At 58.5% G+C, this 62,994-nt stretch overlaps 2 protein-coding genes across 12 annotated transcripts; both read left to right on the forward strand.

The window, feature by feature from the left end:
* Positions 1 to 29,180: 29,180 nt before the first annotated feature.
* ZFP41 (ZFP41 zinc finger protein) lies at positions 29,181 to 49,794 on the forward strand. 8 transcript variants are annotated; one of them, XR_010113046.1, is made up of 4 exons: positions 30,191 to 31,143; positions 31,554 to 31,838; positions 33,133 to 34,781; positions 49,244 to 49,794. XR_010113046.1 is itself a non-coding variant. In XM_063606960.1 (2 exons), exon 2 carries the CDS (start codon positions 33,287 to 33,289, stop codon positions 33,881 to 33,883), a length of 597 nt encoding a protein of 198 aa, XP_063463030.1. In that variant the 5' UTR covers positions 30,191 to 30,537; positions 33,133 to 33,286; the 3' UTR covers positions 33,884 to 35,549. The 8 variants fall into 8 exon arrangements, 1 of the variants encoding a protein (XP_063463030.1); XR_010113049.1 differs by having other exon boundaries at positions 30,191 to 30,537; XR_010113051.1 differs by lacking the exons at positions 30,191 to 31,143; positions 31,554 to 31,838 and adding an exon at positions 29,181 to 29,311.
* Positions 34,655 to 60,124, forward strand: GLI4 (GLI family zinc finger 4). 4 transcript variants are annotated; one of them, XM_034966776.3, is made up of 4 exons: positions 34,655 to 34,781; positions 52,636 to 52,796; positions 57,899 to 57,997; positions 59,092 to 60,124. In XM_034966776.3, the coding sequence occupies exons 2-4, from the start codon at positions 52,673 to 52,675 to the stop codon at positions 59,997 to 59,999; spliced, it is 1,131 nt and encodes a 376-aa protein (XP_034822667.1). In that variant the 5' UTR covers positions 34,655 to 34,781; positions 52,636 to 52,672; the 3' UTR covers positions 60,000 to 60,124. The 4 variants fall into 4 exon arrangements, with proteins under 4 accessions (XP_034822667.1, XP_034822665.1, XP_063463029.1 ...); XM_034966774.1 differs by lacking the exon at positions 34,655 to 34,781 and adding an exon at positions 50,629 to 50,764; XM_024929860.4 differs by lacking the exon at positions 34,655 to 34,781 and adding an exon at positions 50,775 to 51,377.
* The last annotated feature ends 2,870 nt before the right edge of the window (positions 60,125 to 62,994 follow it).

The following is a 62,994-nucleotide window of genomic DNA, read 5'->3' on the forward strand; positions in this document are numbered from 1 at the left end:
AGCAGAAAGCCCAGTCAGACTCCCCTGGGGCTCCCACCTGACCTGCCCAAAGGCACGGGAGCTGTGAGTGTCTCTGCAGCTATAGAAGCCGGAGAGGGGCCAATACAGGAACAGAGAAGCCCATCAGCCAGTACCCACCCCCACACCACCCCCACACCCCCCCAACACCATCCCCCACACCACCCCAACACCACCCCCAACACCACCCCCAACACCACCCCCAATACCACCCCCACACCACCCCAACACCACCCAACACCACCCCCACACCACCCCCACACCACCCCAACACCACCCCCAACACCACCCCCACACCACCCCCACACCACCCCAACACCAACCCCAACACCACCCCAACACCACCCCAACACCACCCCCACACCACCCCCAACACCACCCCAACACCACCCCAACACCATCCCCCACACCACCCCAACACCATCCCCCAACACCACCCCCACACCACCCAACACCACCCCCACACCACCCCCACACCACCCCAACACCAACCTCAACACCACCCCAACACCACCACAACACCACCCCCAACACCACCCCCACATCACCCCCACACCCCCCCAACACCGCCCCCAACACCACCCCCACACCACCCCCACACGACCCCAACACCACCCCCAACACCACCCCCACACCACCCCCACACCCCCCCAACACTGCCCCCAACACCACCCCCACACCACCCCCAACACCACCCCCACTCCACCCCCAACACCACCCCCACACCACCCCCAACACCACCCCCAACACCACCCCCACACCGCCCCCCACACCACCCCCACACCGCCCCCAACACCACCCCGACACCACCCCCACACCGCCCCCAACACCACCCCCAACACCACCCCCACACCACCCCCAACACCACCCCCAACACCACCCCCAACACCATCCCCCACACCACCCCCAACACCACCCCCACACCACCCCCAACACCACCCGAACACCACCCTCACACCACCCCCAACACCGCCCCAACACCGCCCCCACACCGCCCCCACACCGCCCCCAACACCACCCCCAACACCACCCCCACACCACCCCCAACACCACCCCCAACACCACCCCAACACCACCCCAACACCATCCCCAACACCACTCCCAGCAGCTCACAGAGGGCTTTCTCCTGGCAGCCACTCAGGCTCTGAGCAGGAAGAGAGGGTATCGTGCTTAGCTGTCTACGGTGGGCCCTGTCACAGCCCCCCGAGGTAGGAAAGCCTGCAGCTGCGACATGAGGCTGGAGCTCAAGGTCACACAGCTGGGCGGTGCAGATCCAGGATCCAGTCCCTGGGCTTCCTGCCGACCGCACCCAGCTTCCCAGAGGTGTCCCAGGCTCCAGGACGCCTGAGCTGAGGAGGAGCTGGATGCCAGCCAAGAGCCAGCCAGATTCCCAGGCCAAGTCGAGTCTGAGCCAGGCGAGTCAGCGGTGCCAACGGGCAGATGGTCACAGCCAAGACATCCTGGGCCCCGTCTCAGAGCCCAACGCATGCTGTCAGTCTCGAGAGTGAACATGGAGGGAGCTCCCTTTCTCATCCCGCCCAGCAGCAGGGAGACTGGGGGCTGGGGGGCTGGGCAGGGAGGGGGCGGGGGGGCTGGGCAGGGAGGGGGCGGGGGCTGGGCAGGGAGGGGGCAGGGCCCTGGCCCAAGAACCCATGTCCCTCTGTACCAGTTTCCCAGGGCTGCCATAACAAATCACCACGAACCTAGTGACTTAACACAAGCTCATGCTGTGGCTCTGGAGGTCAGAAGTTCACGTCAGGGCTCTGGCTGGGCTGCGTTTTCTTGGGAGAGAATCCACCCCCGCCCTCTCAGCTTCAAGAGGCCGCCTGCTCTCCTTGGCTCACGGCCCTTCCTCCACCTTCGAAGCCACTCCAACCACTCTTCCCTCACCAGCTTCCCAAGTCAGCTCTCCCTCGGCCTCCTTCTTACAGGGATCCTGTGACCACAGTTAGGACTCGCCTGGAGATTCCGGAGCCATCTCCCATCTCAGATCCTCCGCTTCCTCACGGCTGCAAAGTCCCTTTTGCCATAGAAGGCACATTCACAGGCTTGAGGATTTGAACCTGGGTATGTCAAAGACCTTTCCTGAGCCCACATCAGCCCCTCCCTGGACACCTGCCCCGAGACTGGCTGTGCTCTGGAAGCCACGGTCCTGGGGAGGATAAAGCCCGGCTCCCTGGCTCAAGGGGGCCACAGTCCCAGGAAGGAGGCCTTGCCGGGCCCCTGGTGGCCACAGTCCAGAAGTCAGTCCCACAGTGGTCTCTTACTGCCCCAGAAGAATTCAGGCCCCTTCGCCTGTGCTCATCACGAGAAGCCGGGCAGAGGCTTGTTCTCACTCTGTCTCTCCTGCACCCCTTGGGTCTGCCCACACCCAGGTCTCCCCGCCATCAAAACTGACCAAGACCAGGGTGCAGTGCCTGACTCACTCATGGGACAGACCCTAACTACACCTCCCTCCTGACTCAACTCATCGGACAAACCCTAACCACGCCTCCCTCCTGACTCACTCATGGGACAGACCCTAACCACACCTCCCTCCTGACTCAACTCATCGGACAGACCCTAACTACACCTTCCTCCTGACTCAACTCATCGGACAAACCCTAACCACGCCTCCCTCCTGACTCACTCATGGGACAGACCCTAACCACGCCTCCCTCCTGACTCAACTCATCGGACAAACCTTAACCACGCCTCCCTCCACCATGAGCTCTGGCCACTCCCACATAAGGACACACGAGGACACAAGGAGCGTCTGACACCCCCGGGACTGGGCCCCCAACCTCTGCCCGCCAGCCATTCGGGGACAGGTGGACTCAGATACGTGGGTGGGGGAGACCTGGGTGTGGCAGAGCTGAGGGAGTGCAGGAGAGACCGTGAGAGCAGGACTCTGCCTAGCACTCTGGAGATCCTCCCCAGAACCCACCAGATCCATCCCTTTCCTCCTCCTTAGGGACTGGGGCCTGCAGGCACTGCTCCGGCACCCACTCTCTGGAGGATGGAGCCAACGTTGCCTTGGAAACGGGCATCCAGGAGTGGAGTTCATTCCTAACACGTTCAGCTTTTTGTCTCTTAATTCATTGGACTTAATAGTGACGTCTGCGCAGAGGAGGAGCAGGGGAGGAGGCGGCTGGAGAAGCTTGCCTCCGAGGCCAACTCTCCCTCAGCGCTGCCTCTGCCCCTGGTGATTCTCTGAGCCCAGGATCCAGTGGCTCAGTGGTGTCCCCAGCAGGCTCTGAAATGCACTGCAAGTCACACCACACCCTGGGCAAAAGCCAGCTCCCCCTTCCCCTTCTCTCCCCTCTGGGCTCTGAAGGCCACAGGCCAGCCTCCCCTGGAGCCCTGGCTTGCGCAGCCACTGCTCTGCCTTGACCCTGCAGCGCCTCAGGCTCCTGCCTCCTGCCTCAGGCTAGGGAGCCCAGGAACCCAGGGAAAGGGAACCCTGCCACGCCCCTCCCCGAAACCTCTCGCAGCTTCTAACTCCCCGGGCCTTGGCTCCGGACCACTGCTCCAGGAAACACAAACTCCACCTCCACGTGAAGAGTCCCAGCGTCTGAGAAACAAGATGAAGGGAAGGGGGCGAAACCTCGGCTGGATGTCATCCTACCAAAGGCGTGGCAGCGTCCTTCCTCCCTGGCCCTCAGCCGTTCCCGGAGCTCCGGGGCCAGCAGGGGCATCCAGCACTCCGAGTGGGAGGGGAAGCCTCTCGGCGCCTGAGCCGGTCAGCCCGAGGTCTGGATCAGGCCCCAGTGCTTTCAGTAGCAAGGTACAGGAACCGAAAATCCTGTCATTGCAACTTTAAAATAGAAGCTTCATTTTGCTCCTGTAAAGAGAACTGTGGAGGCAGGTGACTGCGGGGAACCCCTGAACGAGCCAGGGATGAGTGAGCAGGGCCTGGCCATGCTGTCGGGGAGACCCTGCTTAAGCCGCAGGGAGTCAGGGAGCACTGCCCTTCATGTTCATCCGTGGTGGCCCTAGAATTGCACCATCAACCAGAGTCTGCTTCTGGCAAAAGGGCCCGGGGGTCTCCGCAATCAGACCACTCACCGCAGGCCACAGCTCGGATGGGTACGGGGCACCGGGGGAGGCGGCCAGTGCCTTAGACTCCCCCGATGCCCCTGGGGAGGGCCGAGGGCGCGGCCAGGCCTCCAGGCGTGGGCGGAGGGATCCTGTCCAGGCGGTCCCGGGCCTGGAGACCTGCTCCTGCCCCTCCAGGCCTCGTCCTGTTTTGTAAAGGGGAAGCTGGCCCAGGAGCTTCCGGTAGCTTCCAAGGGAACGTGGTCAGCCTGCAGAAGACTGGGTAGGAGGAGGGGATGCAGAGATGCGTCCAGAACACGGCCTCCAGCCCGGTCACCGCGCCGCCTGCCGTCTGGGGAGCGCGGGTCGCAACCAGACCAGACCCGGAGCCACCTGGGGCAGGGGTGAGGCCTGGTGCTAGCGCCCCACCCCCTCCACCGGCCCTGCCCTGGAGCCACCAAGGGCCACCAACAGCCGGTCCTCCCCAGCCTAGGGCGACCCGAGGAGCTGCCGACCTCCGCACCCAGCCTCTGTCCCCTGCCCCCGGCCTCTCCCCAACCCTGGGCTCTGTCCCCTACTCCAGGCCCCTCTCCTGGGCCTCTGTTTCCACCGTCCCCAGCCACTGACCCCCACCCTGGACCTCTTCCCCCCAACCCCGTGCCTCTGTGCCCCCCTTCAGCCTCTGTCCCCTGCCCCTGGCCTGTGTCCCCAGGGGGACTCTGTCCTGTTCTCTGTGCAGCGTCCGTGTGGGTTCCCCAGGGACCATTGCCTGAGCACTTTGGCAGCTCCGAGTGGCAGCCACGCCTTCCAGGTCCCGGGTGAGAAGGCCCTGCAGCTCTCCGCCGTGCTCTGTGCACACGTCACCATCTACTCAGCAAGCCCCTGGTGTTCCTGGCGGCATGAAGGTGTCATGGCCCTTCCAACCAGAGCGACTCCATCCTGAATAGGGGCTGAGTGAAATGAGGCTGAGACCAGCTGGGTTCCAGGACCTTGGGCATTCAGTCACCAGATATTACAGTTAAGGGAACAAGTGAATAATGTTTACCAAAAAGACCCAGGAAATAATGTCCTGATGTCCGATATCTTAGGAACAAAAGCATTCTTAGCTTAAGAATGAGTTTCGCTTTGAAGATAGTAACATAGATTCTTGCTAGACAGTAGTTACACAAAGATAAACAATCCTTTGTCAGGAGCCCCGGCAGGCAGCGGAGCAACCTCCCCCGTGATTTTTTGGCTTTCTTGTCTCACATAGAAACTTGCACTACACTTGAGGTGGGCCCCTTCCTCCTCTTGCTTTCAGAAACTCCCTGCTCTGTCTACAGAGCGGCCATTGTTTTATTCCTCTACTTTCTCAATAAACTTGCTCTCTGTGGATTCAACCTGAATTATTTCTTGCACAAGATCCAAGAACCCTCTCTTAGGGTCTAGACTGGGACCCCTTTCTGGTAACTAAGGTAACTGGCAAACCAACCTACAACCTGGGAACCCTGGGACCCAGGAGCCCCAGTGGTCAGGCCCTTCCTTTCCTTGAGGCTCTGGGGGCGCACCCCAGGGCTGGTGCTGGCATCCTCGCTCCTTCAGGATCCTTGGAGTCAGTTTTCCCTGGAACTTGCCCCATATTTGTGACAATAACTAGACTGTGGCCAGAAATCCCCTACCCCTGAGCTGGAGCTGCCCCTTGTAAGCCAAAAGTGCCTGAGATGGGTCTCAATCAATTCAGAGGTTTATTTTGCTAAGGTTAAGGATTGTGACCCTTGACAAAGCCTTAGGACATCCTGAGAGCATATGCTTAAGGTGATTGGGGTACAGCTTGATTTTATACCTTTTAGGGAGACAGAAGTTATAGGCAAGGCCAGAAATCAGCACACGTAATGTATATCCTGGTTTGGCCCAGAAAGATGGGACATTTGGAAGCAGGGGCTTCCAGGCCACGGGTGGAAAGCTTCCCTGATTGACCATTGGCTGGAGGGGTCAAGCTCTGCCTGAAGAGTTGAAATCAGCTAGAGTCAAGCTAAGAGGGGTGCAGGAGGGTGTGGAAGCCAAGGTTCTTGCAACCAAGCCGCTTAGCAGCTTCACCTCAAACCGCATTTTAAAACTTCTTTTTCTTTCCCCTCTTCTGCTTTCTCCCCAGTTTCAAGCCATAGCTCTGGAGATAAACTTTACAGCCTCGGAAGGTGCTGTGACCTCCGCTCTCTTTTCCTGTTCTGTGCTCCAGGCCTCATGCACACTTATTTACGTGGAAGGTTGTTAGGCGCACACCATGCTCACCAATCTGGTCATCTGTTTCCTTAAAACCTTCAAGGGTCAGATCCTGACACAGACCAGACACCTCTAGAATTCTCTCTCCAGCAAAAGGTTACTTCAAGGCAGGAACCCACTCATGTCTAGAGACTGACAACAAGATTGACAACAATTAGTTTATAACCTGGTAGAAGCCACGCTGGCCCCTGCACCAGAAGGAACAACAATTCAAGACAAGCCACGGGAGTGGGTCATGCACCTGGCACCTCCTCACCCCCCAGCCTTTTCTGCAAACCCTCTCTTTAAAATCCCCTGCGTGGCAGGGTGCGGTGGCTCACGCCTATAATCCCAGCACTTTGGGAGGCCGAGGCAGGTGGATCATCTGAGGTCAGGAGTTCAAGATCAGCCTGACCAACATGGTGAAACCTCATCTCTACTAAAAATGCAAAAATTAGCTGGGCATGGTGGCGAACGCCTGTAATCCCAACTACCTGGGAGGCTGAGGCAGGAGAATCGCTTGAACCTGGGAGGCGGAGGTTGCAGTGAGCCGAGATGAATCACTGCACTCCAGCCTGGGCCACAAAAGCAAAAGCCTGTCTCAAAAAAAAGAAAAAGAAAATCCCCCTGCGTTCCCTCCACAAATGGAAGAGTGGAATTGCTTTCTGCCACGACGGATAATAAAGTCTCATTCTCCATCACACCTCGTTACTATTTTGGCTTCCTTCTACAAGCCGCGGGTGGCCAGACCCTTCTGCCCATTACATTATCATGTAGATGAAGCCTCCAGGTAATTCTTGTAGAAAACTTAGAAAGTAATGACAATGACCTACACACCACCAACCAACTGATTTATGCCAGGTTTTTTTTTCCTTGTCCATGTTTTGGAGCCTTTTATCTAGTTTTTCGAATGACTGTTTCATTCTGGACAAACTCCGCGCACAGCTTTGTCTCCTGCGTTTTTGCTGGGATCAGGTCATGGCCATCTGGAGCAGCGTGCATTTCAGCAGCTTGGATGGTCTGTGACGGAAACCAGCTAGGGGCCTTTCAAACCTCAGTGGCACTGGCACTTATCACTAGTAACAGTCTTTATTTCTGCTCTGTAGAAGGAGCTTGGCTTTGATATCCTTGAGGTCGGTGGAGTGACGTGAGGAAGCACTGCCGTTGTGGTAAGCCCCCTGAGAAGGGAGATGGTTCCTCGCCACCGGCCTCAGCCTCCCCGGCTGTACAGGGTACAGTGATGTCCTGCAGAGATTTTAACAGATCTTAGGACCCCCTCTTGCTGCCTCAGTGTCATTTCCCACCAGCCCTGGACTGTCCCCTCCAGAATCTCTGAGTCCAGGTGACAGCAAGGTGCACACTGCTTCTTGTCACCCTCCTGGCCACACTGGCTCACTTACACTCAAGAACAGCCTCACAGAGGGAAAGAAACTCATGCAGCAACCCTGCCGGTTACAAGTTAGTGTTTTTTTTTCTTTTTTTTCTTTTTCTTTTTTTTTTTTTTTTGAGACGGAGTCTCTCTCTGTTACGCAGGCTGAGTGCAGTGGCGTCACCTCGGGTCACTGCAACGTCCGCCTTCTGGGTTCAAGCAAGTCTCCTGCCTCAGCCTCCCGAGTAGCTGGGACTACAGGCGTGCACCAACACGCCGGGCTAATTTTTGTTTTTTTGTTTTTTGGTAGAGTTGGGGTTTTACCCTGTTGGCCAGGCTGGTCTCGAACTCCTGACCTCAGGTGATCCTCCTGTCTCACCTCCCAAAGTGCTGGGATTACAGGCATGAGCGACCAGGCTCAGCCTTTTTTTTTTTTTTTTTTAAACAAATTGTTGTTTTCAACGTGTGCTTTTGCATAGGCAGAGAAAACTGTCTGGAAGCGGGAGCAAACTCCTGGGAATTGCTTTCAGAGACAGCAGTGGGGAGGGCGCTGCTTCTCACTTGAGGTACTGCTCTTTCATTTGGATCTTCTCGGCAGGCATGCTAATTCTGTAATGAAGAGTCAATGTCAATAAAAGAAAAGATGTATGTGGCTGAATCCCCACAGCAACTAGGCCCCTGCTGTCCTGTCTGGGGCTTGCAGGAGGCCTCCAGGGAGGTGACGCTCCACTGAGCACTGAAGTCAGGGAAAGAAGGGCGGGAAGGCAGCCCAGAAGCAACTGGGAAGGGGTGGGGCTTCCAGGAGAGACTGGGAGCCCCCCGCAGCCCAGCAGGCCTTGGGGTGCTGGGCAGGGTGCTCCGTGCTGGACCAAGGTGAGTGGGCGCCCAGGTCCGGGATCTGGGATGTCAGCCGCAGCAGCAAGGAGGTGGTGGTAGGAGAGAGCATGGCCCTGAGGGAGGCCCCCCTTGCCCCCAGCTTCCCCTACCTGCGGTGCCCGTGAGTCATTCCCGGGTTCATTCCACAAACCTTCCCAGAACTCTGTGCCGGGCACTATGTGGGAAGTGGGGCTGGGGCTGGGGGAGACGCATCTTAGTGAGAACATCCCAGACCCCACAAAGCCCAGGCTGGTAAACACGGGCACAAGCGGAGACAGCCGTGTGGTACAGGGAGGCCTGCCTGGAGGAGGGGGTGCCCAGCTGCCTGGCCCCCTGCATCCTGCGCCTCCCCACATGCAGTTGGTCCCCCTGAAGTCCCTCCTGGGTGCTTTGGGAATATGTATGAAGGGCCCCGAGGGCCTTTCCATACTCCAGTCCCACCTCTGCCCTGGACTTCTCTCCCCAGCCCAAGCCCCATGCTTTAGACCTTCCTGACCCAAAAGCCCCTCCTGTTCTGAATGAGGAAACTGAGGCCCAGGCAGAGGAAAGGACTCAGCTTTTTGTTTTGACAAAGGTTGCACAAGTGATGCAACTTTCCTCACAACACGACGTGGGGGCCCCCAACTTGCAGGCCAGTGCCCCGCCCCACAGCGCGCTCCTGCCCCATCGTTGTGTGGACTTAGCACCCCTCACCTTGGCTCCCCCGTCCCAGGCCCAGGCTGGGTCTTTGTGACGGTCTCATGCAATCCCACACAACTTGTGAGGTTGCTGTTGCGCCCCATTCTGCAAAATGCGGAGGCTGTGAGGAGACCTGTTGGAGCCAGGATTCAAGGAGCTTTCTCGGCTCCGGAGCACAGGGCTGCCTCTCCCAGGGTTTTCCAAATTCTGGGCTCTGCCTGCTTCCTCTGTCCTCCAGTGAGCATCCTGACTGCCCTGCCCTCTCCATCCTTCTCTGAACCCCAGGCTCCTTCTGTCCTGCACACATCAGCTCACAGTTTTATGTTGCTGCCGCCTGGGGTCCTGCCCAGTGTCCCAGTTGGTGGGAAGCTCCTGAAGGGCAGGCCGGTGCAGGCACAGCTCTCTGAAGAAGGTTCTGAAGTTGTTGTTAAGACTGCAGTGGCCGGGCATGGTGGCTCACGCCTGTAATCCCAGCACTTTTAGAGGCCAAGGCAGGAGGACCTCATGAGCCTGGGAGTTCCAGACCAGCCTGGGCAACATAGTGAGACACCATTTCTACAAAATAAAAAAAAAAATTAGCCGAGCATAGTGGCGCAGGCCTGTAGTTCCAGCTACTCAGGAGGCTGAAGTGGGAGGATTGCTTGAGCCCAGGAGGTTGAAGCTGCACTGAGTGAGGATTGCACCACTGCACTCCAGCCTGGGCAACAGACTGAGACCCTCTCAAAAAAATAAAATTAAATTAAATTAAAATTAAAAATAAATAAATAAAAGAAAGAGACAGAGAGACTGCAGTGAAAGAGAATCTGCAAAGAGGAAGGGGCTGTGTGTGACTTTGCACCCACAGGATTTTAGTTTATGGAGGTGACTGTGCTGGCACAGAGAGGCCAGTGCCATGAGAGAAGTGCCGTCATGCCTGGGAGGATGTGAGGATGAGCGATGTGACAGGAATGAGTGTGGGGTCAGCCCCAGGCCACCTAACAGCCAGGCCAGAGGTTGCCTGCTGGCACCTGGGCTCTGACCTTTGTGTCTGTGAGCCCCACAAGACTCCAGGACCCTCTGCACCCCAGGCAAGACACGCCTACCCACTCGGTCTCCTTCAGAACCACGGACAGTGCCGGCGAGCACCACGCGCCACTGACCTGAGCTTCTAGTTAATTCCATATGGTGCCTCTGCCTCCTCCAGACTCAGCTGTCACCACGACCTGGCCAGCAGCAGGACCACCGGCACCCAGGTCTGACCTCAGGCTCCATCCCCTGCTGGACCCGTGGGACCTGGCCCAGTGGCACCAGAATACCTGGGCCCCACCCCTGCCCTGGGCCCCACCCCTGCCCTGGGCCCCACCCCTGCCCTGCGCTGCTGTTTCCTCAGCACTTGCTGTTTCCTCCCAGGCCACCTTCCCAGCAAACTCCCATTTATTTATTTATTTATTTATGAAACAGGGTCTCACTCTGTCACCCCAGCTAGAGTGCAGTGGTGTAATCATAGCTCACTGCAGCCTCACCCTCCTGGGCTCAAGCGATCCTCCCACCTCAGCCTCCCAAGTAGCTGGGATTACAGGCGTGAGCCACCACACCCGGCCTCCTTTGTCGTTTAAATCCAAATATCGCCTTGTTCTGCAGGCCTGACCACCTGGGTCCTCATGGGCTGGGCTCCTCTCTGTACTCCCGTTCCATCATAACCTGCCTCCCTTTCCACAAGGAGCACTCAGGGCACCAGGGGCTGCGGTGGGTTCCCTGCCCCTCTGGAGCGTAGCAGCCTGTGCCCAGTGTTGGTGCCTGTGGGAGAGGGAGGTGGGGGTGAGAGCGAGTTCAGATCCTGCTGCTTCCCTTTCTGTCCTGGTGGCCAAGGCTGCCTGCACAGGTAGATGAGGAGGGCACTTCCTTTCCCAGTGGGCCCTGGGTGGGATCATGGAGGGAGCCCTCGAAGGCATTTGGAGCCCGGGGCTGGTGCTCAGTCGACATGCACCCCTTCTGTGGTCGGACCCTGCTCCTGGCTTCCTCCCAAGCCCCCGTGCCTCCTGTTCGCTGTTGCTCTGAGTGCCGCCCAGGCACAGGCCCCAGTGAGCTGGGCTCTCGCTGGGCTCTACTGCTGACCTGACTTGGCCGCCTGGCGGTCAGTCCTTGGTGACCTTCCAGGCCACGCCTCTCAGCCCCGACACCTGCAGGGGCTTGGGCCTGTCCAGAGAGCACCCCTCCCTGGAAACCTCCGGGGCCTGGAGCCTGGGGCAACGCCTCTGTGTGGGCCCCGAGGTGAGAAAGGGACCTGTGTGGCCTGGAGTGAGATCCCACTGGGACCGGAGTGTGGACCTGCTGCCTGCCAGCTGTGCCGTCTCAGGCTGGCCATTTAGCCGCTCTCTGTTCGGGTCTCTCGTCCACGACACTGGGAAAAACCAAGCCCATCTCACGGGACTGGTGTGGAGACTTTCTGACCTTCGGCCGCCACACCCTGGCATGTGCTGGGCGACCCCTGCCCTGCCTCATTGCAGCCTGTTTCCCAAGCCGGGTTCTGGTTCCGTGCTTGTCCCCACCCCCCACAGTGTTTCGGACCCTCCTCCAGCATGGGGTCTGCCCGAGGCCCGGCTCCTCACACACCCCTGCCACACCTATGCACCCTTAATAGGGAGGGACCAGCAAACCCACGGGGACCGAGCCCCACCCCCAGCTGGCTCACCACCCACCCAGAACCCAGCCCTGGGGCCACCATCTGGCCCCTGTGACCCTGAACCGCCCCTGCCCCAGGAGCAAGTGCAGTGAGAACACCCTGTTTCCTCCTGGCTCAGGGCGGCCGTGACCTGCAGCTGGAGTGAGGGGCACCTGGGCCTGGGATAGAGGAGGGGGACCTGCCCAGCATGCTGACCCTGCTCGAGTCTGTCGGACGGGTCTGGGAGGGCCTGCCTCCCTCTTCCACACAGACCCTGAGGGCTCCTCCTCTCCAGCATGGCAGCCTCCAGACCAAGTGTGTCCCGTGCCCACGCCCCGTCCCCCCGGGTCGCCTGCCCAGACCGAGTGCATCCCGTGCCCACGCCCCGTCCCCCCGGGTCGCCTGCCCAGACCGAGTGCGTCCCGTGCCCACGCCCCGTCCCCCTGGGTCGCCTGCTCAGACCGAGTATGTCCCAAGCCCGCGCCCATTCCCCGGGGTCACCTGCTCCTTCTCCACTCACCCAGAGGAAGGTGACAGAATGTGGGGATCTGCTTTAATCTGATGTCTTCCTGGGGATTTCCTGTCCCCCAGGACAGGAAGCGGGCATCCACTGCTGGGCCTCCGGCTCCTTGTTCTAGTCTGTGGGAACTCGCTGGAGAAGGAGGCAGTGTCCCCAAAGCAGGAAATTCCTAAGGAAGGAACCTCTGCCTTCGGTCCCAGGCAGACCCTAGGGACGCTTTCCTGAGACCACTGAGGTCTGCAGAAGCTAATGGTCACCGGGATGGGTCAGCTCTGCAGGAAGCAGGGCGAGGCCACGGCTCCTGCACCCAGGTCCCTGACAGGAGATGCCCATATTGGGACCTTTCCAGAGGAGAGAGGCGTCCCCAGCTCCTGTCATGGAAGCAGGTCATGCACCTTCAGGCTGGCCTCAGACCAGGGCACAGCCAAGGCTTCCTGCCCTCTAGGGTCCGCAGGTGGGAGGGGAAGGGGGTTCAGCTAGTTGCACGCTGGATACCGCGGGGTGCAGGGGCTTCCAGACGTCAGGAGGTGGGAGCGCTGCCTGACACTCAGGCTTCCAGCAGCAGAGACCTCACGGGGGTGAGCCCTTTCACTGCCGCTTTGGTGGTGCAGGAAGCCTGGACCCAGCTCCCGGCTGGGGCACCCCACGAACAAGAGGAGGGTAGGAACCCAGCAGAGGACAACCTCCTCGACATAAAAACTTCTCCACAAAAGACCCAGGGAAGAGGAAGGAAAGACAAACCACAGACTGGGAGAAAATGTTTGCAAATTGCATAGCGGACAATGGACTGGAATCTACGATCTATTCACAATGTATCTCAAAATTCAACAGCACAAAAACAACCCACTTACACAATTCTGGAAACGGAGAGAACCGATGAGTGGCCACAGGGGCTCCCAGATGCCCCTCCCCACAGCGGAGGGTGTAATATTGCACCACAGTTATGCAAAATGATAGCCTTGGGTCGGGCACGGTAGCGCACGCCTGTAATCCCAGCACTTTGGGAGGCCAAGGCCAGTGGATCACCTGAGGTCAGGAGTTCAAGACCAGCCTGGCCAACATAGTGAAACCCTATCTCTACTAAAAATACAAAAAAACAAAAAAATTAGCCAGGCGTGGTGGCAGGCACCTGTAATCCCAGCTACTTGGGAGGCTGAGGCAGGAGAATAGCTTGAACCCAGGAGGCGGAGGCTGCAGTTAGCTGAGATCACGCCACTGCACTCCAGCCTAGGCAACAGAGTGAGACTCCATCTCAAAAAAAAAAAAAAGAAAGAAAGAAAATGTTGCCCTTGGAAGAAACCGAGCGAAGCATATAATGAATGTCTCTCTGTTATTTCTTACAACCATATGTGAATCGACAATGACGTCATTACAATTTTTAATTAAAAACTAAAGGCGGCTGGGCATGGTGGCTCATGCCTGTAATCCCAGCACTTTGGGAGGCCAAGACGGGCAGATCACGAGGTCAGGAGATAGAGACCATCCTGGCTAACCCGGTGAAACCCCGTCTAGTCTAAAAATACAAAAAAATTAGCCGGGCATGGTGGCAGGCTCCTGTAGTCCCAGCTACTTGGGAGGCTGAGGCAGGAGAATGGAGTGAACCTGGGAGGCGGAGCTTGCAGTGAGCCTAGATCGCGCCACTGCACTCCAGCCTGGGTGACAGAGCGAGACTCTGGGAGACAGAGCTTTTAATAAAAGCAGGTGTCCGAAGCGTCAGGGAGCCCCGCTGGAGGGAGAGCCTGTGGGCGTCCTGGGGAGAATTGGGTGCCAGGTGCTCACCGGACCCCTGGAGCCCAGTGCGGGGAAGCTGTGGCAGGGAGCATGGAAGGCTCTGCGCAGATCAGCCCTCCCTGGGCACTGAAGATCTTCCCTGGAGGGAGGGCCTGTCATGGAGTGGGAACATGCTGGGGGGCGCACAGGCCCCAGCCCTTCTGCCCCCTAGAGAGGGAGGCCCTTGGCCAGGCACGGTGGCTCATGACTGTTATCTCAGCACTTTGGAAGGCCAAGGTGGACAGATCACCTGAGGTCAGGAGATCAAGACCAGCCTGGCCAACATGGTGAAACCCGGTCTCTACTAAAAATACACAGATTAGCCAGGCGTGGTGGTGGGCACCTGTAATCCCAGCTACCTGGGAGGCTGAGGCAGGAGAATCGCTTGAACCAAGAAGTGGACGTTGCAGTGAGCCAAGATCACGCCACTGCACTCCAGCCTGGGTGACAGAGGGAGGCCCTGTCTCAAAAAAAAAAAAAAAAAAGAGAGAAGGAGGCCCTTGCTCACACGTCAGGATTGAGGCCCAGGAGACCCAGGGGTGGGCAGAATGTGAGGGACTGAGAGCTCAAGGCTGAGTCGGCTTGGAAGAAAAGTCAAGGTGATTGAGCTCCATGTGAACAAAGCTGGTTGTGTGCTGTTTTGCTATTGTTGTTGTTTTGTTTTTTTTCTTTTTCTTTTTCTTTTTTTTTTTCCAGAGACAGGGACTCACCTTCCCACCCAGGTGGGAGTGCAGTGGCGTGATCTCAGCTGACTGCTGCCTCGACCTCTCAGGCTCAAGCCATCCTCCCACCTCAGCCTCCCAAGTAGCCGGGACCACAGGCACGCACAACCACACCCAGCTAATTTTTTGGTGTTTTTTGTAGAGACAGTCTCGCTGTGTTGCCCAGAATGGTCTCACACTCCTGAGTGCAAGTGATCCTCCCGCCTTGGCCTCCTAAAGTGCTGGCATCACAGGCATGAGCCACAGTGCCCAGCCATGTTGTCGTAGTTTGGGTTTGGTTTGGTTTTATTGTGTGTTTTGGCACAGCCTTTGCTCAAACCCTGCAGAAAACAGAAGATAGGTATGTACTGACTGGTTTCAACTGGTGTGGGAAAACCTGGGTACCCTCCCCTCTGTTTCCCTGAAGGCGCCCAGGCCACCAGCTTCATGAGCACCCAGCGGATAGGGTGTGCCTGGTACCACCACGGGAAGGCCAGCTCTGGACACAGGGAGGACGCACGAAAGGCCGAGACAGTGCCCAGCCAGTGCGGACCCTGTACGCCGGCTGCTGGGTTCTCCTCCCCGTGGCCATCCACCTTCACGCTCTGCCCTCACACCCTGGGGCCATGAGGCCAGACAGACTGGGCTTCGATCTGCCATGTTCCTGGCATGCACTTTAGGCGGGCGCGCTGCTCCAGTTCTCCCTCTGTGCCATGACAGCAGCTACAACTGAGGGCCCTGGGTGCACATGAGTGTGCAGTGAAGGTCAGGCATCCGTGAGGTCCACCATCACACACTCCCAAGGGACCCCCAGCCAGCGCTGCACGACCACCAGGGTCACAGCAGCTCTGTCTTAACCATGTGCTGAGTTGTCTTGTAAATCAGTCCCAAAGCCACACACAAACCCTAGTATCACACAGACCTCCCTCGGGTTCTGGGGGCCCTGGTCCAGCCACCCCCTGCCCATTGCCCACACTCCTCCACAGCGATGCACCCCAGTGCTGAGACCTCTGGCGGACTCGTATAACCCTCCCCCCGGCACTGTGGTTCGGGCCTATCTCTTCCTGGGCCCAGGTCTCTTCTACCCAGGATCCCGTCTCTCCTGGACTGTGATGTGGGCGGCCTCGGCACTATGAGGCCAGGTGTCTGCCTTCCCTACAGACACTGGACTCTCATATCTTCCCCGCCGGCTCCCTGGACCCAGGGCAGTGCAGCTCGGTTGGCTCAAGATCACAGCTCACCCCCGCTGAGGATTCCAAGGAGCATAATAGCTATGACAAAAATAATCTTAGAACAGACCTCTTCACATCCCTGAGAGGAGATGACTGTGACCTTCATCACTCCCATCTTACAGATGAGGAAACTGAGGCACAGGAAGGCTAAGTGCCTTGCCCAGGACCAGACAGCAATTCTGAGGCAGTTCTGGGATCTAAGCACAGGTGGCCTGGCTCCTGGGTCCACACACTCAACCCTACCCACAGCCCCCTCAACATGGTGGGGCCATCTGTGCTTCGTCATGCACAGTGGCCTTCCAACCTCTGCCAGCTGCACAGAACAGGTGTGGACAAGGCCTTGGCCATGCACCATACTCAGGATGGTCTCTGCCTTGGAGAATCATGAGGCAGCACTGGTCTCCAGGGCCAGGTGGGCTGATGTCCAATGCTGGCTCAACAGCTTACTTGCTGTGCAAATCAGCCTGGTCCCCTGCCCTCTCTGAGCTGTGGTTTTTCATCTGTAAAATGATGATGTCCACGGCTCCTACCATATTGAGCTGGCAGGATCACACACACAGCACCTGCCTACAAGGATTACAGGATCACACACACAGCACCTGCCTACAAGGATTACAGGATCACACACACAGCACCTGCCTACAAGGATTACAGGATTACACACACACAGCACCTGCCTACAAGGATTACAGGATCACACACACAGCACCTGCCTACAAGGATTACAGGATCACACACGCAGCACCTGCCTACAAGGATTACAGGATCACACACACAGCACCTGCCTACAAGGATTACAGGATTACACACACAGCACCTGCCTACAAGGATTACAGGATCACACACGCAGCACCTGCCTACAAGGATTACAGGATCACACACACAGCACCTGCCTACAAGGATTACAGGATCACACACACAGCACCTGCCTACAGGGATTACAGGATCACACACACAGCACCTGCCTACAAGGCACGTGGTGCAGGACTAACATAGTCCTGGCGGTTATCCAAATGGCCAATTCACCAAAGCCACTGTGACTGCTTGCAAAACGGCCACAGAACTTGCACCTGTTATCTGTTGCTACATAACCCATTCCCCCGACATGTACTGGCTGGAACAGCAAATGCTTCTCTCAAGCTTCTGTGGGTCAGGCTCACAGGAGCAGCTCAGCAGGTCCCTCGGGCTCAGGGTACCTCATGGGGCTGCAGCCGTGCTGTCGGCCGGAGCTGTGTCGTCTGGGGCTGGCTCCCAAGATGGCCCCACAGGCGGCTGCTTCTCACTACATGAGCGTCTCCATCGGCTTCTGGGTTTCCTCACAACATGGCGGCCGGCTTCTCCCAGAGCAAGTGACCAGAGGGTGAGAGCAGTCGGACGCCATGGAGCCCCCTTGGGACCTGTGTCTGAAGTCACTCTGTCTGGGCCTCACTTTATTCCGTCTGTGGAAGTGAGTCACTCAGCCCAGGCCACACTCAAGGAGGCGAATGAGGTTCTGTCTCTGGATAGGAGGAGTGGACAAGAGTTTTGCCCCAGGTTCTAAAATAGAACCATTTCGTTTTCACTGACCACCTCCATTCGCTGTTGGTTACAGCTCTGTAAGAAAAGGCGTGTCTGTGTCCCAGGTCCTGGCTGCTGCCAGGTGACAGAGAGATGGGAAACAGAAGGTTGTAAAGAAACGTGCCCCCAAAATACATTCCTGACTATGCGTCCTCACGGACAGACGCTCCATGGCCATGTCTGTATGCGTGGGAACACAGCCATGGGCCATGGTACTTGCTGTCTGTCCCTCTGCCAGGACAGTCCCTCTGCTGTAGACAGCATGGCACGCCCACCATCCCTCCTTCAGGCTTCCGAGGAGGCTTCCCTGAGGCCATGCCGCGGTGCTTGAGGGTTGCAGGAAGCAAAACCGCGAATGAGGGGGGCTGCTGCTGGTGTGAAGCGAAGCATGGACACATGTTCTTTGTTCCAGCACCCCGAATGGAGAAGCCTAACCCTTCCCCACTTCCCCACCACTGCCATGGTCAGGTGTCTGCCAGGCATGCAGCCCACTCTTCCTCTGGGCTGCTTCTCTGCTCCTGTGGGGAGACCACGCTGTGCCAGTTACTGTTGCTTCCAAAGGGCTGTGTCTGCTTGAGCAAACTCTCTTCCCGTGTTCTTCGTTGGTTCCTCAGCTGCCGTGTCTTACCATTGGTATGTCCATGTAAGTTCTAGAATTAACTTTCCTTTTTCTTTAACTTTTTTTTTTTTTAAAGACAAGGTCCACTCTGTCTTCCAGGCTGGAGTGCACTAGCACAATCATGGGTCACTGCAGCCTTGGCCTCCCAGGCCCAAGCGATCCTCCTGCCTCGGCCTCCCAAGGAGCTGGGACTACAGCACGTGCCACCATGCCCAGCTAACGTTTTTTTTTTTTTTGTAGAGATGGGGTCTCATTATGCTCCCAGGCTAGTCTCAAAATTCTGGGTTCAAGTGATCCTCCTGCCTTGGCCTCCCAAAGTGCTGTGATTACAGATGTGAGCCACCATGCCCAGCCTAGCTTTTCAAGTTTACAAAAGTCTTGCTAGGATTTTGACCGGAATTGCATTGCATCTGTAAGGTGAAATTGAGAGCTGATATTTTAAAAATATTAAGTCAGGCAATTCACGAGCCTGGGCTTTATCACCATTTATTTGGGTCTTGTTTAATGTCTCACAAAAACACTGTGTAATTTTCCCCATGAAGATCCTCCACATGTTTTGTTGGATTGATTCCAAGTTACTTTATGCCTTTGATGTTGTGAATGGTGTCTTTCCATTTTCATTTTCATTTTGACCATCAGAACTGGCTTCTGACGACCCTAAAGTAGAATCCTCACTCCTAGTCAGGACCCACGGGCCCCAGAGCCCTCACATCCTCCTCTCTGGCTTCCCAGAAGACCAGCTCGACAGGGGCCTCCTTGGGCACCCAGCAGCCGTTGCTCTAGGTGGACCAGCAGTGGGGTCAAAGGACTCTGCCCACCCCGGACCCAGGTCCTCGTCTTCCCCTTCTAGGAGTTCAACTGAATGGGCAGTGAGAAGTGGGGACTCTTCAAGCCAGGCCATGCACCTGCTTCCCAGGGCTGGCCTGAGGCTGGCAGATGCCCTCATACCCTACCTGGGGCCCGCTCCTCTTGCCTGCCCTGCCTTACTTAACATCATAAACTTCATCCTGGAAAGAACCCTGATGTGATGGGTGGGCAGTGCCCTAGGAGGGGCTCAGACCCCAGTCCACGTAAGGAGATTCATCCTGCAGAGAAGCCCCGTGAAATCCCAAGGGGAGAACATTCACCCTGTGAGTGCAATGAACTCACAGAAACGTTCAGGTCTAGGTAACCTGTTACCAACACCAGAGAATCCACACAGATAACTTGCACAGGAAGAAGCCCTGGCCAGGTGTGCGGCTCACGCCTGTAATCCCATGCTTTGGGAGGCCGAGACAGGCAGATGGCTTGAGCCCAGGGGTTCGAGATCAGCCTGGGCAACATAGCAAGGCCCCGTCTCTACAAAAAAAAAAAAATGAAAAAATTAGCCAGGCATGGTGGTGCACGCCCGTGGTCCCAGCGACTCAGGAGGCTGGGGCAGGAGGATCGCTTGACCCAGGGAGGTTGAAGCTGCAGTGAGCAGAGATGGAGCCACTGCACTCCACCCTACACGACAGAGCAAGACCCTGTCTCAAAAAAAGAAAGAAAAAAGAAACCTTGCAATGATCATGAGAAAGGACTTTAAAATGCAGCGTGGAAGAGCTGGACAAACTGCAGCCTTTTGGTATGTCCATGTAAGTTCTAGAATTAGCTCAGAGAGTGGGTTTATGCTGGAAGGGAGCTTCCTCTACTGCCCAGCCTGGGCCACCCTGGATAAGTTACCTCCGAGTGAGTCCGTTAGTGAGTGAACATGGGAAAGATTACGTAATTGGAGAATAAATGGATTTACCACCAATGTCTTGTCATAGATTATAAGCCCGAGGGGCGGGTGTTAATTTTTCCAATTAAATTGGTGTGACATATAATTAAGGAATGTGCCCACAGGTAAGGAGCTGCGGTTTCTTGGAAGAATGATTCTGCTTAGTGGCCTGACATTTTTGTGTCTCTTGCTTGCTCTGCATGCAAAAGCCTCACCGGTTCACTTGTTCACGCGGTCTCCTCGCCTGTGCTCCAAAACAGAGATTCTGGACCCCGGCCACACACAAGAATCATCTGGGGGTGATTTTTCAAAACGCTGATGCTAGATGCCAGCCCCTCTGCCCCTACCCCAGCTACAGTGGGATCTCTTAGAGGTGGGGGACTGGTCAGCATTTCTCCAAGCTCTTAGGAGTTTCAAATGAACAGCCCAAGCTGTGCCCCGCTGCACCAGGGAGCTTGTGCCATCTGCTGCCACTTAGGCCCTGCCTGATCATCAGAGTCACTGGGAAGCTTCTAAAATTACAGGTTATGAGGCTTAACCCCAATGGCATTCTGTTTGACCAGCTCTTGAATGATGTCTGGAAATCCCTTTTTTTTTTTTCTTAAAAAGATTCCAAACTGATTCTGATTATGAGCAGGTTTAGGAACCAGTGCCATAAAGGGCGTGAAAACCAAGGTAGCAGCTGTCCCGCCAGGCAGGGAAGACCTGGGCACTCCCTAGGCCCTGCCATGCCCCACACCATCCTGGGCATCCTCCATCTTCACACCATTTGGTCTTCATTGAAGATCCCATGAGATCCAGTTCCTACCCCGTCATGCAGGAGGGACTCCTGAGGGCATCTGAACATCGTGCAGGAAGGAACGCTGAGGGCATCTGAACATCGTGCAGGAGGGAACACTGAGGGCATCTGAACATCATGCAGGTGGGAACGCTGAGGGCATCTGAACATCGTGCAGGTGGGAACACTGAGGGCATCTGAACATCGTGCAGGTGGGAACACTGAGGGCATCTGAACATCGTGCGGGTGCGAACGCTGAGGGCATCTGAAGTTGAGGAGCTTGCCCACATCAGCAGTGGGGTGCAGGGGTTGGAATCCAGACCCAGAGCCGCCTGCCTTGGCCCCACCCCACCTGCTGTCCGAGACTCTGGGCGCCTGCCTGTGGATCCAGGCTCCAGCACACCGCTCAGCAGGCCCCACAGTCCTGGGAGGTCCAAGCCCTGGAACAAAGCAAAGCGCGGGCCTGCGTCTACACACCTGTCTCTGTGGGCTCTCCTCCTCTGATGCAACCCTGACGGATCCATTAGTATGACTGGAATGTCCTTGGGATCAAAACTCACTTTTTTTTCTTCTTTAGACAGTCTTGCTCTATCGTCCAGGCTGGAGTACAGTGGCACAATCTCAGCTCACTGCAACCTCAGCCTCCTGGGTTCAAGCGATTCTCCTGCCTCAGCCTCCCAAGTAGCTGGGATTAGAGGCGCACGCCACCATGTCCGGCTAATTTTTTTTGTATTTTTAGTAGAGACGGGGTTTCGCCGTGTTGGTCAGGCTGGTCTCGAACTCCTGACCTCATCATCCACCTGCCTTGGCCTCCCAAAGTGCTGGGATTACAGGCGTGAGCCACCGCGCCCGACCGGAATCAAAACTTTCTAACTTCTAAAAGTTAGATTCTGGCTTCTAAAAGTGTGGCGCTGTTTTAGGATGGTTTTAGGATGGCTCGGTCCATCCAGTGGGAAGATTCTTTAAGCCCCTCGAAGGTTTGGGCTGGAGAGAGAGTGAAATGAGGGCAGAGGTGCTGATTGGCCCCACACCAGTCACTCCCAATGGCAGCTCCCGAAACGGCCATGGGTGCAGCCAGTGGGCACATTGCCCCCATTTTAAAATAACTTATAAATTACAAGCCAAGTTTAGCAAGTGGGTACTGCACTAAGGGCTTTGTGAGGACTTTTCACGCAGCCTTCACAATGACCCCACAGGGCAGGTGCTATGATCTTGCCCCATTTGACAGGAAATCTACTGACCAACCCAAGGCACACAGCCAGCAGTGGTGCTGATGTCCAGGCCCAGTGCTTTGACACTGTCGAGTTTCTTAAACCCTCTGAGCCTTCATTGTTTTATCTGCAAAGTGGAGACACCACCAGCAGTGAGTCAAGCACGAAACTAGGTGATTGATGCCTGTGCCCAGGACGCCGGGAGGATCTCAGCCACAGCTGTCGCCTGTGCCAGCCGCTGCGGAGAAGGATGCCACAGGCACAGGGCACCAGGGCGATGGGCTCTCCAGGGGCAGTGTCAGCGGCTCAGTCACCCACTGAGGCTGGTATCCCAGGCTCAATGCCCACAGGGGTTCCAGTGCAAGTCCTGGGCCCCAGGAGGACCTGCACCCCAGGGCTCATCAGTCAGCCAGTCAGTCAGTCCACAGGCACTAGCTGAGCGCCCGCTGTCTGTGAAGCACCCTGGTGGAGCTGACGCTCTTATCCTTGGGCAGTAAAGAAGCGAACACTGCGGTTCAGGAGTTCAGCACAGCAGCCCTGGGGTCACTGCTAAGGTTCTCGTAGCCACATTAAAAAGGGAAAAAGAAGCAAACGCAGGCCAGGCGCGGTGGCTCACGCCTGTAATCCCAGCACTTTGGGAGGCCGAGGTGGGTGGATCACCTGAGATTGGGAGTTCAAGACCAGCCTGACCAACATGGAGAAACCCCGTCTCTACGAAAAATACAAAATTATCTGGATGTGGTGGTGCGTGCCTGTAATCACAGCTACTTGGGAGGCTGAAGCAGGAGAATCTTTTGAACCCGGGAGGCGGAGGTTGCGGTGAGCCGAGATTGCACCATTGGACTCCAGCCTGGCGGACAAGAGCGAAAATCTGTCTCAAAAAAAAAAAAGAAAAGAAAACACAAAATCTCAGTGAGCTCTCTCTCCAGTGCCCTGCACAGACCTTCACAAAGTAAGGGCCACCCAGGAAGACTGCACAGAAGAGAGAAAAGGAACTGGCTGTGGGCCTGAGGTTGCTCTCAAAACATTTTCCAGAAAAAGAAAGTCCATCTTAGTGCCAAAATACAGAAAAGTGTCTGCATTTTGGAAAGAAATTTAAAATGACTATGGAACAGGTGCAGCGGCTCACGACTGTAATCCCAACACTCTGGGAAGCTGAGGTGGGAGGACTGCTGGAGCCCGGGAGTTTTAGACCAGCTGAGGCAACAGAGTGAGACTTGGTAGCCAAAAAAGTAAAAGACTATGGGACACAGGAGGACAGTCTTGGGAAGGTAACGCAGGAGAGAAGAGGGTTAAAAGTTAGGGAGGAGTAGTCGGGTGCAGTGGCTCACCCCTGTAATCCCAGCACTTTGGAAGGCCAAGGTGGGTGGATCACCTGAGGTCACGAGTTCAAGACCAGCCTGGCCAACATGGTGAAAACCTGTCTCTACTAAAAATACAAAAAATTAGCTGGGCGTGGTAGTGGGTGCCTGTAATCCAAGCTACTCGGCAGGCTGAGGCAGGTGAATCACTTGAACCCGGGAGGCGGAGGTTGCAGTGAGCCCAGATTGTGCCATTGCACTCCAGCCTGGGCAACAAGAGTGAAACTCCATCTCAAAAAAAAAAAAAAGTTAGGGAGGTGCAGCCTTTGAAAGTCAGGTACTAAAGAGAAAAAGAAGCAAGAAGGGGAAATTAAGATGCTGAAAGACAAAAGACCTTTTTAAAAAGTCAAACATCGACCACGCACAGTGGCTCACACCTGTAACCCAAGCACTTTGGGAGGCAGGGGCAGGCGGATCACGAGGTCAGGAGATCAAGACCATCCTGGCCAACATGGTGAAACCCCATCTCTACAAAAAATACAGAAATTAGCCGGGCATAGTAGTGCACGCCTGTAGTCCCAGCTACTTGGGAGGCTGAGGCAGGAGAATTCCTTGAACCCTGGAGGCGGAGACTACAGTGAGCCGAGATCACGCTGCTGCAGTCCAGACTGGGCGACAGAGCAAGACTCCATCTCAAAAAAAAGTAAAAAAAAATCAAACCTCACAGCACCCTTCTCCACTGACTCCCCTCACCCCCTGCAGAAAATAAATAAATAATAGAGAAATAAATAAAATAACAGGCACTAAGTAAAGAAACCATACCTTGTTACCCTGACATGAAAGGTCCCTCTTGGACTAAGAATCTCATAAAATAACTGAAACTTCTGTCCACAGACATGCTAAGGGGTATCTTCATCTATTTAAAACCACTATAAAAAGAAAGGGGAAAATGAAAAGATGATTTAGCTTATGAAAATTCCCAAAATAACGCCAGGTGTGGTGGCTCACACCTGTAATCCCAGCAGTTTGGGAGGCCGAGGTGGGCGGATCATCTGCGGTCAGGAGTTCAAGACCAGCCTGACCAACATGGAGAAACCCTGTATCTACTAAAAATACAAAATTGGCTGGGTGTGGTGGCGCATGCCTGTAATCCCAGCTACTTGGGAAGCTGAAGCAGGAGAATCACTTGAACCCAGGAGGCAGAGGCCGCAGTGAGCCAAGATCACACCATTGCATTCCAGCCTGGGCAACAAAAACGGAACTCCATCTCAAAAAAAAAAAAAAAGAAAAAGAAAATTCCCAACCCACCAACCCTGTGGGGCTGGACCCTACATAATATACTGTAAAAATCAGGGCTTCCAGGCAGAAACATCAAATAACTTTCAGGAGCATGAGAATTAGATGGGCCTGAAACTCCTCAAAATCAATAAAAATGAACAAAGCAACAATGAAGCAGCATTTTCAAAAATCTCAAGAAAAGGGAGAAAACAACGAATTGTGCAGCCATTCAAGCTTTCCTTCAAGGAATTACAGCTCCAAGAGAGCAGTTTTAAACTTGCCAGAGCTCAGGGGTCCTGCAACTATAGGCCCATCAGGAGGAACCTCCTAGATGGGCTTCCTCCAACCACAAGCTGCTGGGAGAACCTCAGCCATAAGACCCACAGGGGTGATACATTGAATGGCAGACCCAACATAGAAAGAGAAGTGCAGTCGAGAGGGGAAGAACCATATGTGCTGTGTGTGTTCTGACAAAGTTGAAATGGCATGACTTCAAAAAAAACACCAGGAGGAGGAGGAGGAGTGGGAGGAGGAGAAGGGGGGGAGGAGGAGGAGGCGAAGGGGGAGGAGGAAGAGAAGGAGGAGGGGGAAGAGGAGGAGGGGAAGGGGGAGGGGAAGGAGGGGGAGGGGAGGAGGAGAAGGGGAAGAGGAGGAGGAGGGGAAGGAGGAGGGGGAGGAGGAGGGGGAGGAGGGGGAGGAGGGGGAGGGGGAGGGGAAAGGGGAAGGGGGTTGAGGAAAAGGGGGAGGAGGAGGGGAAGGGGAGGAGGAGGGGAAGGAGGAGGAGGGGGAGGGGGAGGAGGAGGGGAGGGGGAGGAGGAGGGGAGGGGGAGGAGGAGGGGGAGGGGGACAAGGAGAAGGGGGGAGGAGGAGCAGAAGGGGAGGAGGAGGGGGAGGAGGAGGAGGGGGAGGGGGACGAGGAGAAGGAGGAGGAAGGGAAGGGGGACGAGGAGAAGGAGGAGGAAGGGAAGGGGGAGGAGGAGGAGGGGGAGGAAGGGAAGGGGGAGGAGGGGGAGGGGGAGGAGGGGAGGGGGAGGGGGAGGAGGGGAGGGGGAGGAGGGGAGGGGGAGGGGGAGGAGGGGAGGGGGAGGGGGAGGAGGGGAGGGGGAGGGGGAGGATGGGGAGGGGAGGGGGAGGAGGGGGAGGTGTAAGGTCCAGCCCCACAGGGTCAGTGGGTTTCTCTCCCTGTGCGGAGACGAGAGAGCATAGAAATAAAGACACAAGACAAAGAGATAAAAGAAAAAACAGCTGGGCCTGGGGGACCACTACCACCAAGACGCGGAGACCGGTAGTGGCCCCAAATGCCAGGCTGCACTGATATTTATTGGATACAAGACAAAGGGGCAGGATAAGGAGAGTGAGCCATCTCCAATGATAGGTAAGGCCACGTGGGTCACGTGTCCACTGGACAGGGGGCCCTTCCCTGACTGGCAGCCGAGGCAGAGAGAGAGAGGAGAGCGAGAGAGAGAGAGACAGCTTATGCCATTATTTCTGCTTATTAGAGACTTTTAATACTTTCACTAATTGACTACTGCTATCTAGAAGGCAGAGCCAGGTGTACAGGATGGAACATGAAAGCAGACTAGGAGCGTGACCACTGAAACACAGCATCACAGGGAGACGGTTAGGCCTCCGGATAACTGCGGGCGAGCCTGACTAATGTCAGGCCCTCCACAAGAGGTGGGGGAGTAGAATCTTCTCTAAACTCCCCTGGGGAAAGGGAGACTTCCTTTCCTGGTCTGCTAAGTAGCGGGTGTTTTTCCTTGACACTTACGCTACCGCTAGACCACAGTCCGCCTGGCAACGGGCGTCTTCCCAGATGCTGGCGTTACCGCTAGACCAAGGAGCCCTCTGGTGGCCCTGTCCAGGCATAACAGAAGGCTCGCACTCTTGTCTTCTGGTCACTCCTCACTATGTCCCCTCAGCTCCTATCTCTGTATGGCCTGGTTTTTCCTAGGCTATGATTATAGAGTGAGGATTATTATAATATTGGAATAAAGAGTAATTGCTACCAACTGATGATTAATGATATTCATATATAATCATATCTAAGATCTATATCTGGTATAACTATTCTTGTCTTGTATATTGTTACACTGGAACAGCTCGTGTCCTCGGTCTCTTGCCTTGGCACCTGGGTGGCTTGCCACCACAGGGAGGAGGGGGAGGAGGGGGAGGGGGAGGGAGGGGGAGGGAAGGGGAGGGGAGGGGTAGGGGGAGGAGGGGGAGGGGGAGGATGGGGAGGGGGAGGATGGGGAGGGGGAGGAAGAAAAGGGAAAAGCTCCCAGGTGGTTGTGCAGGCAGTAGGGAAAAGTGAAAGGGCACCATTCAATCCAACAGGCCAGACAGTAAACCACTCAGGAGGAAAGCAGTTCTCTGTCCCTCTCTAAGCTAAGAGACTGAAGTGTTTGTCTCCTGTCCTCAGTCCTCTTCTCTGGTGGCTGTCCCCTGCAAAGCAGACTGGGACCCCACTCACTAGCAATAGGACTCCCACATCGGAACATAGGACTGTGACCCAGAGGTGCCCAGGCAGCCATGAGAGGCAGCCCGCCACCCAGAACAAGAGGCCTGGGCTTCTGGGCAGCTCCAGCCTTTGCAGCACGCAGGCAGGGCACAAAACAGGGATGTGCGAGAGAAATGAGGAGCAGAGACATGGCAGAGCCTGGGGCCCCCAGCCCCTCTTCAGAGAGGCTGCCTCTGTGGGAAGCTCTGCAGGAAAGGGGTCCTCAGCCCTTGGAGCTTCTTTCCATATTTACAGGGTAGCTGGAGGAGGGGGTCTGGTGACAATGGGAGATTCCGGGCCAGGGAAACAGCCTCTGCCCACATATCACATACCAATGGTGTTGGCACCAAATGGAGTCTCTGGTGGGCCGGCCCAGCCACCACCACGCCTGAAGGGACTGGAGGGGCCACCTGGCTCATTTAGAAGGCAAGGGGCTGTCTCTTTTGAGATAGGGGAAGGACACCTTTCTCCTTCTTCTGCTTTTGTTTTTTGTTTGTTTGTTTGTTTGTTTTTTGAGATGGAGTCTCGCTTTGCCACCCAGGCTGAAGTGCAGTGGCATGATTTCAGCATCACTGCAACCTCTGCCTCCCAGGTTTAAGCAATTCTTTTGCCTCAGCCTCCCAGGTAGCTGGAACTACAGGCACGTACCACCACACCTGGCTAATTTTTGTATTTTTAGTAGAGACAGGTTTTCACCATGTTGGCCAGGCTGGTCTCGAAGTCCTGACCTCAAGCAATCCACCCACCTTGGCCTCCCAAAGTGCTGGGGTTACAGGCATGAGCCACTGCGCCCAGCCTGCCATTCTTATTCTCATTCTCTCTGTCCCAGCCCCATCAGTCATCAGTTGCTCAATAAATATGGATTAGGCACCTGCTATGGGCTGTGTTGGCCCCCGATAATACAAAGATGAAAAAGACAAGCCCTGACCGAGGGTCATGTGCAGCATGTAACCTGTATAGACAGCTACCCACGCAGCCTTGGCCTAAGGCTGGCAGGGGCGAGGCCGGGGCTGGCACAGAGGAGCTCGAACAGGTGGAGTCTTAAAAAGCAGGAAAGGGTCTGTCAGGCGGAGGCAGAGCAGGGGTGTTCAAGGCCCAGGGTTGAGGCATGCAGCCGATGCTGTGTGGCAGGGCAAGCACTTGCTGCTGAGTCTCCTGGAAGGGGAAAGGGTGGTGAGAGGGGCGGCCTGCAAGTCTGTGCAGGCCCCTTTGCAGCTGCTAAGGGGGCCCAGACCTCATCCTGCAGGACAGGTGTGAAGCTGGGAGGGCCACTGTGGGTTTGCCCGGTAAGTCAGTCCCTCCAGCTGCTGTAGGAGGGGTGGACAGGGGAGCCCAAATTAAGGCAGGGAGACCCCAGGGCAGGGCACAGAAGTAACGCTGGTGAGAGGAGATGGGGTTGCAGCCGGGACAGAGGAAGCAGGCTGGACAAGAGCGGGTGGTTTAAAACATTGGGAGGTAAAAGCAACAGGATGGGAGAGGGGGGTGGGACGAGGAGGGAGCAGAACTGCCTGGTTTTCAACACCTTGCTAAGTCCAGGAGGCAGTTGGAGAGAGGGCTGGGTGGGGGCAGGCAGTTCCTAGGGTGCCACAGCACCAGCAGCACCTAAGATCTCCACTCATGCTCACTCAGTCCACATGACACGAGGGCCCAGCACACATCAGGCACCCAGAAGAAGAACAGGTGGCTGCCCTCCAAGAGCTGATTTGCATGGGAGTGTGGGAGCAGGGGATAATTAATAATAAATATAATAAGGAAATCATATAGAAAGTGGAAATGGGAAGTGTTGGGGGGGCAGAATGCTGCAGATATCCTAAGGAGATCTGCCAGAGCCAGCCCAATGCCCATCCTTCCCTTGGCTACAGGTGGCACTTGTGACTTGAATCTGAGTAGAACTGGGCCGAGGGGGTGGCATGTCACCCACAATTAGGTTCTGTTCCACAGGACTCCATCTGGGGGTGGGGCTCTCCCACGGACCCTGGGGAAGCGGCCACCCTGTGAACTGCCCACCCTCGCAGATGGCCACACAGCAGGGACTGGCAGGCAGCCCCCGGGAGCTGAGAGCAGCTCCTGCCGGCCCTCAGTCCTACAGGCACCAGGACATGACTTCTGCCAGCAATCACATGAGGTGGGAAGTGATCCTTCCCCAGTCCAGCCCCCAGATGAGAACACAGCGGCTGACCTGAGCTGAGGACCCAGCTAAGCCTGGCCTTCTGGCCCACAGAAGCCTTGAGATAATAGGCGGATGTCGTTTTAGGACACCCAATTTGCGGTACGTAGGGAACTAACACGCGGGGCTCTGGCGGGCCTGGCGGCTCAGTGCGATCTGGGCAGGCAGGAGGTGGAGTGAGCACAGCCAGCAGCTGGGAGCACATCCCGGAGGGGCTGCCTGCGGCGGGAGGAGCGGCAGGGGCCGCGTGGTGGGGGACGGCTCGCCAGGGCGCGCACGCGGTGGCGGCGGCGGTGGAGGCGTTGCCCGCCTAGCTAGGGGTCCGCGGCCTGGAGAGGCGTCGGTTCTCCTTCCGCGCTGAAGGCGGAGACAGCGACTTCCCGTGGAGGCAAGCCGTGGGCGCCGCGGAGGCGGGGGCTGGGGGTCGGCGGAGGCGGGAGCTGGGGGTCGGCGGGGGCTGGGGGTTGGCGGGGAGCGTCCTCAGGGACAAGTCTCCCAGCACGCGGCCGCGACCTCCCCGTTGGGGGTCTGGAGCCAGGAGCCCACGCGCGTCGAATCCGGAGAGTCTGGTGGGCGCAGCCTACGTGACAGGGTCGGCTCGGGACCGAGCTGCTGGGGACTGGGCCTTGCGGGGCGGGGCCGGTGGGGGCGGGGCATGAGGGTGCCGGTTCGGGGCGGGGCTTTTGGGGGCGGGACATGGGGCGGAGCCTGGGGGCGGAGCATGTGGGGAGGTGGCTGGGGAGGAACTTTCGGGGGCGGGCCTTTCGGGGGCGGGACACGAGGGCGGAGCCTGAGGGGGCGGGGCATGAGGGGACGCCGGCTCGGGAAGGAGCTTTCGGAGGCGGGGCCCGCTCGGGGAGGGACCTGATTTGGGGGGAGCCTTCGGGAGGGCGCCTGCCATAGACGACTGTAAAGGGGCGGGGTCAGCTCGGGGAGGACCCTGCGGGCGTGGCGGCAGTTATGGGTGAAGCCTGAGGGGGCGGGGCCTGATCGGGGCGGGGTCTTCGGGGGCGGAGTCGGCTGGGGGTGGAGCCGCTCGGGCCGAGCCCTCCACCGCCCACCATCACCGAGTCCGGCCCAGGCTCCTAGCGCGGCCGCCGGAAGGGGCGGGTCAGCGGGCGGGCATTTCCTGCCGGTGCCTAGGGCCGACGGGGACGCTGCCACTGGTGGGGAGCTGTTGGGGGGTCCCGCATCTAGGGCTCTCCTTTCCTGCCTCCGGCCCCCGCGAGGGGCGCGCGCCTCTCCCCGCCCTCCAGCAGTCCTGGTAGGGCCCGGGCGCGTCCGCGCTCTGCAGCGGGAGGTCCTCGTCGCCCCTCGTCTCCAGCCAGGTACTCACTGGGCTCCTGCCTGCCGCCTCCGGCCCAGGACGCGCAGCGTCGGTATGGGCCCCGCCGCCTCCCCGCACCCCGGCGCTCCAGGGATGTGGCAAGACCCGGCTTTGAGCACCTCCCGGGCGCCGGCCCCGAGGCCGACCTAGCTCCGCACGTGGGCCGCGGGGCTCTGCCGTTGAAAGGGGAGCCTCTAACTAGGAGCACGCACGGGACCCTGGCGGGCCCCTCCGCCTGGCTCAGATGCCTGGCATCTCAGGCCTTGGCACAGCTAGCAGGCCCCTGGCAGCCCGTGGACCCAGCAGGCTGTTTTAGTGCAGATTGCCCCTGAATCTCAAGCCCACTAATGTTCCAGTCTCTCCATGAGACCCAGATCCCTGAAAGTACTGAGGGAGGCGCCAGGGTGAGTGAGGTTTTCTAGGCAGCCCTTACCGCCCACGGATACCCAGAGCTTCATATTACAAGTGAAGGGTCCTCCGCCCAGAGAGGCGACGGAGCTACGCTGGAGTTGCACGACAGAACCAGAACCCCAGTCTTTAGGGGTGTGGCAAGCGTGGGTTGCGCTGTTTGTAACTAGCTAATCACTCCTGTCTACAGGCCTGTGAGGTGAGGCCAAGAAAATCGCTATGGTCCAATCCGTTTTTGTTTTTTGCGTGTGGGGTTTTTTGTTTTGGTTTGGTTTGGTTTTTTTGTTTGTTTTGAGACGGAGTCTTGTTCTGTCGCCAGGCAGGAGTGCACTGGCGCGACCTTTGCTCACTGCCACTTCTGTCTCCTGGGTTCAGGCAATTCCCCTCCCTCAGCCTCCTGAGTAGCTAGGACTACAGGCACGTGCCACCACGCCCAGCTAATTTTTTGTATTTTGGTAGGGACAGGGTTTCACCATGTTGGCCAGGATGGTCTCGATCTCCTGACCTCGTGATCCGCCCGCCTCGGCCTCCCAAAGTGCTGGGATTACAGGCATGAGCCACCGCGCCCAGCCAGTCCATTCTGCTTTTAACAAATATTTTATTTCTCAGGGTGGGCAGCGTGTAGAGAAGTGAGTCATTCCACTCTCTGCCGGTTAGCACCTGCCAGCCTAAGTTGAGTCGACAGAGCCGTTATGGAGAATGTTCCCTGACCACAGTATGTGACTAGGATTTGGAGATAAAAAAGATATGATCCTCACCTTCAGGAGACCCTGTCGCATAAGGAGACTGCCATGTCAGTGACCAGCCACACGTGCAGTGACAAGTGTCTGGAAGAAGGAACAGTGCTGTACAGCACGGAGGACCCCCACACAGGCCCTGGACAGCAGGCGTCAGGTGCTGTACAGCACAGAGGACCCCCACACAGGCCTCGGGCAGCAGCCGTTAGGCTCAGTGGGTTCACAAACCACCCCCCCGCCCCGCCGTGGAGTGGAGTCTGCAGAGAGCCAGATAGGTTCCCACCGTGCCCTGGAGAGCTGCCGTTTCTCCAGCTCCGCCCTGCCCATGAGGCAAACAGCTGGTCGACTGGTCTTCTGTGCTGGTTCTTGGTTCTCACCTTTGTTTCCTACCAGAGCTGGACCCCGGCCTCAAACTCCAGCCAGCTTGGGCTGTGATCCTCTATCCTGGGCACCAGGGCTCCCCCTGGCCACCCCAGCAGAGATGCTGCTTTATGCCTGCATCCTCCCTCAGCACACGTGGCTTCAGTTCTGGCGCCCACCTGATCTGCCTCCTCCCACACGCCACCTCTAGATAGAGCCCTAGAAAGTGATGTTGGCCTGAAACTGAGTCACATTCATCTAAACATTTTCCTGTAGAAAAGACCAGATCCTCCTTGTTAAGATAGGAAATCTGTAGTGCGTTTATGTGTTACCTGCACTCATGAGGGAGAGGAGGGAAGGCCACCAACCTCCTCTCAAAAAAGAGAATTCGAAGTATTTATGTGTTGAGTTGTGTCACTTACGACATGCATATCAGCTCCACTTTCTACCTAGGGTCAACCCTGGCCTCAAACTCCAGCCTGGTTGACCAAGAACTAATACAAAGGGTACGGAATATTATTTCTTAGAATATGACTGGGCATGGTGGCTCCCACCTGTAGTCCCAGCTACTCAGGAAGCTGAGGTGGGAAGGATGTGACATGAGGGGGTCTGCTGGCTGCTGTGGTCCATGGCAGGGGGGCAGCCCTGGTTTCATGAACTCAGAACCCAGCCTCTGGGGGATGGAAGCACTCTCCACTGGGCACGTGTGGTCCCTGCAGCCTGTAGCTTCAAAGCACGGTGACTGGTTCCAAGCCCAGTATGGTGGAGAAGGAGACTAGGGCAGGAACCAGGGGGATTCGGGGGTGGAGGAGGGAAGCCGCAGGGCAGTTGGTGGGTACATCAGATCCTGTGGACACGGTGTGCAGACCCAGAACCCCGGCAGAGGAGCAAGGATTCCTTGGTGAGCAACTGATCCCTTCATCGAGACAAGGAAAGGCCGGGAGAGAGTCAGGTGGGGCTCCGGGGAGATCAGCAATTCCGTTTGAGACACTCTTGGGGGAACACATGGGAAGGGAGGGGCCGCACCTGAATCCCACATCCCCTGAAAAGCAAACCTTTAATCTGAGGTTCGTGTTCTTGCTTCTCCCCAGCACCAAGAGGATGGTGGCCCTCGGCTTCCTGGTGCAGAGCATCAGTCCCACGCTGGGAGTGTGGAGAGGTGCGTGGGAAGCAAGCCATTGAGGAAGTGGGGCCAACAGAGAGGTCAGCAGCCCCTTAGCCCTCACGCTTCCAAGGAACAGAACGATGGAGAAGCCTGCAGGCAGAAAAAAGAAGACGCCGACCCCGAGGGAGGAGGCAGACGTGCAGAAGAGCGCGCTCAGAGAGGAGAAGGTGTCCGGGGACAGAAAGCCACCTGAGAGGCCCACTGCGCCCAGGAAGCCCCGCACAGAGCCCTGCCTGAGTCCTGAAGACGAAGAGCACGTCTTTGATGCCTTCGACGCTTCATTTAAAGATGACTTTGAGGGGGTTCCCGTGTTCATTCCTTTTCAAAGGAAGAAACCCTATGAGTGCAGTGAGTGTGGGCGGATCTTTAAGCACAAGACAGACCACATTCGCCATCAGAGGGTCCACACTGGAGAGAAGCCCTTCAAGTGTGCGCAGTGCGGGAAGGCCTTCCGGCACAGCTCTGACGTCACCAAACACCAGAGGACTCACACGGGAGAGAAGCCCTTCAAATGCGGGGAGTGCGGGAAAGCCTTTAACTGCGGCTCCAATCTCCTGAAACATCAGAAGACGCACACCGGGGAGAAGCCCTACGAATGCACGGACTGTGGGAAAGCCTTTGCCTACAGCTCCTGTCTCATCCGCCATCAGAAACGCCACCCTCGGAAGAAGCCCTGAGCCGGGGCCATCTGCGGACTCGGGCCCTGCAGTGCGAGCCTCGCCGGACACCTGCTCCGTGGCTTCCTCGTGTTCAGCGTCTGATGGGGGCGCAGGGCCGTGTGCACTGTGTTCCGTGCTCTGGGGACCCCCGGAAAATCAGCCCAGTCAGATGTGGGAACGTGCCAGCGAGGGAGAGACCTTTCCACTGCAGAGAGTCTCTCTGATCAAGACACCGCAGTGATGGAGAAGCCACCAGAGGCTCCTTGCAGCCACAGAGCATTTTCCAAGTTCCCGATGGCGAACGGGGCTCAGCACCAGAGACCAGGGGGTATTCACTGCCATCCATTGGACGTGTTTGGGTCACCTCAGAGCACCCAGCAGGAGAGGCTCCTGGTGTGGTGGGCAGCCCAGCACTTCCCGCTGCCGCCTGCCTGTGATGTCCACTCTGCTTAAGCCTTTCATCTGCCGCTGAAGACCCCAGTCTGGACTCTGCCCTCTGGGTCCCCGAGCTCTGCAGCGAGCCCTGGGACCACTCGTCCCTGCCCAGCCAGCTTCAGTGCCCGGGGCCGCTTGTCCCTGCCCGGCCTCTGTGCCCCAACTGTGCTTGGTCCTCTGGCTTCTCTCCTCCTGCTGGAGCGCCAGTCCCTGAGCTCAGACCCCCGTCCCCGGAACTGGGCCACACCACGTGCCCTCTTGGCCCAGGCTTCCTCCCAGAGAGGCGGCCTGACTTACCTGGATGGACTTGGGACAAAGGTTCCTCAGGACCTTGGACACCACCACCTGCTGAGCTTCCCGTCCCAGCCACGCGGTGGGGCCCCTGGGGTGCCCTCAGCAGCTTCAGTCCAGCCTGCATCTGCCCCTCGGCCTTCCGACGTGGGCAGTGGGCCCCAGCCCCACAGACCAGCCCAGCATTCAGGTTAGTCCTACTTCTTCATGCCTGTACCCAGTCCTGTCCCACCCCGTGGCAGGTCCACAGGCCTGTGCCACCCTTGTGTCCATCCAGGAGCAGTGTGGACGGGATCCTGTGCTGTCTAGGGACTGTGGTTTATAAGAGGGTAGCAAATGACTTTGTAAACCTGGAGGTAAGGTTTTTTATTGGGAAATGTTGGCGCCTATGTTTTCAGCTGTTTAGACGTGAAACACTAATCACGGCCCTAGTCTTTGGGGATTCTGTCTTGGAAGGAGGGTCCTGATTCGAGCTGGAGATGGCCTTGGCCTTGTCCATTGAGCAGTCTCAGAAACGGACTAGGGTGCACTGCCCGGATGATGGAGAGCAGTCCTGTCTGGGTAGAAACGTTTACTGGGTTAACACATTTTTCCTGCCGCCGTCTTTCTGAGGGCTGTAATATTCCTGCCTGTCTGTGTAGGCCCCATACCAGCTTGGCCACTGTGGGGTCACTTGGAAAGGGAGCCTCTCGGCAGGCCTCCCCTCCCACTGGGAGGATGCTTCAATCCCTCTGCACTCGGACGTGTTGGAAGCACATTCCACACGCAGAGTGTGTCTCTTCTCCCGGCTGCTCCCGCTGCTGGCCTGGCCAGAGGAGCCTGTTCCATGGCAGGGGGTCCTGAGTGCTGCCACTTGTAGTATCGTGGGGAGGCTGCTCGGCTCCTAGCCTCTCTCATGCCCACTGCCCGTGGGCTGCACTGACAGATGTGTCTCCTCACTTCCCCTTCCCCGCAGAAATAGAAATAGCCTAGAACTGGAAAATAAAACTCCCGTAAATCCCAGAACCACACTGTCACCCACACTAGCTTTGCCTCTGGCCTGGTTAACTTTCTATATAGCAGGTCCCAGAGCCCAGCCCGTCACTTGCTCACACTGGGTCCTGACCGGCAGGGCAGCATCTCCCAGATGGCTGTAGGGCTCTCTGAGGTCGGGTGACACTCAGTGCCTGGGCTGGCTGCGGACCCAGGCAGGCTGGTCCACCTGGAAGGCCCCACCCCGCCACGCCCCCATGGCATTGCTGGTGTGGCTGTGCTCGCCTGCGGGCCCTGCCTTTGTTTGGGTTGAGGCTGTGTTGGCCTTCATCAGATGTGTTGCCTGGGGGGGTTCTGCTCTCGGGACCGCACGCACTGGAGGGGCCTCCCCGGCGCAGGTGAGCAGGTGAACCACCAGAGGGGAGCCGTGGCGCCTGTGGCCTCCTGATGGTCCTGCCGCCTCAGTCGCTGCTGGAAGCACGGCCTTCGTGGCTTCTCAATGGCCCGTGGTCCCAATGGGGGTAGGTAGGTGGCAAGTCCCGTGGTGTCGTGTACCTGCCTCTGTGATGACTGTGTCTCACACTATTGGGCGTGTGCTGGGGAGGCCAGTCTTCCCGTGGGGCTCCCCGGGGCTGTGGTCAGCCCACTGCTGTCAGCATGGGGGTGAGGGGGTGAGGGAGCGAGGGGGCGGGCAGCCTCAGCCTCACCTAGATAGACTGTCCCTGGATGCCGCCGGTGGACCACGGCCAGTGTTGACCCCCACAGGGCAGGACATCCTGGTGGGCCCCCTGGCCCGGATCTCCTTATGTAGCCGTTCCCGGTATGTCCTGAGGCTGGACGGCCTCAGCCAGCTGTCACCAGGAGAGGAAGACTCGCACTCCCAGAAATGGACATATCAGGAGGTGAAATTGTTCAGAAGCAGGCATCAGAGCACATGTGATGTGTGATCCTGGATCGGAAGAGTTGCTTTGAAGGACTTTGCTGGGACGTTTGGCTGACCTGGAATGTAGACTCCAGGCACAGTCAACTGTAGGCACAGTCGGCACCAGTGCAACAGGGACGGGGCAGTCCTCACTGACGTCCTCCTACTGCAGATGCACACTGAGGCTCTTGGCCGCAGAGCGTGACGTCTGCAGTTCATGCCAACGGTGTGTGCACGTCACCAGAGAGTGACAGAGGAGACTGGCTAAATGTCAGTCATGGGGAATCTAGAGCACAAGTTGGCACACTTCTCTGATGAAGGGTCAGGCAGGAAATATTCTTGGCACTGCAGCCATACAGCCTGTGCCTTAGCACCCACAGGGGACCACAGAAGGTTGGGGACCACTGCTTTAAACAACTAGCTCTCCCGTGAAGAGCAGGTCCCCACCCTGCTGTGTAGGGCAACAGCAGATGTCAATGGCATATGAATGAACGAGCGTGGCTGTGCCAATAAAACTTTATTTACAAACGTAGGAGGTGGGCCGGATTTGCTTGCCGATCCTGTCCTAGGTGAAGGGTGCATTCGAGCTCCTGGTATAGTTTGGACGTCTGTCCCCTCCAGATCTTATGTGGAAATGTGATCCCCAGTGTGGGAAGGGGCCTGGCAGGAGGTATTCGGGTCACGGGGACAGATCCCTCGAGAATGGCTTGGTGCCCTCCTCACAGTAATGAGTGAGCTCTCACTCTTGAGGTTCACTGGAGAGCTTGTTGTTTAAAGCAGTGGTCCCCAACCTTCTTGGCACCTGGGACCAGTTTTTTCCATGGACAGGGAGTGGTGTGGATGGTTTGAGTATGAAACTGTCCCACCTCAGATCATCAGGCATTTGATTCTCATAAGGAGCGTGCAACCTAGATCCCTCGCATGCAGTTCACGGTGGGGTTCGTGGTCCAGTGAGAATCTAATGCCACCGCTGATCTGACAGGAGGCGGAGCTTAGGTGGTAATGCTCGCTCGCCTGCCACCCACCTCCTGCTGTGTGACCCACTTCTAACAGGCCATGGACCCGTCTTGAGGTCGGGGACTCCTGCATTAAAGAGCCTGGTGCCTCCTCCCGTCTCTTGCTCCCTCCCTGCAGCCTCACCAGAAGCCAAGCAGATACCTGTGCAGCCTGCAGAACCACCAGCCACGTAAACCTCGTTACAAAAACTTACCCAGCCTCGGGTGTTCCTTTATAGTAACACACAATGAACTAACACAACTCCCAGTCCTTGCACATGCTTTCTGTGTCTTAGTGTCCTTCAGAATTAGCTGTTGGCAGGGAAGAGCCGGCGTCAGGAGTCAGGAACTCGGACACAAGAAAGAAACCAGGGGGCGGGACAGGGAGCTGCTCAGAGCAGGCATCCTCTGCTGTCTGTCAGGATGTGCCACGGAGGGTGGCAAGTGTGGACACGGCTGTCTAGGATGGCCCAGGAGACGGGCACGCATTCCCTGGTGGTGTCTGCATTTGGTTTGATTTTACTTATGATAGTATGATCGTTGCTTTTCCCCGTTACTGACAATAGGGAGCGTTACTTTTTTTTTTTTTTTTTTTTTTTGAGACAGAGTCTCATTCTGTTGCCAGGCTGGAGTGCAGTGGCACGATCTCAGCTCACCACAACCTCCACCTCCTGCGGTCAAGCGATTCCCCTGCTTCAGCATCCCGAGTAGCTGGGATTTCAGGCACGCACCACCACGCCCAGCTAATTTTTGTATTTTTAGTAGAGACGGGGTTTCACCATGCTGGCCAGGAAGGAAGCATTACTTTTAATGCCTGCACAATGACCAGTTGAATCGAAAAGGCACAGGTGACTTATCCACTTCCCAGCATGGGTATGTGGGCTGTTTCCAACCTAGGTTATTATAAATAATGCCACAATAAATATCTTTTCAATATTTAGGGCCAATAGGACGGATTCCCAGGTATGGATTGACATCTCACCAAATGCCAGCCCCAGGTCATGCCCACAGAGACGCCTGCAGCAGCGCACGGCTGGCAGGACCACCTCGGCCTCTCTAGCAGCAGGCAGGTGGGTTCCTGATCCTAAACTCACACTTGAATCCGACGTCTTTGATTTCTAGGACGGACGGAGGGGGTCAAGAGCATAGCTCTCAAGTCAGGGGCTGTGGACTTGACCCTCACTCTGGAACTCTGGGGCCTTTGCCTCAGTTTTCCCAGGTGTGAAATGGCGATGCTGACAGTGCTTAACCCCACAGGGTTGCCGAGAACCAGAGCCGTAATACGTGACGTCGTAAGCACACTGCTGGATCCTACGAACCGTGTGACCGTGTCAGCTCGCCCCGCGTCTGGTGTTAGTGAGATCAGAGCTCGCCCCGCGTGCTGGTGTTAGTGAGATCAGGGCTCGCCCCGCGTGCTGGAGTTAGTGAGATCAGGGCTCGCCCCGCGTGCTGGTGTTCTTGAGAACAGGGCTCGCCCCGCGTGCTGGTGTTAGTGAGATCAGGGCGCGCCCCGCGTGCTGGTGTTAGTGAGATCGGGGCTCGCCCCGCGTGCTGGAGTTAGTGAGATCGGGGCTCGCCCCGCGTGCTGGTGTTAGTGAGATCAGGGCTCGCCCCGCGTGCTGGTGTTCTTGAGAACAGGGCTCGCCCCGCGTGCTGGTGTTAGTGAGATCAGGGCTCGCCCTGCGTGCTGGTGTTAGTGAGATCAGGGCTCGCCCCGCGTGCTGGTGTTCTGGAGATCAGAGCTCGCCCCGCGTCTGGTGTTAATGAGATCAGGGCTCGCCCCGCGTGCTGGTGTTCTTGAGATCAGAGCTCACCCCGCGTGCTGGTGTTCTTGAGATCAGGGCTCGCCCCGCGTGCTGGTGTTAGTGAGATCAGGGCTCGCCCCGCGTGCTGGTGTTAGTGAGATCAGAGCTGGCCCTGCCTGCTGGCGTTCTTGAGATCAGGGCTCGCCCCACGTGCTGGTGTTAGTGAGATCAGGGCTCGCCCCGCGTGCTGGTGTTAGTGAGATCAGATATTGGTTCACACACGAAATGGGGGCCATGCAAACTGACTGCCTTGGATACTTCTCCAAGGAAAAGATGAGAGAGCTGGCTTCAACAAAATCGGCATGGAAAACAACAAAAGATACATTTTTGGGGCCAGATGTGGTGACTCACATCTGTAATCCCAGTGCTTTGGAAGGCCGAGGCAGGAGGATCACTTGAGGCCAGGAGTTCAAGACCTGCTTGGATGACAGAGCAAGACCCTGTCTCAAAAATAAAAGATACATTTTTTTAAATCCACTTGGAAATTTTTTTTAACGTTTATGGTTATGAGAAAAATTGCACAACCAAAACAAAACCAGTCTGCCGTCTTTTTTGCCCCTATCATTTGGCACAGACAGACGAACTCCTGACATCACAGCAGGACCAAGAACTGAAGCCGGAGGCACAGACAGATGAATTCCTGATGTCATAGCAAGACCAAGAGCTGAAGCCGGAGGCCGTCTAGGCTGACCTCTGCTTCGGTGTCTTGTTTAAAAGAAGCTCTTATTGCAGGAAGAGAAAACCTACATGACCCAGGTCAAAGATAAGACACTTAAAATTCAGTGATCATATGACTTAACAGAGCACCTGATGGCAATGGGAGCCAAGGGCAGTGTCCAACCCTGCGTGCTTCTGTTGCTGTTAGGAGAGGAGCTGGAAGTCAGGAGGGAAGCACCCAGTGTAACAGTTAGAAGAAGAAAGGCCCAGGCCGGGCACGGTGGCTCACGCCTATAATCCCAGCACTTTGGGAGGCCAAGGCAGGCAGATCACCTGAGGACAGGAGTTCAAGACAAGTCATGGCTAACATGGTGAAACCCCATTTCTACTAAAAATACAGAAGAAAATTAGCTGGGTATGGTGGCGCATGCCTGTATTCCTAGCTACTTGGGAGGCTGAGGCAGGAGAATTGCTTGAACCCAGGAGGCGGAGGTTGCAGTGAGCCAAGATCGCGCCATTGCACTCCAGCTCGGGCAATAAAAGTGAAACTCTGTCTCAAAAAAATGAATACATAAATAAGTAAATAAAGCCACTTATTAATACAATTAATGGAAACAGACACCATTGAGAGGACAAAAGAGCTAAGAGTTGGTGCTTTGAAAGGACTATTAAAATTGACATCCTCTGGCAAAATGACTAAGAAAAAAGGAGCAAATCACCCATCAGGAATGAGAAAGGAAGACAGTTCAGCCACATCCGATGCTGAAAAGGTGAGAAAAGCCTGTGCTGACAAAGAGAACTCCACCAAAACGGTTCGACCATCAGGAGGAAAGTCACGTGGCAGCCCAGCTCGAGGAGACACGCACACAGAATCCATCGCCATGACAGAGATTGTGTGGATGATTCTCAGTCTTGCCAAAGAACACCAAGTCCAGGTGCTTTGCACGTGAGTTCAAGAAACAGCTCCAGTTTTACCCAGACTCGGAGACAGACAAGAAACACACCCTGTGTTATTTTCTGAAGTGAGTGTAATCTGGATATCAAAATTACAGTTCAGTGTCACTCATACACATATACATGAACAAAGGTACTAAGCACTTACAGGCCAGGCACGGTGGCTCATTCCTGTCATCCCAGCACATTGGGAGACTGAGGTGGGAGGATCGATTGAGCTCAGGAGTTTGAGACCAGCCTGGGCAACAGAGTGAGATTTCATTTCTAATAAAAATTAAAAATTAGGTATGGTGGCGTGCGCCTGTGGTCCCGTATACTCGGGAGGCTGAGGCAGGAGGATCACTTGAGCCCAGGAGGTTGACACTTCAGTGAACTGGGATTGTATCACTGCATTCTGTTCTGCAGACGTGAGCAGAAGTGATGGACGCCTCTTCCAGGCCTGGCCTCCTGAAATCTTCCCTGTAATCATCCGCTGTCCTCCCTTCCTGTGACTGAGAGAGAAGGACTCAGAGATGGCAGAGCCACACACCAAGAGAAGGAGCCATGTCCTGGAGTCACCCTCGGGAGAGCCTCAAGACCCTGTCGTGGTGTGAGCAAGAAGGGGAGGCCTCCTGAGCCAGACGCTGACATGCGGAGGTTCTTCGTTATCCCAGCCACCGTTACTTACCCTGACCACTGTAGCAACAAATGACAAACGTTCAGAATATGTGCAGCATTCATAGGAACCAGGATTTTTAAAGACAAATATCTAAATAGAAAAATGGCCAAAACAGGAGTTCAAGACCAGCCTGAACAACGCAGCAAGACCCCATCTCTAGAAAAAAGAAAAATGGGCAAAAGTCACAGAAGAAAAAAACATCCATGGCTCGTAAATACCTGAAAACATGCTCAATCTCTTTAAAAATCAGAGAACACAAGTTAAAACAACAAAGAGATCCAATTCTGTGCCCCGCAGCGTGGTAAAGATGGCCAGGTCGGATTCGGATCCTTGCATGGGACGGGCGGGGGTCCTCATCTCCTGCTGCGGCACCAGGCAGCAGCACAGTCTGGAGAGCAGCCTGGCGTTTTCTGGCAAAGGCGAAGATGTGCGTTCCTGCTGACCCAGGAGCCGCCTGTTGACTTCCCCTTGAGAAACGTGTGTGCGCGCAGCCAGAGACACAACAACGTTCATGGCGTGCACTGTCAGGAGAGCCGGAAAGAACCCAAATGCCTGTCGGTAGCGAAGCGGGTAAATCATGGTCTGTCGGTCAAGGGAAGCTGTTGGCACAGTGGCCGCGCAGCCAGAGACACAACAACGTTCATGGCGTGCACTGTCAGGAGAGCCGGAAAGAACCCAAATGCCTGTCGGTAGCGAAGCGGGTAAATCGTGGTCTGTTGGTCAAGGGAAGCTGTTGGCACAGTGGCCGCTCAGCCAGCCAGGACCCACGTCAACACCTACGTGACAGACACACACTGAGCAGAGAATGTGAGGCACAGAAGACACACGGCGCGATTTTAACCACCGCAAAGTTCAAAACCAAGCAAAACCACACAGTGTGGCGTTTGGGGATACATGTGGTCCAACTGCAGAGAAAGGCAAAGGCCTGGTTCACACTCAGGAGAGAGGGGCCAGCACCGGGCACGGGCCCCTGGGTGGTATCTCGCGCTTAAACCAGATGGAGGGTGAGTGGGCATTTGCTCTAGCGCAGTTAAAGGATCATGTCATGTACACTCAGCTTACACATCTGACACCCTCCCACCTTCCTTAACGTTTTTAGAAAACAGGGAGCACTTCCTCATGAACCTGGTGCCATCCAGCCCTGGGGTGCACGGGTTAACGCCCACTTCCATGCCCCCCACTGATCTTGAGGCCCCCCCACCCCCAACCCTGGCCTCCGTTGCCCGCAGGTGCCTGTTTCCACTCAACCCAAATTTAAGCCATCTTCTTGCTTTCAGAGTGTGGTCTTTACCAACAGAGGAACCGGGTAATCACCGCACTTCTCATGTATTCAGAAGATATTTCTCGTCCTTTTCAGGCTGGTAGAGCAGATCACCCCCAAAGCAAGAAGTTCCAGATGAAATATGCATAAGAAGCAGCCTCAAAACTAACAAATAAGATTCGCACATTCCTCAGTTAGAGGAGGAGCAGAGATGAAGAAAAGGAGAAGAAAAGCGCTGGAAAGAGAAGAAAAGGAACCTCCTTCTGTGCAGCAGGCTCCTGGCCCAGGGAGCGCGGTGTGCGGCAGAGTGCGTGCAGGGAAGCAGCCTCTGAAATAGTGCAGGGAGGCACCCTGTGAAATCGTGCAGGGAAGCACCCTGTGAAATCGTGCAGGGAAGCACCCTGTGAAGTCGTGCAGGGAAGCACCCTGTGAAGTCGTGCAGGGAAGCAGCCTCTGAAATCGTGCAGGGAAGCACCCTGTGAAATCGTGCAGGGAAGCACCCTGTGAAATCGTGCAGGGAAGCACCCTGTGAAGTCGTGCAGGGAAGCACCCTGTGAAGTCGTGCAGGGAAGCACCCTGTGAAGTCGTGCAGGGAAGCACCCTGTGAAGTCGTGCAGGGAAGCAGCCTCTGAAGTCGTGCAGGGAAGCAGCCTCTGAAGTCGTGCAGGGAAGCAGCCTCTGAAGTCGTGCAGGGAAGCACCCTGTGAAGTCGTGCAGGGAAGCACCCTGTGAAGTCGTGCAGGGAAGCACCCTGTGAAGTCGTGCAGGGAAGCACCTTCTGAAGTCGTGCAGGGAAGCACCCTGTGAAGTCGTGCAGGGAAGCACCCTGTGAAGTCGTGCAGGGAAGCACCCTGTGAAGTCGTGCAGGGAAGCACCTTCTGAAATCGTGCAGGGAAGCACCCTCTGAAATGCCTAGAAATAGCTGCCGGGCTTTCACTTGGTTCCCAAATTTCTTCAAAGGTCAAAACCATCACAGTGGGCAACTTTACACCCCAGTGTTCACTGTCCTCAGGCCACTGCAGAGCCATCCTAGTGGGGCAGTGGGCGCGGGGCGGGGGCTCCTGACTCCGGTGAGGTCACCCTGGAGGGGAGTCCCAGGAATCAGCCTGATGTTCAGAATGCCTTCCTGGCATCTCAGAAGTGTACTGGGGGAGACATGAGGACCTTTCAGCCAAGTGTCAGCGTTCTTATTGCAGGAGAACATTAAAGCCACAACCCAGAAACTTCTCAGGAGCATGGCGCACCCACACCAGCCCCGGGCTCCGCCTGGACAGCACCTCCTGGGCCGCCCTGACCAGCAGACACCATCCTTCCAGCCTCTCTTGGCCACCCGGACCAGCGGGCACCACCCTCCCAGCCTCACGCGGCCACCCTGACCAGCAGGAACCATCCTTCCAGCCTTGCTCAGTCACCCTGACCCAGAGGGCTGCCCTGACCAGCGGGCACCATCCTCCCAGCCCCACTCAGCTGCCCTGACCAGCGGGCACCATCCTCCCAGCCTCACTCGGCCAGCCGAGCTCTGTAGGCCTCAGAGTGCAGAGAACCTCAAATGTTGTGACTTTGCTCTGCTGCAGGGACCTGCCATGAAGTGTCCCTTGTGCGAGCATTTTGAGAGCTATGCCGGCATCCGTCCCCGCAGGCCCCATCCCTGAGCCATTTCTCAGGAGAGCAGGAAGGGAGCAGGGAGAGGGGTGCTCCCAGCCAGCCCCGGAACCAGAGGTCTGGGGACGCAGCCGGCCAGCCCTCCTTGTCTGGGCCTCTGTTTCCTCTTCGACACAGGGAAGCAGGGAGGGGCCGATCAGCGACTTAGGCCTGTTGGCTGTGGTGGGGTCCACCTGCGTTTCTGGGGAGCCCACGGACCCTGGGGTGTACCTGGGTTTCATTCCCAGTGACCTCTCCTATTGGTCCCCATTTGGGGCGCTGAGATGTGATCGTTTCTTTCCTGAGAATAAGCTGACGTAAAAACATGCTGGGGAGGAAGATGGGCCCTGGGGGCAGCGAGCTGCGCCTCTGCACCGGGAGAAAGGCCGTGTCCCCAGAGCTGAGGCGGTGGTGGGCAGGGCTCCTGTGAAGCCGGGGCAGGGCAGGGTGTCTCTGAGGTCAGTGAGGAACAGCTGAGGTCCAGGGACGCGGGAAGGATGGGGTGAACTCCGGGATGGGGCCGGCAGGGAGCCTCATGCTTACAGAGCCTGGTGTCGGCACTCTCCTGGTGTCCTCCGCAAACCTAGCCACGTGGTCAGGGAGCCCGGGCCTAGCAGACGGCCCCCACCTTGACAGAATCCCCAGGGTCGTGCGTGGCGGTGGGGGCGACTTCACAGCCGAGACCGGGCCTAACGCTGCTGTCCCGCAGTCACCCCTGCAGGCCGCTCAGGGCAGGGCTCTGGCCTGACGGGGGTTCCTGGACACGCCTCTGAGCCGGCAGCCCCTACCCACACCCCTGCATCTGCCACACCTGTCTCCGGCAGCCCCTGCCCGCACCCGCACCCCTGCACCTTCCACGCCCGTCTCCGGCAGCCCCTGCCTGCACCCGCACCCCTCACGGCTGTCTCCGGCAGCCCCTGCCCGCACCCGCACCCCTGCACCTCCCACGCCCGTCTTGCCCTGGGGCCCAGGTGCAGGTCTGTGAGGAGGGCAGCCCCGTGCTCCCGTGGCCACCGCTCAGCCAAGTGGATTCAGCGAGGGTTTTCAGTGTTTGTGCCTGTGTCCCCGTGTGCCTGTTTCCTGGTGAGGCTGGACGCCTGGCATGTCTGAACACTCACATTCCCCAGGCATGCATGTGCAGCCGCCGCCGCCACCCATGTACTGTGGCGCTGACCCCTCCTGTAACAGCTGTGGTCTTGGCCTCTCGTGTTGGTGGCAGATGTCCCATTTCCCAGTTACTTTCTGTTGTCCAAAAGTTTAACTGTCCTGCCTGCCAAAGCTGCTGAGCATTACTCTGATAGACCATCAGTCCTTGGTAAGTGTCCTGTGCATCTGGGATAAGCATCCGTTTGTTTTCAGCTGCGCTTTCTGTGACTTGCTCTGCGTGTGTCCTCGGTCCACGTGGGCCGTTGCGCTGGTTCCCAGCCTGCCCGACACACTCACTGCGACGCCTCCCTTGCCTACTGCTTGCTGGCTTCTGTGTTCTCTGCAGTAAACATTGATTTCTGACTCGAGTGCTGTCTTCATTGAGCTCTCTGCACTCTGGGGATGCAGTCAGCAACCCCACGAAGGCTACCGGCTTCCTCCCAGGGAACAGTGCAGGTGCTGCTTCCCAGGACCACAGGACCCTGGCTGGTCGCTGCCTGTGATGGGTCTCCGCAAGACCACTCCCCATTAGCCAGACTCACAGGAGACTGACACATAAATGAGAAAGTTGTTCACTAACTCACAATGGGAGCAACCCTTTGCAGTGCGGAAATGCCCTCAGCCTTTCTGGCCCCGGATACCTGGGAAGCTAAGGGTTCATTAGGTGGCCTAGTGCCTGCACTCAGGATGCCCCAGAAGAGGCCCCGGGGGTCCTGAACGCCTTCTTCAGGCCCTGTCTTCAGCCCTTCTCCAGGCCCTCTGAGTTCCAAACAGCACTCACTTTTGTCTGGTCCTCTGTTCCCTGGCTCGCACCTCCTTCATCAGGGCAGTTGCTCTCAACCAGGGGTACTTCTGCCCCTGGGGCCCACTCGGCAATGTCCGGGACCGTGTTGGCGGTCACAGCTGGGCGGGGGCACCACCGGAATCTGGTGTGCAGAGGCGGGGGTCCTGCCCAGACGCCAGAGGTGCTGCAGGTGAGAGATACAGATTTAGACCCTGTGACGACAAAGAAAAGGACGGGAAAGGTGGCTCTCAAGGCCCCAGGGAACCGCCCAGAGACGCCTGCGGTTCCAGAAGCTGGAAACGCATGGAGCGGTGCAGGAACAAGCCTCTGCGGTGGCTGGAGATGTCGGGATGGAGACTGGTCATGCCTTCACACACTTAACCAGAACCCTCCCAGCTCTCCCTCCCCCGCAACCAAGCCAGCAAGGCGACACGGTGGCTGGCGCTGGCGAGAGGCAAGTGTGCTCGACTGCCTTTCTCCACTCTTGAGGATAACACCCAGAGTGGCCCCGTCTTTGCCCCACCAGCCCAGGCCTAAAGCTTCCTCATCATCTGCATCCCGGCCTGGGACTTAGGCGGACTTCTGCCAGCTGTGTCACGTGCAGGGGACTGCAGCCACTGACCCCCTCTCCCTTCTGTCCTGCTCTTCTCTACCCCACAGCCCCAGGCAGATCTTCAGTGCATGTCAGCTCTCCTCCCTCCCTCCCTCCCTGCAGACCCCTGTGCCCTGCAGTGCCCTGAGGATGACGTCTGAGCCCCCAGTGGAGGTGTCAAGGCTGTTCGGTCTGTCCCCGTCCCGTTCTGTCCTCCCCTTGCTCACCACACTCCCCTGCCTGGTCTTCCAAACTCGAACCCCAGGCAACTCCTTCAGGCATCAGACCTCTGCCCCTGCGCCCCTCCTGCCTCTCTGTGATGGGCTGGCCCTTCCCTTCTGCTGCCTCCTCTCCCTCCTTCCTGCTCCCACCCCTATCTCTCTCTGATGCTGCCCCTTAGAGAAGCCTTCTTGGACCTTAAGCCTGGCCACTCGTCTAAGCCCCTCATCTCCAGGTGTGGTCTAGGAAGTGTTCTCAGCCTCTCTACTCCAGTGGCTCGGGGGCTCTGACCAGCCCTCCTGCCAGGGAAGCTTTGAAGGTTCCCACAGGGACCCCTAGAGACAAGGGCACTGCCCATCCAGATGGCACCCTCACCCCAACCCCAGCAGCACTGGCTGGAGCAGGCCATGCCTGTGTGGGTATCTGAACAGGCACTGGATTCCCTGATCTCAACAAAAGAAGCCCATGGAGGCCTTTTCTAATCCACAGTCCAAGAGGACAAATCAAGACAACAGGCTGGGGGAGCTGGCTGTGGGCCGACTCCCACGTCTTAGGACCAGGGGCTCTGGGGCTGTTTGGGCTGGAACCCCTCCTCCCAGCGTAACGAACACCAGCTCATTATTTACAGTGAATACCCAACAAAACCCTGCTCGAGGTGAGGATCGGGGACCTGCTGCTCCAACAGACCAGACTGGCTGCTGGCTCTGAGCTCATTAAATCAGCAACCTTTGCACTCCCTCCAAAGCCCTGCCCGTCACCTTCACCCCTTCCTGGTGGGGGAAGGGGATTCTTCCACTCTGATTACACCCGTTCCCATCTCCCTTCACTCCTGTGAGCTGGCCAGGCTGAGGATTTGTCCAAAGGGCCTGGGGAGTGAGACGCTCCACAGCTTCTCATGGGTCAGCTGACATGGACGGTAGCTTCGGTGACTCAGCTTCCCGTGATGCGCTGGATGCACAGGGGGCTGGTGACAACAGCCTCTGTGTGACAGAACAGCCTGTGCGTGTGACAGGACGTCAAGAACTACATACAAAGACACAGCTGCCCCCAAAAATGAGTCCGCACAGCCCGGTGCAATGCAGCTGCAGCCTGTCATCGAGTCAATTGCATTGTCGTCCGCCGCTCTCCTGATGTAGTTCTGTGTTTGTCCATTTTGCACTGCTATAAAGGAATACCTGAGACTGGGTAAGTTGGTGAGCGCCTGTAGTCCCAGCTACTCAGGAGGGTGAGGCAGGAGAATGGCATGAATCCGGGAGGCGGAGCTTGCAGTGAGCCGAGATCGCGCCACTGCACTCCAGCCTGGGCCACAGAGCGAGACTCCGTCTCAAAAAAAAAAGAAAAGAAAAGAAAAAAGAGGAGCTGGGCGCAGTGGCTCACACCTGTAATCCCAGCACTTTGGGAAGCTGAGGTGGGTGGATCACCTGAGGTCAGGAGTTCAAGACCAGCCTGGCCAACATGGCGAAACCCCGTCTCTACTAAAAATACAAAATTAGCCGGGCGTGGTGGCGCATGCCTGTGATCCCAGCTACTTGGGAGGCTGAGGCAGGAGAATCACTTAAACCTGGGAGGCAGAGATTGCAGTGAGCCGAGATCGCACCAATTGCACTCCAGCCTGGGCAACAAGAGCGGCAACTCCATCTCAAAAGTAAATAAAGAACAAAAGGGGTTTGCTTGGCTCACAGTTCAGATCAGCGTTCAGAGGGTGCTGCTGTCCCTGGTCATACTGTACAAGAAGAGGCTTCTGGGGAGGACTCAGGAAGCTTTTACTCACAGCAGAAGGCATAGTGGGAGCCAGGGCATCCATCACTTGGTAAGAGCCAGAGCAAGAGAGGGGCGGAGGCGCCAGGCTCTTTTTAACAGCCAGCTCTCACTCATCACCAAGGAGAGGGCACCAAGCTACCCATGACCCAAATAACCTCCCACCAGGTCCCACCGCCACCATCAGGGGCCACATTTCCATGAGATGTGCAGGGGGCTCACTTCCAAACAGTATCAGATATAGTACTAGTTCTTTTTTTTTTTTTTTTTTTTTTTTTTTTGAGACAGTCTCATTCTGTTGCCCAGGCTGGAGTGAAGGGGCGCGATCTCGGCGCACTGCAACCTCCGCCTCCCGGTTCAAGCGATTCTCCTGCCTCAGCCTCCCAAGTAGCTGGGATTACAGGTGCCCGCCACCGTGTCCAGGTAGCTTTTTTATATTTTTAGTAGAGATGGGGTTTCTCCCTGTTGGTCAGGCTGGTCTCAAACTCCCCACCTCTGATGATCCGCCCACTTCAGTCTCCCAAAGTGCTGGGATTACAGGCATGAGCCACTGCGCCCGGCACTACTTATAACTTTTTAAGAAACTACCAAGCCAATTTCTAGAATGGCAGCACCACTTTGCCTTACCACTGGCGATGTCCCAAGCTGCTCCGCGACCTCAGTGATGCTTGGCACTTGTTAGCAGTTTTTACCTGAGCCACCTGGCAAGTGTGCAGTGGCACCCACCGCGATGCTGGCCGGCCCTTCCCTGACAGCCATCCCTTCCCGAGCCTATTGCCATCCCTGTGCCCTCTTCGGTCAAACGTCTGTTGCGGCTCTTGCCAATTTTCTAACTGGAATGTTTGTTTTCTTGCGGTAGAGTTTAGAGATTTTTACATATTATCAGCCTGGGGGCTCCTCCACCCACACAGCCCTGAGCGTCCACCCTGGCACCTGGCAGCTGTTGCCTGTCTGCAGGCCCCCCCGCCCTCCGCTCCGCGTGCCCCTCCAGCTCAGGGGTCCCCTCGCCTCGGCTCTCTGCACCCCTGCTCAAAACGGTCAAAGAACCCTCCCCGGCCGTTTATTTTTCCCAGAAAGTGACAATTTTCTCTTTTCAGGTCGTAAGCACAGAACTGAGGGAGAAACTGTGGCTGAACAAGAGGAAAATGAGGAAGGAGTCCATGAAGGGGCTTTGGGGAACCTGTAACATCCTCCTCAGGCTCCCGGGGACGCCCCTGGAAAGCAGGCAGAGTCGAGGGCGCTGGGGCCCCCGCGAGGGGAGCGGGAGGTCGCGCGTCTCGCAGCGGTTCCCGGCCGCCGGTGACCATCGCTGCGGACACATCCCGAGGAGGGAACCCAAGAGGGCGGCGGGGTGGACTCGCGAGCTGAACGTGGAAGCAACTCCAGCCGAGGACCCCCGGAGGCCTGGAGTGCACGGAGGGGCCGCGGGCAGCGTGGGGACGGCGCCGTCATCTCCCGAAGCCCGGCCCCGCGCTGGCTCCCCGGGCGGTGCAGGGCCGGCGTCGGGAAGGAGGCTCCGAGGCGCCGGCTTCTGCGCCCCACGCAGCGCCGCTCCCCGCGCCCGGGCGCTTTGCAGGCGCGGGCGGGATCCGGGCCAGCGTGTACGCGAAAGCCACGCGCGGGCGCAGCCCACGAGGGGAGGGGAGGGGAAAGGCCTCCTCTTCGCTCCCGGCCCCGCCCCCACGCGGCCACCGAGGCGTGCGGTCCTCCCGGGGCCCAGAGCGTCCCGGAAGTGCGCGCCGGCCGGGCGGAGTGGGGCGGGGCCGGGCACTTCCGTCCGGCGCGCGGCGGCCTCCTCCCGCTCGGAAGGTGAGTGGGCGCGGGCGGCGGCGGCGGCTCCGGGTGCCTGGGACCAGCCGAGTCCGAGCTCGTGCGCCGTACTCCGCGGTGCAGCCCTGCCCAGCCGGGCCGTGCGGCCCTTGCAGCCGCCGCTCGCCGTGACCTTGGCCTTGGGCCAAGCCCGGGCAGCGGGGTGGGCTCCTGGGGGTCGTGGGGCAGCAGCGGACCGCCCCGCCCAGCGGCCCTGGCGATAGCGGTGTCCGTTCGCAGGGCGCCTTTCCCAGGCACCCAGTGACGGCAGCTGTCGTCATCGCCACTCTGCAGATGGGAAACTGAGGCCCGGAGGTCCCGCCGCTCCGGAGCGAGGAGCCGCCGGACCCCAGCGCCGCACCGCCGGGCGGACGCGCTCTGTGCCGAGCTCCCGGCGATTGGGTCTGCTCCCACGGGGCTGGGAACAGAGGGGCAGAGGATGCTTCCCCCGAGCCGCTGGCAGGAGTGCCCCTCCCCCTTCAGTCTGGAGCTCAGAGTTTGTGCGTCCCTGGGGGTGAAGGGGCGTCCACGCTGTGATGGCCGCCTCTGCTCAGTCCTGGGGGCCAAGCCAGGGTCGGGGTGATCGAGCAGGCCCTTTTACCAGGTGTCCCCAGTAAGTTAACTAAGTAACTTGACATGTGACTTCAGGGTGGAGGACCTGCACCCAGTGGCCACCTACCTGGTGACCTGACCCTTCCCATCATTAGGGGATGGAGGCTGGCCCAGAAGCTGGGCACTGGGGTGGCGGCCGTGTGGGAGCTGCCTCTCCCACTTCCTCGAAGCAGGCACTGTCTGCTGTTCTTAGATCTGAGTATCCGTTTTTTGTCCTCTTTTCCCGTTCCTTTCTTCACTCCCTGCCCCAGATTAGGAGTTCCTACTCTATCACAGTATGAAAGAAAAGTCACTTTTCACATTGGACTCAAGCCGTTTTTGCAAAGTAAACTAAGAAGTGTCTTGGAGCCCTGAGTGAGTCTCCCAGTGCTGCTGCAGGGCTGGACTAGGGGATTCCAGCCTGCAGTCTCTGAGGTCTCTGTAAGGTCTGAGGAAGAGAGTTGCCCTCTGGAAACGTCTCTTCTCTGCTGTTCGGGAAAAACCTTATTAAGATTTCCTCCAAAACACTCATGCGCAGCAGGCATGGTTCGGTTTTCAGCCCTCCCACAGGGCCAGCAGCTGAGGTTTTTCTGGAAGACTCTCTATGCCTTTCTCTGGGGGAGGGGTGATGCCACGGGCTGGAAGGAGATGCCAGAGCCTCTGCTGGGACAGGAGCTTCGCTTCAGCCCCCACAGGCGTCTGCTGTGCCGCCCAGGCCGTGGCTGCTTCCTAAGCGCGCCTTCCAAGGCGTTACTCCTTTGCTGCTGCTGCTGCTGCTGTTGTTGTTTGAGTCTTGCCGTGTCTCCCAGGCTGGAGTGCAAGGGCGCCATCTCGGCTCACTGCAACCTCCACCTCCTGAGTTCAAGCTGTTCTCCTGCCTCAGCTTCCCAAGTAGCTGGGATTACAGGTGCCCGCCACTGCGCCCAGCTAATTTTTATATTTTTAGTAGAGATGGGGTTTCACCATATTAGCCAGGCTGGTCTCAAACTCCTGACCTCATGATCTACCAGCCTCGGCCTCACAAAGTGCTGGGATTACAGGCAAGAGCCACCGCACCCAGCCACTCAAAGTGTTATTCCTTACTGAATAAATGTGCCAGGTCCCCCAACTGCCTCACCCCAGGCCTATGTGTCTCTGTGGGTTCATCCTCCATCCTTGCTCCTCCTGGAGTGGATAAACCTCCATCTCCCCTTGGAGAGCTGGCATGTTGCCTCCTCCTGCACCATCCCCCCCACATTCCTCCCAATCCCCTCATCTGCCATGGTTTTCATTTTCCCCAGGTCCCAGGTGTGACACCTTCAGCAGGTCTCAGGGAAGATGGCAGCCCTAGGGGACATTCAGGAGTCCCCTTCTGTCCCGTCCCCTGTCAGTTTCTCATCACCGGGGACACCTGGAACCCAGCACCACGAGCCTCAGCTTCACCTCCATGGGCATCAACATGGTACTCACCCAGCCCGCTGTGCGCCCTCCACCCTGCATCCCCTGCCCTCACGTCCCCTGCCCTGTCTCCTCCTGACCTGCCACCCTGGCTGACTTGAGAGGCGCCTCCAGACACCTGTATGCAGCTCCTTCAGCAGCTGGGGTTCCCACACCCTCAGGCCAGGGGCTGGGCGCGGGTTGGGTTGGGGCAGCGGTGGTTGAGGCTGGGGCCAAGCCTGAGCTCTCGCTCCCTAGGGACGGCTCCCCGCATTGTTTCTTTCCTGAGTTGAGGTATAGGAGGGAAAGTGGCCTCAAAATCTGGATCCAGCGTGACCAGGAGCAAGGCATCGCCCCTCTGAGTGTGTGTTGTCATTCAGGAAGTGGAGCAGCCAGAGTCCTTGCCAAGCCGGTTTGGGTGTGATTCCCCGGGACTCGCAGGGACAGAGCGCCAGCCTCACTCCACCCCTGATGTTGTGGCCTCATGGTCACATGGCAGGCTCTGGGAGTTGAGGTGTGGGGGAGTCCCAGCCCCATAGTGCCCCTGGCTCTACTCCCTCTCAGAGGTCAGGGATCCTGAGGCTACATCTCTGCTGGGTGTTCCACAGGAGGCCTGGCCTCGGCCCTCGTGGCCCAACCCAGCACATGAGCTGCTGACAGCAGGGGCAAGGCCCCATATAGGTCAAGCCTGGAGAGCCCGTGCCTGGCCCAGGAATGGGGGCAACCTGGCACAGGGTTCTCCCTCTTGGGGAGTCAGAGTCCTGGTGGCTGAAGGGACCACTGAGGCTTGTGGAGAGCAGCTGCGCTGCATGGGGCCCTCAGGTGGGCACTCAGATGGGGACAGAGAGTCCGGGGGGCTCCCCCAAGGAGCCAGGACCAGGGTGAGTTAGAGGAGCAGGGAGCCAGGCGGCTTGGCATCCACTCCCCTGCAGCCCTGCCGTCTCCGCTGCTGTGTCCCGAGCAACTCCCCAGGGACTGCGAGGAGGCTGGGAAGGGGCGCCCGTGGGCTGCCTGGGCTGCCTGTCCTGGTGGGCCTGGCCAGGGGCTACCTGGAAGGATCCCAAGGTCCTGCAGCACACACTGTGGCTGGGCCTCCAGCCCATGCCCCTGAGGGCCGTGCTCCTCACCCCTTAGTCAGAATCTCAGGGCCCACCCTTGCCCTCTCATGTCATCTGTACAATGGCTGAGAGGAGTTCTCCTGTCCCGTTACCAGTGGGGACACAGAAGCCCAGAGACAAGGCCAGGAGGTCAGCAGACTCAGGGCACGCCCTGGCACCCCCCCAGGCCTGGTGAGGTGTGACTTCTCTAGAGGGACAGTTTCTGAGGGAGGGCACAGCCCAGCAGATCATCTTGGCACAGTACAGGACACACACTGAGGTGGCTGCAGGCCGGTTTCTGCAGGATAAGAAACTGATGCCCAGGTGGAGGGTGGGCTGGGGAGCATGGAGGGGCCTGGGGCCAGGCCCCCTGAGCCTGCAGGGTTGCGCTACCCCCAGCCCTGTCTCCACCAGCTGTGGGCAGCCAGGCCCAGAAAGCCAGGCATGAGTCCCCAGCCCCACAGGCCTGGAAGCCTCCTGGGCACTGGAGCCATGTCCGAGTGCCCTGAAACCCCCAGGGGTTTTGCCCCGTGGGAGGGAGTGGGGGCTGTACCAGCAGCTTCTGCCGTCTCCTTGCTGTGCTAGAAACAACATCCAGGGAGGACAGATGAGCTGGGCCCTGAGAACAGCAGGTGTGGCTGCTTCCCCCCAGCAAGAGACTGTGGCAGGAGGAGATTGTGGCTGAGGCACAGCGGGGCCTGGGAAGGCTGTCAGGTAGCCAGAGCCAGATAAGGGGGTGGCCTTCATCCGCTCTTCATGCTGATAGGCCTGGTGTAGAGAGAACGGGGCCAGGCCGCAGCAATGGGCGGCTACTGTTCCAGCTTCCTCTGCTCCTTGGGAATGCCCCGGGGCCACAGATTCCTAAGCAGGGGAGACCTCGCTGTTTCTGGAACTTGCCCAGGGCCATCCTGCCAATTAGGGATCAAGACAGGACTTGGAGCCGCAGCCTCCCAACTCCCAGAAAGAAGTTTGCAGTGGGCCAGACCGAGGTTCCTGGGGCCCACCCCAGGCACATGTGGTCACCTCAGGAGCCTCTGGTGGGTGCGTTGCTGGGCACCAGGCTGTGAGGTATCAGGGAGCAGAGGAGGTCCCAAGTAGGAGCCGTTTATCAGTGGGGAGGGTCGTGAGGGGCATGGGGAGCGGCCGGGTAAGGTTCTCTGCGGTGGTCCCTGCAGACATGAAGCTGGGGTCCCACAGCAAAGGACTTGGGGCCGTGGCCTAGCCCAAGCCTTGCAGAGCAGGGAGACCAGGCGGTGGGAACAGGCCACAGTTCCTCATCTCCCAGGACCTCTGTGGTCCCCACGGAGACGCAGATCAGGAGCTGGGCTGGGCTTGGGGGACTCAGGGTCCCCACACAGCTTCTCAGGGATTGTGTTGTGCCCCAAGGCCACGCCCACCAGAGCCAGCACTGCCTGGGCCGGTTCTGGAAGGTTTACCCAGGGGTCCTCCGAGTGGAGGGGCAGTCTGGGCAGGAGGAAGTGAGGGAGGGGAGGCCTGGGACCCTTGGGGGCTTGCAGCCCTGTGGGGGTTACTGAGTGCCCAGGCTGTTAGGGAGGACCCCATGGGCAGGGCAGGGCCACCCCGCGACAGGCACAGCATCTTTGCACATGGAGCGCCTGGCCTTGGCACCTGAGATCTGGACTCTAGGTTCCCACAGGCCACCCCCCAGCGCCTAGCTTGCTCCCCTAAGTCACGCTGGTCCGGGCCCGGGCACACAGCACTTGCTGCGCCATTTAATACACAAAGGCCCTTCCAGCCAGGAAAGCACCCACCTCCCGCCTGTCCCCAGCCGTGCACAGCCACCTCGCCTCCACCTGGAAGGCCAGCCCCAGCAGGTGGGCAGCCCTGGTGTTTCTCCAGTTCGGGCCACACTGTCCCTGTGTCACAGCACAGTGGGAGGGCACTGGCCAAGTGAGGGGTGGTGAAACTGAGGCAGGGGTACTTCTGCACAGAGCCAGCAGGGTGGGGAGCAGGGTCTGGGTGTGCACCCTGTGGAGACCTGGCACAGCCTGGGCACAGCCAGCAGGTGGCAGGTGACTGAGCTCTGCAGAAATGGCCCGAATGTGGGCAGGTGTCAGGATCCAGGGTTAGGCAGTGGAATGACAGTGACCCATGCGGCCCACACCTGACCCTAGGCCACCCCCATCCTCCCCTAGAGAAGGTCCTAGGAAGTGCTTTGCTGCCTGCACAGGGCAGTTCCCAGGGAGCTGGGGGCCATCCTGAGTCGGCTTGTTCCGCAGCAGGGTGGAGACGGTGCACACCACCTGGCGTTGCTTGACTCTGAGGGTGTCTCCGGGCACCCCTACAGCTGGCAGCGGCTTTGGCGTGCTTCCTATCTTGGTAATGTCACTGGCCCTCTTAAAGTGACAGCCCGGGGAACATCCTGCCTGTCAGTGCCAGGGCATGGCCCCAGGAACAAAGCTGGAATCGGGGTCACTTTCTTTCTCAAAGTGCTGCCAGGTCCCCTCCAGTGGTGTCCCAGCGCAGGGCAAAGGTGGCAAGGCTGTCTCAGGTGATGTCCTCACCGCCCCCTCTGTAGGAGCACGGCGCTGGAGCCTGCCCTGCATTTGGCCATCTGTGGAACAAGCCAGCTCCCCTGGCTGCCAGGGGATGGTGACATGGTGCCCCCAGGCCTGTCTCCACAATGGGGAGGGTATCCGAAAGACCCAAAGATGGATTGGGACCCCCCACATCCTGCTTTGGGGCAGCCGAGCAGTTCTGGACCCTCGGCTCTCGAGGAAGGGACGTCGCACAGCCGCCCCCACCTGCTGAACTTCCCAGCCCTTCATGTCGGGCCTCCCCTCACTCCTCAGCCTGGATTCGGAAGGTCTCCCAGGGGCCGACCTGAGGGCGGGAGGGCGTGTCGGGTGAGTGAGTGGCTGGCTGGACTGGGGAGGTCCGCCCTCCATGGTGGGGCAAGCTGGTCACCCCACCGCAGCTGGGGCAGGCCTGCCTGAGGCTGGAAAGCCCCATGAAAAGCTCACAGCCAGGCACTGTTATGAACAGGGTGTCACAGCCAGGCACTGTGTTATGAACAGGGCGTGGACAGGAGCCTCTGCCCACCCCAGCCCTGCGTCTTTCTGTGCCCATCTCTGCATTGTCATTGCTGGGGACACCCAGATTCGGCCTCACGGGGCTAAGAGACACACCCGTCCTTGAGTACAGCCCCCAGCCACCCTCTCTGCTGTGGGCAGAGGGCAGGTGAGGCACCAGGGTGGCACAGCACTGAGGAGACAGGTGAGATCCCCAAAGGGGCCTGGTGCCCCTGCTGGCATGAGGAGAGCTGACCACTGGCTTCGGGCAGCGGAGCCCACGCCCCTCCCTTTTGAGTCTGTGCTCCTTGAGCATTAAGGCCATCCCCCCACCCTGCCCCCACCAAGTCTTGGATGGGAGGGGGGTCTTGGTCCTGGGTGCCCAAGCCTGGTGTGCCCAGGGGTGAGGGGCTCATAGATGGGCCCAGCCCATTCCTCAGGCTCTGCCTGAGGAAGCCAGGGGCCAGTGCGCTGGGCCTGCTGGAAGCAGCTGCCTCTGCTGTTTCTGGGCGCTCGTCAAGGACAGCAGAGAGCCCCGGAGGGACAGAAAGGTCTGGGGCCAAGGGAGGAAGGCTTTGTGAGGTACGGGTGTGGGAGCCCGCAGGGCCAGCACTTTGAGAGGCCGGGTCCAGAGCAGCACTGCAGGATGCTGGGGCAGGGAGGAGGGCGGGCCACAGCCCACCAAGGTGACAAAGCCGCCTTCAACGGCAGGAGGGCTGCTTCAAAGCTACCCCAGGTTTTGGCTCTGCTTACTGGGCTGAAGGGGAATGAGCTCCCAATGCTGGCCCCTGGAGGAGGAGGCTCTTGAACCGAGCTGGGAAGGAAGGTAAAGGGCATTCGTGGCTAGAGAAGCCCAAGCAGTGGGCCTGCTGTTGGGATTGGGAGGGCCAGGAGGTGTCCTGTGTCAGGGCCACAGCCCGGGAGCACGTGGCGGTCAGAGAGGAGCGGAGGCAGTGGTCCAGAGGGTGGAGGTGAGCCCCAGCCTCCCTGACCCCCAGGCTCCCCTGGCTCCAGCCCTAAGGTGCTCTCCCAGCCGTCCGACCTGGATCTCCAAGACGTAGAGGAAGTGGAGATCGGCAGAGACACCTTCTGGCCCGGTGAGTGAGTAGAATCGGGTTACTGGGGGACCAGAGCTCTGCGCGTGCCAGGCTCCTCACAATGCCCACCTCTGTGGCACCCCCAATGCTGGCACCACCCCCTTCCTGGGGCCCCTTTTCTTCCCTGGCACCAGCTCACCTCTGCCCCATGGCCCCTCCCCCACTCTAATGCCAGTCCAGTTACTGATGCTTCCCGAGGCGGTGACTGCAGCCCACAGCCACCTGCGCCAGTGGCCCCACGTGGACTCCTGCCGGCCCCAGCTGGACACAGTGAATCAGGAACTCCTCCCTCCCCTCCACCTGCCTTGGGCTGGGGCTTCTGGCTCAGGGCACCACTGTCCCCCCAGATCCACGAGTTATCCTGTGTCCTCTCCTCCTCCTGCATCCCCTAGATGGCCTCCCCTCAGCCTGGCTGGAGCTGTGTCCAGGTCCCCTGCACCTCCCCCTTGAGAAGCTCCCAGGGTTCCCTCTGGGCGATGTTAGTGATATGGCTGGATTTAACAGTGCTGAGCCCTCGCCCACATCTGGGCGGCCCTGGGGTGGGGAGCAGGTGTCTGAGGTCAGGTCCCTGGAAAGAGACCCTGGGCCAGAGATTTGCGTGGGAAGCTCCTGGGGTGGGCATGGGAGCTGGGCGGCAGCGCACTTGCCACCGAGGCCTGGGGCAGCCCCATGAGGAGCTGTGCCCATACGGACCACATCCTCGGCAAGGGCTTTGAGGCGCCCTCTGGAGCTCTGGCGTCCCCCAGGTTCCGGGTCCTCACCAACACTTAGTGCTTCCTCCTGGCTAAGGGTGACCCCACGGTCTGTCTTGCCACTGTGGCTCCGTGCACCGGCACGGCCGCCGTGGTGACTGTGGATGGTCCCAGCAGCTCTGGGTCACCCTGCAACGCCCCCCACCCCAGTGTCTATGTCAGCTCTCCCGGGCACGGCACTCCGAGCCCCTGTCCGCTTGTCTCCCATCCACTGGGTGCCTGGCCCCTCCTTGTCCCCTCTAAGCCCCCCTATCCAGCTCTGCTCTCACTCCCCGTCCCCGTCCCTCCGTGCCACGGTGGGGGCATGCGGGTACTATCCGCCTCTGCCGTTTCTCATTTCAGACTCCGAGCCCAAGCCGGAGCAGGCTCCACGCTCTCCTGGCTCTCAGGCCCCTGACGAGGGGGCGGGCGGGGCGCTGCGCAGCCTCCTGAGGAGCCTTCCCCGCAGGGCCCGGTGCAGCGCCGGCTTCGGGCCTGAATCCAGCGCGGAGCGGCCGGCGGGCCAGCCGCCTGGGGCCGTCCCTTGCGCCCAGCCGCGGGGCGCCTGGCGCGTGACGCTCGTGCAGCAAGCAGCGGCCGGGCCCGAGGGTGCGCCCGAGCGGGCTGCCGAGCTGGGAGTCAACTTCGGTCGGAGCCGGCAGGGCAGCGCGCGGGGGGCCAAGCCGCACAGGTGCGAGGCCTGCGGCAAGAGTTTCAAGTATAACTCGCTGCTCCTGAAGCACCAGCGCATCCACACGGGCGAGAAGCCCTACGCCTGCCACGAGTGCGGCAAGCGCTTCCGCGGCTGGTCGGGCTTCATCCAGCACCACCGCATCCACACGGGCGAGAAGCCCTACGAGTGCGGCCAGTGCGGCCGCGCCTTCAGCCACAGCTCGCACTTCACGCAGCACCTGCGCATCCACAACGGCGAGAAGCCCTACAAGTGCGGCGAGTGCGGCCAGGCCTTCAGCCAGAGCTCCAACCTGGTGCGCCACCAGCGGCTGCACACGGGTGAGAAGCCCTACGCCTGCAGCCAGTGCGGCAAGGCCTTCATCTGGAGCTCCGTGCTCATCGAGCACCAGCGCATCCACACTGGCGAGAAGCCCTACGAGTGCGCCGACTGCGGCAAAGCCTTCCGCGGCCGCTCGCACTTCTTCCGGCACCTGCGGACCCACACGGGCGAGAAGCCCTTCGCGTGTGGCGCCTGCGGCAAGGCCTTCGGCCAGAGCTCCCAGCTCATCCAGCACCAGCGGGTGCACTACCGCGAGTAGCCGGGCGGGGGCTCGGGGCTCGGCCTCCTACCTGCCCCCAACCCGCCCTCCACCCCGTCCCCCACGGTGGGCACTGCCCAGCACCGCATGCCACGTGTCCGGAATAAATTTTTTAGTTGTTGGAAGTGGGAGCCGGCACCTGCCTGGGTGAGACCTTGGGGCAGCTTCCTATCCCCGAGGACCCGCTGCGGGATGGGGGTGATGGGGCTGCTCCACCAAGACCTGCTATACAGGGCCACGGGGTCCCTGGGGTCTGGCGGGCGGCCCGAGTGTCGTAGGGGAGGATCTGAGGCCTGGAGGTGTCCTGACTTGCCCAAAGCTGATACCCCACCATCAACACGGGAGGCGGGGGGGGCGCGCCCAGAGCAGGGGTCGAGGACGGGGCCAGTCTAGAAGTGCTCAGGCCTGGCCAGGCTGCCTGTCTGCCACCTGGGTGAGGGGTCTCTGACAACTCGGTTCCCTTATGTATTTGGGAGGCCTCTGCTTCTGTAAATGCAGCAGGCTTCCCCACGTGCCCTGTCAGCTCTGCTGCCTCCATTCAGCGGGGGGCCTGCTGGGCAGCAGTGGCCCGGGCTTCCTCTGCACTAGCCCCTTGCCCTGGGGTGTGGGGGCCCAGGGTGTTCAGGTCTTGACAGGTGTGGGCTGGTACAGCTGGGCCTGCCGGGCCCTCTTCAGAGCTGCCGGGACACTGCTTCTTGGCAGGGGAGTCTGGGCCACGAAGCTCTGGGAGAGCTCAGCTGGGGGTGGCTCCAAGTACTGAGTGCCAGTGATTCTGCCAGTGCCTTCTCCCTGCCCTGCCTGTGCCCTCCGGGACGGCTGGCAGACCCCGGGCCCCAGCCTGGCTCCTCCGAGGCTGTCCCTCTCCAGGTCTCACCTCCCCTCCTACTGTGACTCATCCAGAACCCCGGGCCTGGCCCCCAGATGTGCCTGTGGCGGGCCTCTGAGGTCACTGTCCTGGTGAAGACGAAGGCTACCGTCCCCGCTTTCTGGCGGTGTCTGCGGGGGCCTGCGCAGCGCGCATCTGATGTCATCAGCCCCCAGCAAGCCCGTTTTCCAGAAGAGAACCCGGAGGCTCCGAGGTGACTTGTGGTTTGCTCGAGATCACACGATCAGTGACGACACCAGATGAATCCCTGAGCTCCCTGACCAGCCATCCACCCAGGCCCCTGCTGAGACCGCGGGACCTCGTTTCCAACTCAGAAGCCCCCGGAACGCGGCTGCCCGGCTTGGGAGCCTGCGGCACAGGGCCCTGTGCAGCCCCTTGGGGAAGACGGCCCCAGGCTCTGCCAGCCCCCGCCACCCTCTCCAGGCCATGCTCTGGGGGCCCTATGGCCACCAGCGCTCTGGACGCCCCACTCTGCCAGGTGAGAACGAGTTTAGGGGTGCGGGCTGGAGGTCAGTGTGTCTGTCCGAAGTCAGCTGGGAGGCAGGCGCCTACTTGAGGCGTCCTTGCTGGTGTGCGGTGGGCCTGGGGTTCAGACTGTCTGCCTGAAAGGTAAGGGTGAGGACGCCTGCATTCTCCTTGTTCAGTAACACGCGTGGGCAGCCAGGCCGAGGTGCTGGCTCTACTAGGGGATTCATCTGGTGTCGTCACTGATCGTGTGACCTCGAGCAAGCCACGAGTCACCTCGGAGCCTCCGGGTTCTTCTCTGGAAAACGAGCTTGCTGGGGGCTGATGACGTCAGATGCGCGCTGCGCAGGCCCCCGCAGACACCGCCAAAAAGCCGGGACGGTAGTCTTCCTCTTCAACAGGACAGTGACCTCACAGGCACACCTGGGGGCCAGGCCGGGGGTTCTGGATGAGTCACAGCAGGAGGGCAGGTGAGACCTGGAGAGGGCGCCCCCGGCGCCCGGGTTGGACTCCCGCCCGCTGCGACCGGAGAGGGGAGCCCGGCGGTCCTCCACGCCGTCCTAGATAGTCCCGGAAGTGGCCGCAGCTCCTGAAGGGGCGGGGAGGGGGCGGGGCCAGGCGCACTCTCCGCAGCCCGCACGAGACTCCCGCAGCGGCAGCTTACGGGAGGCTTCCCGGAGAAGGAAGTGGGGTGCGGCGGGTCCTGGGTCAGGCAGGGCTGTTCCTCCGCGCCGGGTCGTAAACTCTCTGCAAGGTCTCTGTGTCCTCCCTCGTTGGGCAGGGCCCGCGAAATGCGCTGAAATGGCATTTACGTCTTTCCCAGTGTCCTCAGTGCCTTCTCCAAGCCCGCGGGCACGGGACTGATTCTCGAACGTGCCATCTGATCCACTCAACATTTCGCGGGAACCCCAGAGCGGCCCGGCAGGACCCAGGCGTGGACGTTTAAGGGCATTTTTCTACCTTGTGGTGGCTGCCGGGTTTATCAGCGTGCAGTTGAACCGGACGTGATATTCCTGAACCCTCCTGGGACGCCTGCGACCCTGAGCTGTGCTCAGCCTCTTGGTCACGCCTCTCCCCATCCTCCTTCGATTTGCGTCACACGAGGGCCGCTTGTCCGGGTGGCCGCCCCCGGGGCTGGCTCGGAGCCCCGTCCCACCCCTGCCGGCTCTGCCCCATCCCCCCGCCACCAGAGGAACCTGGACGCAGACCACCTGGAGCATCTCCAGCTCAACGGCCAATCTCCAACCCACACCACCTCCAAGCGCACACCACCACCCCTCTCCCTCCTCCGACCCAGGACCCCGATTCTCAGCCTTCGCCCTCTCCCTCCTCCCCGAAGTGACCAGGGATCTTCCTAAAGATCCCATGGTATCTGGGAGCCAAGGTTTGGGATCTGCCAGCCCTGATTCCATAACCCACACTTATCCTTCCTCACGGAGCCTGTTTCTGCCTCTGACAATGGTGGTAGCGCAGCCCGCTCCGCACCGCACATGGCGGCTGCAAGGACGGCATGGGTGGGGTTCTTTGCACAGTGCCAGGGACATAGCAAATCCCCATAAAAAGAGCTCCTGGAAGGGCTCTGTCAACAGCGTGAGTGGATAGTCTCAGCAGAGGACCACCTGAGGCTTGGGTTGGTCACAGCAA

Source organism: Pan paniscus, chromosome 7 (assembly GCF_029289425.2).
Source record: "Pan paniscus chromosome 7, NHGRI_mPanPan1-v2.0_pri, whole genome shotgun sequence".
Lineage (NCBI taxonomy): Eukaryota > Metazoa > Chordata > Mammalia > Primates > Hominidae > Pan > Pan paniscus.

Bases quoted from the DNA above. Each gene is read 5' to 3' on its own strand.
- GLI4 (XM_034966776.3), top strand. From the start codon at position 52,673: ATGGCAGCCCTAGGGGACATTCAGGAGTCCCCTTCTGTCCCGTCCCCT. The intron at 52,797-57,898 runs GTACTCACCCAG...CCTGACCCCCAG, and splicing joins CCTCCATGGGCATCAACATG to GCTCCCCTGGCTCCAGCCCT. The intron at 57,998-59,091 runs GTGAGTGAGTAG...TTCTCATTTCAG, and splicing joins CAGAGACACCTTCTGGCCCG to ACTCCGAGCCCAAGCCGGAG.
- ZFP41 (XM_063606960.1), top strand. From the start codon at position 33,287: ATGGAGAAGCCTGCAGGCAGAAAAAAGAAGACGCCGACCCCGAGGGAG.